The sequence below is a fragment of the Rhinopithecus roxellana genome, chromosome 15 (assembly GCF_007565055.1).
Source record: "Rhinopithecus roxellana isolate Shanxi Qingling chromosome 15, ASM756505v1, whole genome shotgun sequence".
In the NCBI taxonomy this organism is placed as follows: domain Eukaryota; kingdom Metazoa; phylum Chordata; class Mammalia; order Primates; family Cercopithecidae; genus Rhinopithecus; species Rhinopithecus roxellana.
In genome coordinates this window covers 76,405,598-76,477,686 of record NC_044563.1, presented here as the reverse complement: position 1 = coordinate 76,477,686, position 72,089 = coordinate 76,405,598, and the positions used below count along the sequence as shown (strand labels likewise).

The 72,089-nt window shown below is 37.7% G+C and overlaps 1 protein-coding gene and 1 pseudogene across 1 annotated transcript; one reads left to right on the top strand and one right to left on the bottom strand.

Moving 5' to 3' along the window:
* Positions 1–21,249: 21,249 nt before the first annotated feature.
* Positions 21,250–46,398, bottom strand: NXPE4 (neurexophilin and PC-esterase domain family member 4). Its single transcript, XM_010372356.2, has 6 exons — positions 46,204–46,398; positions 45,274–45,379; positions 32,901–33,634; positions 32,337–32,398; positions 30,704–30,910; positions 21,250–22,131 (listed from the first exon to the last, which is right to left on the bottom strand). Exons 2-6 carry the CDS (start codon positions 45,367–45,369, stop codon positions 21,596–21,598), a joined length of 1,635 nt encoding a protein of 544 aa, XP_010370658.1. The 5' UTR covers positions 45,370–45,379; positions 46,204–46,398; the 3' UTR covers positions 21,250–21,595.
* On the top strand, positions 33,878–35,320 carry LOC104669413 (annotated as a pseudogene).
* Positions 46,399–72,089: the final 25,691 nt, after the last annotated feature.

Below are 72,089 nucleotides of genomic sequence, written 5' to 3'. Positions count from 1 at the left end.
GAATAGTATGCAATGGTTGTGTGCTCTGACAATGTAGATATAGTACAACTATAAAAAATTGGTGGGGGGTTGGGGAGAGCTATGAAAAGTAGAATTAGCTTGTTGTTTGCCTTATAGTTGTTAACTGAAGTAAAAGGACATTACTTCAAATTAGATATTGAGGAAAAGGGAGAGTTGGGGCAAAAGAGGTTTATGGTTACTTTCAATATTGCTCATTAGAGGGAAACAATAGTCATTTACCAAGAAAAAAAGTAAAGAAGGGTTATATAAATGGATTAAAAGAGACATAATCATTAGAACAAAAATATAAATTTCACTAAATAACAGTAAAAAATCAAGCAAATAAACTAGACCCTATAAAGACATGAATATATATGATTATAACATAAAACAATATGTCATACTGACACCAAACATGTTTGCCACATCAATAAATATAAATTAGCTTATCTCACCAATTAAAGTATATTTTCAGGTCAGGTACAGTGGCTTATGCCTATAATCCCAGCACTTTGGGAGGTTGAGGCAGGAGGATCACTTAAGGCCAGGAGTTTGAGACTAGCCTGGGCAGTATAGCAAGACTCTGTCTCTACAAAATACATAAATAATTCACTTTGGGAGGCTGAGGTGGGCAGATCACTTGAGGTCAGGAGTTTGAGGACAGCCTGGCCAACAGGGTGAAACTCTGTCTCTACTAAAAATACAAAAATTAGTTGGGCATGGTGGTGGGCATCTATAATCCCAGGTACTTGGGAGGCTGAGGCAGGAGAATTGCTTGAACCTGGGAGGCGGAGGTTGCAGTGAGCCAAGATTGCGCCATTGCATTCCATGCACTCCAGCCTGGGCGACAGAGCAAGACTCTTAATTATATATAATTATATATATTATATATTATCCAGATGTGGTGGTGTGTGCTTGTAGCCCCAGCCATTCAAGAGGCTGAGGCAGGAAGATGACTTGAGCCCAGGGAGCCATGTTTGTGCCACTGCACTCCAGCCTGGGGTACAGAGTGAGACCCTGTTTCAAAAAAAAAAGAAAAATCTTTTTAGATTGGTTAACAAAGCCAAATCCGACACTGTGGCTTACATAAGAGACATACTTACAACACAGATTCAGAAAGATTTTTTAAAAAAGAAGAATGGTACTTGAGAGATTAAACACCTCCCCAAGATTGGGACCAGTCAAGAATGTCCTCTTTCACCACTCCTATTCAACAATGTAGTGGAAGTAGTAGCCAGTGCAATAAAACAAGAAGGAAAAATAAGAGACATATATATTGGAAAGGAAAAAGTAAAGCTGTTTTTATTAACAAATTACATGATTGTCTATATAGAATCTACCCAAAGAATCTATAGAAAGTTCTTGGAACTACTAAGTAAATATAGCAAGGTTTCAGGAAACAAGGTCAACATATAATATTTAATTGTTTTCCTATATACTAGCAATGAACAATTGGAATTTGAAATTACAAAAAAGAAAACCATTTACAATAGCACCAAAAAAGTGAAATACGTAAGTATAAATCTAACAAAATATATACAGGATCTGTATGTAGAAAGCTATGAAACATTAATGGAAGAAATTTTTAAAAATCTAAATAAATGGAGAGATATTCCATGTTCATGAATTGGACAGACTAAATATTATTAAAATGTCAGTTCTTCCCAACTTAATTTATTGATTCAATACCATTTCAATAAAAATCCCAGCAGTTTTTTTGTAGCCATCAACAAACTGACTGAAATTTTATATGGAAAGGTAAAGAAAGGAAAATAACTAACCCAATTCTGAGAAAGAAGAACAAAATTGGAAGAATCTCATTGTCCCACTTCAAGGCTTACTACAAAGCTGCCGTTATCAAGACAATGCAGTATTGGTGAAAGAATTAACACATTAATCAAGTGAACATAGTAGCCAATAAATAAACATATACAATTATCAACTGATTTTTGACAAAGGCACAAAGGCAATTTAATGGAAAAATGAGTCTTTTCAACAAATAGTGCTGGAACAATTAGATGTTCATACTAAAAAAATGAGCCTAGACACAGATCTCACAATTGACAGAAAAGTTAACTCTAAATGGATCACAGACCTAAATATAAAATCTAAAATTTCTGGAAGAAAACATGCATGAAAATCTATGTGAATTTGAGCTGTTGCTGAGGTTTTAGAAATAATATAAAAAGCACAATCCATGAAAGAAAAACTGGTAAGTTAGCTTTTACTAAAAATTAAAGCCTCTGCCCTGTGAAAGACACTGTTAAGAGGATGCAGAGATAAGCCATAGAGGGTGAGAATATATTTTCAAAGCACTGATCTGGTAAAGGACTTCATCTAGAATATACAAAGAACTCTTAAAACTCAACAATAGGACAAAACAATTTTAAAATATGCAAAAGATCTGAATGGACACCTCACCAAAGAAGATACACAAATTATAACTAAATATATAAAAAAGACACTCAATTTTATTTGTCAGGGAGACAAATTAAAACAGCAATGAAATACTATTACATATCAATTAGAATCGCTAAAACTAAAAAATAAAAAACCTGACAATACCAGTTGCTGGTGAGAATGTAGAGCAGTAGGATTCTCACTCATTGCTGGGGGGAATCCAAAATGGCACAGCTACTTTGAAAGACACTTTGATAATATCTTATAAAGCTAAACATAGTCTTACCATTCAATATAGCAATTTTTCCCTGTGTACGTATCCAGTTGATTTGAATGCTTATGTCCACACAAATACCTGCACATGCATGTTTATAGCAGCTTTGATCACAGTTGCCCAAAACTGGAAGCAACCAAGAGGTCTTCAGTAGGTGAATATACATAAACAAATTGTAGTACATTGATATAGTGGGATAATATTTAGCAATAAGAAAAATGAGCTATCAATTCATGTAACAACGTAGGTGAATCTTAAATGCATAATACTAAGAGAAAGAAGCCTATCTGAAAAGGGTATGCACTGTATGATTGCATTACTATGACATTCTGGAAAAAGGTGGTTCTATAGAGATCAAAAACTAATCAATGGTTGCCAGACGTTTGGGGAGGGGAGAGAGTTGAATAGGGGGACTTTTTAGGTCAGTGAAATTATTGTGTATGATACGGTTGTGTATACATGAAATTGCAGAAGTTCTTTGAATCTTATAACACAAAGAGTGAATCTTTTTTTTTGTTTGTTTGTTTTAAGACAGAGTCTTGTTCTGTCACCAGGCTGGAGAGCAGTGGCGTGATCTTGGCTCACTGTAACCTCCGCCTTCTGTGTTGAAGCAATTCTCCTGCCTCACTCTCCCAAGTAGCTGAGACTACAGGGGTGCACCACCACGCCAGCTAATTTTTGTATTTTTTAAATAGAGACGGAGTTTCACCATGTTGACCAGGATGGTATCGATATCTTGACTTCGCGATCCACCCACCTTGGCCTCCCAAAGTGCTGAGATTACAGGCATGAGCCACTGTCCCTGGGTGAGTGAATCTTAATGTATGCAAAATAAAAAAATCAATTAGGAGATTGAGGGACTAAAGGGTAGAACACAGTGTTTTAACTGTATTACAAATTTAACTGTATTACAAATGTATGACATAACCTTGCTGGAGAAAGGTGCTGACCTAAGCTGCTTTGGAAATTAATAGAGTCTGTAAGATGAAAGACAAAAAGAACTGCTTATAAGCACTGTACTCTCAGTTAACAGGTCTGAAACCATTGTATGTGTATGTTGGGGGGTGAACACATAAATAAATAAATAGATGACAGATGGTGGGAGCCAGATTCCTCATTATCGATGTGGTAGGTGAAGACTAGTGTGTGAACTGTGTAGTAATAGATGAGAGAAATATCAGTATGAGCCCATGCGTAGCTTAATATAGATTGAAACAGATATTTTATGTATAATTATAGATACACATGTATTACTGGCTAGTATCATACATATATTTCTTTTTTTTCTTTTTCTTTTTTTTTTTTTTTAGAGATGGGGTCTTGCTATGTTGACCAGACTGATCTCGAATTCCTGGCCTCAAACAGTTCTCCCATCTCAACCCCCCAAAGTGCTAGGATTATAGGCATGGGGCACCATGCCTGGCCAGTATTTCTGAGCACTGTCTTCTGAGAGGGCCTAGAAGCAAAGACACCCCAATCGTAACAAACAAAGCCAGTGTCTAGATCTTTGTTTCCAATATCATTCTCCAGTAAAAGGAATCAGGGCTCCTTGGATAAATGGCTGATTTTAGGGCTGGGATAGGGAATATACAAGATGAGCCTGAAGCATCTTGTAGTGTCGGAAAGCAAGAAATACTCAAAAGAAGCAAACAAACAAAGGAACACAGGAACCAATGGAAAGAGCTAATGGCCAAAGTAGAACAGTTTGAGTAACAAAATAATGTACTGTTGGATTATGTCCCAAAGTATGAAATAAATATCTATGAATTCACACTGATGTAAATAAATTATTGAATAAACAAATATGTGAGGGATAATAGGCAAATCTCTTGTACAGAAGAATTCCAGATAATATATGCAGATTCTCCCCACTCAAGGAGATGGAACAGAACTGCCCAATCCTTAAGTGTGGAATTGAACTAGTGACCTCTTTTGGAAGAGTACAGTAAAGAGCAGGGTGGGGCAGAAGGAAGAGTGATCTTACTGTGGAGAAACCTGACGAACATCAGCTCAGCCAAGTGATCAAGATTGACATCATCAGTGATGTCATATTGACGGCATGCATCCTTGATGTGATGTGATGAGTGGAAGACCACTTAGCTCTGTGCTCTTCCTTCCCTAAACCCATGAACTCTTTTTCACCATGAGAAAAACAACAGACAAACGAACATGGAAGGACAGTCTACAAAATACCAGACCACTGTTCCTTAAAACTGTCAATGTCATCAAAAACAAGGAAAGTCTAAAGAGAAGCAACAATGAAATGTAATGTTGGCTGGGTGCAGTGGCTCACGCCTGTAATCCCAGCACTTTGGGAGGCTGAGGCAGGTGGATCACTTGAGGTTAGGAGTTTGAGACCAGCCTGGCCAACTTGGTGAAACCCCATCTCTAACAAAAAATATAAAAATTAGCTGGGTGTGGTGGTGCATGCCTGTAATCCCAGCTACTCAGGAGGCTGAGGCAGGAGAATTGCTTGAACTTGGGAGGCAGAGGTTGCACTCTGAGATGGCACTACTGCACTCCAGCCTGGGTGTCAGAGCAAGACTCTGCCTCAAAAAGGAAAAGAAATGATGTAATGTGGTACCCTGGATGGGACTGTGGATGAGAAAAAGCACATTAGGTGGAAATTAAGGAATTCTGAATAAAGTATGGACTTCAAATTATAAGTATCAGTATGGTTTTATTAGTTGAGGCAAATTATGCTACAATAATGTTGAAATGGAGGATATTGGGTACAGGGTATAGAAGAACTTCCTGTAATATTCTTCCAATTTTTCTGTAAACCTGAAGCTATCCTAAAGTAAAAAGTTTATTAAATCTTAAGAAAATCAGAGGTTGAACAATTATATACCAGGTTAAAAAAAGGGAAAGGAAATCTTAGTATTTGATAAGGTAACATTCATAGCCAAAAAAGTATGAAGAGATGAAGCAGGATACCATATATGCAAAAGCATAATTAAAACACAAGCAATGAATATTTATGCACTGAGTACAGAGATACATGCTTAAAGCAGAAAATATAAGAGATTCAAGAAGACCTAGAGAAATTCACTTTAAGGATAGCCACGTTTAATATGTGACTTATTTACGACATACCAAGTGCACGAAGTTAGTAAGGTTATAAAAGAACTAATAACAATAAAGACAGATCATGTAGATATATACTGAACTCTGAATTCTGATAATAGAGAATATAACTTTAGAGGAACATATGAAACCTTTACAAATATTCTCTATATTTTAAGTCATGAAGAAAACCTCAATAAATGCTAATTGGTGGAAATAATAATAAAGGCAGCATTCTTAGAATTCAGGTATTTAATAGAAATTTATAAAACAAAAACCCCAAATACCATTCCACTCTGAAGTTAATAATGTTTCTAAACAACTCTTGACTCAAAGAAAAATACCAAGTAAAATCAATAGGGTATTGTGAAAGTAACTATAATTAATGCATATTATATTAGAATCTATGAGATACAGTTAAAACAATTATCAGTCAAGTTTGTAGCATTAATTACCTATGTAAATGAGGAGATAAAACTCAATGAATTAAACACCCAGTTAAAAAGTTAGAAAAAGGAAAACAGAGTAAATCAAAAGAAAGCAAAAGCTAGTAATTTATGGGAAGGTAAAAGCAAAAGTAATACATTAAAATATAGAAAAATAGTAGAATAAACAAAAACTTGTTTTTTTTTTTAAACAAAATAAAAAAATAGACAAGCCACTAGTGAATCTAATCAATTTAAAGGGAACGAAACACAAATATGCAAAATTAGACATCTTTGGGGAGAAAACCTGAAAAGGGGGAAAAGTTTAAAAGTCACAAGATGATTTTCACAATTTTAAGCAACTACAGATGAGAATCTAGATAAAATGGATAACTCAGAAAATACAACCTATCAAAATTGACTTGAGAGACATCAAAAAAATAGAGAACAGTGAAAAAAGTAGTAGAGCACTGCTGCTGAATGCACCAAACCAGGCTAGTGGAATTCTACCAGACTTTAAAGATCAGGCAATCCCAACATGACTTAAATAAGTTCAGAGCACTAGAAACAAATAAAAACAAAAAGCTTCCAAATCAATTCTACTGAAATCACTATAATGTATTTCCTAAAACCTGATATTGTACCAAGAACTTTAGATTTATGAATATTGAGATATACATCTTAAATAAAATATTGGCAAGCAATCCAAATGAACATTAGAAAAAAAAATAGTACATCATAATTCAGAGAGTTTTATTCCAGGAATATACATTTTGTTCTGTTTTTAATGTAATTCATCACATTAATACAGCTAATGAGAAGAATTACATAATTATCTTCATAAATGCACAAAAGGACTTTGACAAAATTAGTCCCAGGTCAGAAATTTGACAAAACAACAGACAAATGAACATGGAAGGGCAGTCTACAAAATACCAGACCACTGTTCCTTAAAATTGTCAATGTCATCAAAAACAAGGAAAGTCTAAAGAGAAGCGACAATGAAATGTAATGTTGGCTGGGTGCGGTGGCTCACGCCTGTAATCCCAGCACTTTGGGAGGCTGAGGCAGGTGGATCACTTGAGGTTAGGAGTTTGAGACCAGCCTGGTCAGCATGGTGAAACCCCATCCTACCAAAAAATATAAAAATTAGCCGGGTGTGCTGGTGCATGTCTGTAATCCCAGCTACTCAGGAGGCTGAGGCAGGAGGATCACTTGAACCTGGGAGGCAGAGGTTGCAGTGAGCTGAGATGGCGCTACTGCACTCTAGCCTGGGAGTCCTAATTCATGTTGAAAAACACAACAAAAATAAATTTATGGATTTCCTCTACACATAAAATACATACTTTAACTCAAAAGCTTGCATTTTACTTAAGGGAAACACTAAAGGCTTTGTCACCAAAATCAGGAGCAAGACAAGGATGCCAATGTAATGAGGTAGTCATTACATTGAACATTGGGATGGAGGTGTTAGCTAATGCAGTTAGAGAAGAGAAAGCAATTCGAGACCCTGGAATTGAAAAGGAAATAAAATAATCTTTATTTTCAGATGCAATTATTATTTATCTGAAAAACCTCAAAGTATCAATGGAGAAATGACTACAAATAATAAAATAATTTAGTAAAATAGTGGGAAATAAAATTAATATATAAAAAAATCAATAGCTTTTGTGTATATAGACAAAAAAGAGAGAGAAGCTAAAATGGAAGGGACAATCCAATATATGTCAGCCAAATGATAATAAAATACTTAAGTGTACATTTAGCACAAGTATCCAAGATTTATATGAGGAAAACTCACAAAACACTACTGAAGAAAACAAAATTGAACAAATGTAAAGGAAACCATGTCCTTGGATAGAAAAACTTAACATCATAAGGATCTTGTTTAGTCTTCCAAAGTTAACTTATACATTTAATAAAATCACAATAACAATGTCCTAAATATCTTTTGGGCCTGACAGGCCAGTTAGAAAGCTCACTTGACAGGATAAATAGAGAGAATAGTTACAAAATGTATGGGGAATAGAAAAGCCAAAAGTGTTGGGTGTGGGTAGGATTAGCTCTACTAGATATTAAAACTTACTTGTAAAAATCTTTATAATTAAAGTAGGATGGTATTGATGCATGAATAGAAAGACAATGTAACAGAATTGAAAATCAGAAATAGACCTCATTATATATACATATTTAGTATGCTATGGAGGCCGCACTAAAAATCAGTGAGGATATAGGATAGAATTTTTAATAAGAGGATTAGGATAATCGGAGAGCCATATGGAAAACGTTAAATGAAATTGATATCTTATACCATTCAACAGGATAAATTCCAAGTAGATCAGATATTTATAGACAATGTAACTTTACAAGTAAAAAAATGAGAAAACGTGGATGAATACCTGTATAATCTTTGAGCGGGAAAAACTTTCTAACTATGACTTAACACCCAGAAACATGTTGTAAGGGAAACAGTAATGCCAACTGTTCTTTCCTCCATCGTTTTCGTTGATAATTTATTCCTTTGTGCTCTTATAGTCTCATATGTGTAGCTTTGTAATAATATGTGCTACGTTGTTGTATCTCCTTATGCATCTGTGCCTTCATTAGACTGATAGACATTCTAGAGGAGATTCCTTCAGAGAGTCCCTCATTCGAGAGGAGAATCACCTCAGGCTGAATCCACCTACTTTGGATTGCTGATATGTCACAAGATTCCAGTCCTGACAACCAAGCAGTTCTGTGGTTCATATCCCCGGTCTGACATTTCCACTGATGCACTACCAACTTTGGTTAGAGTTGGCTCTTTTGAGAGTGGCCAGAGAGCTTCTTTGTCAGAAGGAATTTTACTGATGGCAGAGTTTTGGAAATTTATTAACCCCATCCTCTATACCATACTTATTTTTGCATCTATTTTCTACTTGGAACCCTTAATCAAGATCACATTTGTCTAAGCCATAAGTAACTGCAAATCAGAATTTTTCTTAGAATCCTGTGGCCAGATAATCTCATTTATTCCAAAATCAATGTCTCACTTAGATTCTACTCCTTAGCGCGAGCTCTGCATATCCCAGTGTCTTTAAGAAGTCTCCACTTGGAAATCCTCACTGGTGGAGGTGAGCTGAACCCAGCTTTTGCTAGCTTATGAAAGCCTGTTCATGCACATTTCTTTCCAACTGCTTATTCAGTGACATCATCTTGGTAGCTTGAAATAGCCCATGATGGGTACATTTGCGTCATGGAAATCATCAAAGGCTGTAAACAGGATGTTTGTTTTTGTTTTCTGGGAGAGCAGGTTTGTCAGTATACCCCTGCTTGTAGGAATCTCAGTCAACTTGTTCAATTGGAATGTTTTTTCTTCTTCCAAATGTCTCCTGCTTCCTCTTCTCCCCATCTTTGTGAATGGTATCCCAAATCAGAAACTTGGCCACTGTGTTTGACTCACTTGTCTCCTCTCCTTAAGCTTCTATATGGTCATCCTCAGACAGGATTGAATCAATGTACAGAGCCTGCTAGTTATCTCTTTCATCAGTTGTGATAAAACTTGTAGCTGGGCATATGTTAGCTGAGATACACAACCTTTCCTGGCCTCGGTTGTATTTGAGTGTGGCCAGGACACTGAGTTCTCTGATACGTCAGCGGAGGCCATGTGTGTCATAGCTCCTCCAGGTTCTCTTTCCTCTTCCTATTTGTGTAAAATAGAGGGAGCAGCAGCCTAGCTTAGACCACAGAGGTGATGACAATATCCCAGAACAGGGAGTTCTTAAAAATTATTTGTGACATGGGCCCTTTGCAGTCCTATGACCTCTTTTCCAAATGCATAAAATAAAATGGATAGAGTTACAACTAAGGCCGATTATACTGAGGTACAATTATCAACATTTTAAATAACCTAATTTGTTATATAGTCATATAGCAATTTTTTATTAACACACTAAATAACAAAATTTAGCAGCCAGGTCTTATATTTACAGTAATTTCAAAGCCATAATTATGAGTGATATTTCAAGATTCTTTATTACCTGTATTATGATATGAAAATATCTGTAATTTCAACTTGCTGACTAAGCCACAGGCATTGCTAATACTACTGTGATTTGTTGTCATTATTCATCATTGAAGAGATTGCTAAACTTCATTTACAAGCTAGTGAAAATAGAGATGTAATTTTTTTCCCTCTCAGGTTCACAGGCCTCCTAAATTCTGTCCATAGGCCCATTTATGGGCCTGCCAACCCTAGAAAAGACCACTGGCAGAGGATAGCAGAGCTTGATGTCTGGCTTCAAGGTGCACACCCTAACTAGATGGATACATGAGACATAAATCCCTATCTTGTTTTCTTATTTAAGTCATTGCATTTTGGGAGTCCTTTTTTTTTTTTTTTTGATGGCAGTCCAGCCTGTCTACATCTACCTATTAACCTATTAAGTATCTCTTCGATTTATGGTTCTTTTTTTGTCATCACTGTTGCTGTCTGGTATAGGTATTGCTGGGGCATTAACTGGGAATTATTTCAGCTTTGTTTTTATAGCATTACTGAGGTATAATTTACATGCAATAAGAATACATTATTATTATTATTATTATTTTTGAGATGGAGTCTTGCCCTGTTGCCCAGGCTGGAGTGCAGTGGTGAGATCTCAGCTCACTGCAACCTATGCCTCCCGGGTTCAAGTGATTCTTCTGCCTCAGTCTCCTGAGTAGCTGGGACTCCAGGCACGTGTCACCATGCCCGGCTAATTTTTTATATTTTAGTAGAGACGGGATTTCACCATGTTGGCCAGGATGGTCTCGATTTCTTGACCTTATGATCTGCCCTCCTTGGCCTCCCAAAGTGCTGGAATTATAGGCATGAGGCACCGCACCCAGCCAAGAATATATGCGTTTTAAGCGCACTATTGTATGAACGCTGGCAAATGTAGACACCAGTGTACCCACCACAATCAATAGGTAGAATATTACTACCACCCCAAAGTTCCATTTCCTAGTCAATTCTGTCCTCCTTCTGTGCATGCCCTTCTGCCCATGCCTAACGTGTTTCTGGCCCCGGACAATCACAGATTTAGTTTCTGGCAACTACAGATTAGATTTGCTTTTCTAGAGTTTCACATCAATAGAACCATGTAGAATGTACTCTTTTGTGTCTGGCTTCTTGGATTTAGGATTATGTTTTTGAAGATTCATCGATGTTGCATTTATCAGTAGTTTGTTCCTTTTCATTATTGAGCAATATCTTATAATATCTTATCTATTCCTCATTGGATAAATATTTGGATTGTTTCAAGGTTGGGGCTATTGTGAATAGAGCTGCTCTGAATATTGATATATGGTTCTCCATATGGACAAATGTTTTAATTTCTTTTTGGTAAATACTCAAGGGTGGAATAACAGGGCCATATGGTAAGTAAATGTTTAACTTTTGACAAATCTACAAAAAGCCTACTGGAATTTATTGCTCTTAATCTGTAGGTAAATTTGGGGAGAATTGCTGTAGTAACAATATTGAGTTTTCCAATTCATGAAAACAGTTTATACCTGTCAGTTTGAATTTATGGAGACTTGGTTTTATGTACTTTAAGGTGGGTCTTGAAAAGCCTGGGCTTTTTACTACGCTCTTCTCTTTTACTGGAACTCAAAACCTACAAACTGTTTCCTCCTTCAGTGAGCAACAGATTAAATCTCCACTCATCCATCTGTTGTTCTGTGCTATACTTTGTGGAGTCTTCCTTGGGTACACAGAGCTAAGGGATCAGTCAAAGATTTGAGAGTAGATTTGGGGACTGCTGCTTCTAAGGCCTTTCTCCTGGAATTTCCCTAGTCAATTGCCTTGAACTCCATCCTATGACATCTCCAGGCTGCAAGTCTGCAGTTTTCTCCTTGAATTCAAGTTGCTTTGCACAATATACACTGTGGTATATTGTCAGGATAAGAGTCCTTAAAGCTGACTCCCAGGCAGCATAATTTGCTACTTTTAAGTGTCAAATTCGCTCCAGTTTCTGCCAGTTGTTGGCCTTTTTCTAGTGCTTTCATATCATTTTTAAAATGTATTTTTTCCAGAGTTTAATACTGTTCTATGAGAAATATTTGTCTCATCTAAGCAGTCTGCCATTTTTTTGCAGCTGGAACTTCCTAGTTCATTTTATTTCATATTATCATTGATATATCTATGTAATTTTATCTTACTATTTGGTTTTTATTTGTCCCAGCTTCTCCATTCCATTTTCTCCCTTTTTGACTTTTTTTTTTGTTTTTTTGAGACACAGTCTCACTCTGTTGCCCAAGTTGGAGTGCAGTGGCGCTATCTTGGCTCACTGCAACCTCTGTCTCCCGGGTTCAAGTGATTATAGTGCCTCAGCCTCCTGAGTAGCTGGGATTACAGACATGAGCCATCATACCTGGCCAATTTTTTTGTAGTTGTAGTAGAGATGGGGTTTCACCATGTTGGCCAGGCTCGTCTTGAACTCCTGACCTCAAATAATCTGCGTGCCTCGGCCTCCCAAAGTTCTGGGATTATAGGCGTGAGCTACCATGCCCGGCCCCCTTTTTGACTTCTTGTGTATTAATCAAAAATTCTAAAATTATTCTATTTCCACTCTCATTTAGCTTGTTATACAAACTACTTTAACAATTTCTACTCTATTTTGGAAATTTCAATATGCATCTTTGACTTAATGAAGTCTAATATAAATTGGTACTTTTACTAATTATTAGGAAATGAGGGACCTTAGAAAACTGTACTGCATTTACATTTAACTTCTTCACATTTTCTTGCTATTGTCAGGCATTTTAGTTCTAGAACTATTTATTTTATTTTATTTTATTTCTTTTAGAGATGGAAAGAAATATGTTGCCTTGGTTGGACTGGAACTCCTGGGCTCAAGTGATCCTCCTACCTTAGCCTCCCATGTAGCTGGGACTATAGGCACTCACCACTGACTGGTTTAATTCTAGGAATATTTAAAACACCACAATATATTATATATATATAATCCTTGTTCATTTAGATTTGTACATTTAGTTTCCTTCTTTTTCATTCTTCTTTGCCTTTCTCTACTGTCATTTGGGAGAATTTATCTCCTGCTTCAAGAACTATCTTTAATATTCTGTAAGACATCTTCTAGTGACAAATTCTCAAGGGTACATTTTAAAAAATCTTATATTGCTTTCATTTTGAGGGTTACTTTTGCTGACTATACAATTCTAGATTGACAAGTGTTATTTATTTGTTTTTGTTTTTGGTGGTTAAGAACATCAGCACTTTGAATATGTTACCTAATTTTCCTTCTATTTCCCTAACTGCCCTTTGTTCATCTCTTGCTTTCTCTCTAGATTCTAGATTTCTCAACTTCTCACTGCCCCAGTTGCTCTGTGATGCTTAACAGATCAAATATAACATTCTCTAGCTTTTCTAGTTGCTCTCAAAAGGAAGATTATAAGCGAGTGTGCTATTTTGGGAAACATAAATTGTATTTATAATTATAAATATAAACTATACACCCATCTATGTATATGTGTTTATGTGTGTATGTATATATATACACACATATATATGCACATTCTATATGTTTTTTTTTTCATTTTCCAAACAAATGTCTGTGACTGATATGTAGAAATACAAGTGTTTCATTTTAATAGTGCTTTTATATAGGCACACATAGAGAACAAAGATGATTAGAAGTGGCCATATTGGATACATTTGCCTTGTTTTCATTGCTAGTTTCAACGTTTTACTACGTGTGATGAAATATATGATGTTGGATTTATGATATTTGCTTTTCTTAATGCCTTCTATTAGATTGAGGTAGTTCTCTTTTAAGAGTTTGTGAAGTGTTTCTATTACTAATGGAAGTTGAGTTATTGACAAAGGCCTTTGCTGATTCATTGAGGTAATTATATGAATTTTTAAACTTTTATGTTTAAATGTGATATATTACATTAGTATATTTTCTAAAGCTAAACAATCCTCCTGTTACTGACTTCAGCTGAACTAGGTCATAATATAGATTGGATCTTTATACATAACTCTGTTGTACTATGTAAGAGTCCAAATTAACATGATCGTTTTGAAAGCAGAATGGCAATATTTTTGTTAGTTTGTGTTTATCTATGCCCTATGTCCAAGCAATTCAATCTGGATACATCACAGAGGACTTCTCACTCAGGTCCATAAAGAATCACATACAAAATTTGTTTTCAGTTGATTATATATATAGGTGTAGTTGTAGAGAATTAAATAGACTTTAATATGTATCACTATGAAATGGTTAAGAAACAAGTAGTGGATGTGTATTGTGGGACACTATCCAGCAGATAGATGCAACTCACTAGATTTACCTGTAACATGAAGATCTCTTTAAAACAGCTCTCAGTGAAGAAAGAAAGAAACATTATAAATCTTTATCACAACATTTTTATGTAAACTAAAAATACACATACAAAGCACAATACATGGATACACACATATTCAAAGATAGAAATTAAAAAGGAATTCTTCCCGCTTTTCTGGCTTTGTTTATGGCTCATCCTGCTGCCCACCTGGGATGGCCTGCCCCTGCACCAATCTAGACTCTATAGTCAGTGAATCCCTGACTCAGAGGAAATCTCTACAGGAAACTTTCCAGCATGACTCTAGACCACAGTGATCTCTCCCATATTTTGAATTCCTATGACATATTCCTACATTTCCCGCCCAAACAATGTCATACATAAAACAAGGCAAATAAATATCAGCTGTAAACAGGTATTTTTGATGTCCTTCTTCCTCTCTCCAACTGGATGTTAGGTTGAGTGACTGTATCTGTGCTTGCTTCCCACAGAGCACTGGGGACTTTTGCTGGTCGCTTATTAGAGAAATATTTTATCTTGATGCCGTCTCACCATCAAAACCAGCCTATCCTTGTCAGTAAGAGAGGCTCTCACTATCAGTTTTTTTTGTTTCCCACACTTTCTTCTGAGCTCTCTCCCTTTTCTTCTCTTTCTCTGACTTGGGAGAACCCCTCGGCAGACACAGCCTTTCTAATTTCTTTTGCTTTCTTCTTCCCTGCCCTCCACTGACCACTGGCAAGATTAGAGATAGAGAAAGGCAGTCTCCATAGTTTTGCTTTCTCACCTGTTTTAATGATCTCTCCTATCTGGGTGGCTGGAAAAGTACCTGTGAGTTCTTAACTGGCTCTTGTGGCTGTGTAAAACTTGTTTGTTTCTTGTCTGTGAACACATGTATTTTCTTCAGTCTGTTTTCCTTGTCAATTGGCTTGTCTTGGGGTGTAGATTTGAAGAGGCAATAAAGAGTAGTACAATTAGATGACAATTAGATAATTCCACAGCCTCTGTTAATTGGGTGTTTCTCAGGTATCTTTGAGATTCCTTCTCTCTCCGTGTTACTGGTGACCCTTGGGAATGGAAAACCCCTTAGTTCTGAAACAGATGTGGTCCGTGAAGTCATAGTGTAAAAATACCCCAAGTGACTCTATAGATAGGCTTTCCTCAGAAAATCTGAAGTCTCGCGACAACTCCAAACAAGAGAACACCTTGTCAGTGGACACCATGCAGAGAACTGGTGGGTGATTGAGAATTCTTTTTTTTGTGGGGCACTTTTGCAGGCTTGATGAACTTTGGGGCCTCTCTGTCATACTTTGGATATATTCTCCTAGCAGAGAACATGTCTTTATTGTAGGCCATGCCCTTTTTACACAAAACCATCTGTTTAAATAGGTGCTTGTTACATTCCGCTTACTCCCTGGCAAATGTAAAAATGAATCATTGTATTTTGTTTATTAGCTATAGACTGAATCTTTAACATATACTAGACATAATTCCTGGTGCTGTGAACAAGGCACCTAGTGAACAAATACATGGTCCTTACTGTTAGAGAACCTAGAGTTTACTGTGAGTAGAACAGGTAAAAATATTATATGCGACTAGATTAATGAGATTTTTTGGATAGTGATACATACACTCATGAAAAGGAAACAGTGAAGTAATTAAGAATAATAGGGAGATGGAGTGATCTAGTTTTAGATTGTGTGGTCAGGAAAACTTATCTGAGATTTAAGTGACAAGAAAGACTTATCCTTATAGATCATGGAAAAGAGTTTGGAAACCATTACAGGGTTTTATCTAGGGATGTCAAATGGATCTGATTTACAGTTTAAAAAGCTCAGTCTGGCTACTGGGTGAAGAATGGGTTGTAGAAGTTTCAAGATTATGAGCAAAATATCAGTTATTGCCTGAGTACAGGAAAGAGGTGACATAGTTTAGACTAAGATGGTAGCAATGGTGATAGAGAAGAGGAGAAAGGTTCTCCACGTATATTCGATCAATTATTGCCTGAGTACAGGAAAGAGGTGACATAGTTTAGACTAAGATAGTAGCAATGGTGATAGAGAAGAGGAGAAAGACTCTCCACATATATTCTAAAAAAATATGGCAGAACTTTGAGAGGAATGAGAGAAGGAGATGAATCAAGGACAATTTATGACTGCCTGTATGAATCTTGGAAACATTTCTGAACTGGAGAAAACTAGGGACAAATGCATTTTGGAATATAAATCAAGAGTTCTACTTTTGATCATATTGAGTTTGAGATGTCTCTTAGATAGGTAAATGGGAAATTAAGTAGGCAATTAGATATGCAAGTCTTAAGCGCAATGGAGACATCAGAGCTGGAAACAAATACCTCAAGTTACGGAAATCATAGGTGGTATTTAAGCCAGGGAGTGGGTATCACTCCAAATTAGCATATAGATAGAGCAAAGTAGATGCCTAGGAATGAACCCCAGGGTACTCCAACTTTAGAGGCCAAGCAGCAGAGTGGGGATTGGCCAAGGAAAATGGGAAGGAGTGACCAAGGAAGCAGGAAGAAAGCACAGAGAAAATTGTGGCACAGAAACAAAGGAAAGTGAGTGAGTGAATAAAGAAGGCACAGTCAATTGGGTCAAACACTACTGAGAGACTGAGTTCGATGAAGACAAAGAAGTAGCCATTGGATTTGACAACACAAAGGCCATTCATACCCTTGGCAGGAGTGATTTAGAACGTAAACCCAACTGGAATGTGTTGTAACAGAGAATAGGAGGTAGCAAGGACAAAAACATATAGACCATGTTTCCAAGAAGGTTTTATGAAAAGGGGAGAAGATATGTGGCCATACCTCAAGAGAAACATATAGTATCAGGGAGCTCTCTCTCTCTCTCTCTCTCTCTCTCTCTCTCTCTGTATATATAGCATATTTGCACACACATGGAGAATATATTCTCTATACACACACACATATATATATATATTTAAATTTATGTTTTCTTTTTTAAGATGCAAACTATTAGAGAGCAGTCTATTTGTTTCCTAAAGAAATGACCCAGTAGAAAGGATTGGGTTGATGACTGTGTCAATTAATGATTTATTGTCTCTTGACTCCAAATGTGCCCTTCTATACATTCTCTGCAATCATGGACAGAATTCCCTTGAGCACCCTCCTGTATAGTGAGCACATTGCTAACCTTTCTCAGCAGAGGACTTTGGAGGGGCATTGCAGAAAGAAGGAACTCTCCTGCTGTTTCTGGTGGCGGTGCAGTAGGCTAGTGTTTTTGGTATAGGGCCATCCAGTGGGGCTCTTCCCCAGCCACGTTCCCAGAATAAGCAATCTTTTGGCAACCTTGCAGCCTCATCCTGGCCTGGCAATAACCTTTCCTGGTGTTCCACATTAGCTACAGCACCCCAGCACTCACTGCCTGTGAAGGCCTACTGCTTGCATGGGCACTCGATTCCCCATGCAGGCCCCCTGTACAGCTCATCTTTGTCCTGGGCCCTCACCCACTTGTCCACACCCCTGGTTCCTGGTTGCCTGCACCCTGCCTGGACTATGGAGGATTCCCTTCTGCTTGTCCAGCAACTGCACACCAGCTCTAGCCTGGGAAAACCAACGATCTTCTCTGTTATATATTTCCCAATAAGGCTGAACCGCAGCCTTGGGGAGGGACCTTCTTCCAAGTCCTTTTGGACACCATCCCTCAGCCTTAGGCATACCACATAGAGATTTCTTTTATCTGATAGTCACTCACTTATCAGCGTTTAGTAATTCTTTATATCAGACTTCCCCTGTTTGGCCCACTGGGTGGTTTCTACCTCCTCATTGGACCCAGACTGTTAGTTACAATGATGAGAAAGATTATAACTGCAAGAATTCAACACAAACTGGTACTTAGAATGTACTTTTTATGTTTTTAAATATCCTCTCTTGAAAAAAAAATACCTCACCTTGTCAGTTTCTTTTCAGTATATTCTTTAATATGCTTGCCTCTTGTTAATAGTTTCCCTTGGACATTTTTACAATTTTTTTTCTTTGTGGAGTATTTATCCAAAATGTTGAAGAATCCATTCAGCTCCAAGGGCTATATGTCAGTCATTTTTACTTTTCCCCTCTGTTGGAAGAGCAACTTGTACTTGCCATATATATATACTGGCCAATCATCTCAGACAGGAAATAAACATATAAAACATCACACAGACATTGCCACAGCTAACTCTGTGTGTATGTTGGTTTGGTTTTCAGAAGAACCATCAAACCTTCATGGATTGCCCCTAGAAAGTGCTAACTTCTGAGAATCATCATTCTGAATGTAACTTTCTATCTGAGCTTACATTCCCTCTTAGAGTTCACGTATTACAAATATATATCTTCTTTTTCTTTTCTTAAAAAAAAAATCTTTGGGTCACATTCAAATTTCAGTATCTGTGCTAAAATTATAGTGCTCTGTGTTCCCTTGAAACATTCTGCCCCTTTTGCAAGATCTTCAATACCTTTTATCCATCCTTACCTCAAGTAGAAAGGGGTATTGGAAAATCACTGTATTAATAGAAGAAAGCAGGTGCTGTTTTACCATTCCTGGAGCTTCAAAACCCTTGTTCATTCTTATCTTAGCAGCTATAGTAGTCCCTGGTGATTCTTGAGTTAAGGTACTGCTTCCACCTCCCTTTATTTCCTCCTCTTTTCTTCACTCTCTTATGCGCTTTCATTCCCTCTTTCTTATTTTCCCTCTCCCCTTCCTTCCTCCCTCAACTACCCACCCATTGTAATTAGGATAAAATTTAAACTCCTTGCCATAGGTAATAAGGCCACATAAGATCTAGCTCCTGCTTATTTCTCTAACTTCTCAAGCCTCTGTCTTCCTCCATTTTGTCTCATGACTGCCTCCTTTTTTATCTTTTTTATCCCGCTTACAATGCTTCTCTTCTGAGATGCTTTTCTAAATATCTAGTCACCTCCATCACCACCATGCCATTACACTATCACTGATGTGATATGCTTTGTTCATATGACTTTATCATGAATTATGGAATCATTTTATGTCTTTTTTGTTTATTATCTTTTTCCTTTATTAGAATATAAAGTCTTCGATGGTGAGATATGTTTGTCTTTTTGATGACTGTATACCTAAAGACTAGAACAATTCCTAGCATATGGTAGGGATTTTAAAAAAATCTTTGACCATCTGAGTGTATATGGGGCATTGAACTATGAACTGTGATTGTTGGCAAATAAATAGAAAATGTATTATCTCCTGCCCCCCCTGAAAAAACCTGGATAAACATATTTAAGCTGCCCTATTGTAATTGTTTTTTTCCAGATGCAGCTACTCTTGCCATTCTGTCTATTCGGTCAGGGGCCCAGTGGTATCTGGGGCACAGTGAAGAGTACAAAATTAAGGAAGAATATGGTACCAAACTGCTTGACAATAATCACATTGCTCTCTTCAACTGAAATTCTCATATCCAACCCTCTTTTTTGATCAAGTCTTGGGAAGGCCTATTAAAATGCAAATGAGAGTGATTAAAACGTTAACCTACATGTGTAGATTATAGGAACCATTGTTATTGATTATCTACATAATCGTTTTCAGACAATAGCAGCTCTCAAACATGTTTTAAGCCGTGGAATTTTTTCAAACAAAAAGCTGACCCAGGATTCCATATACATATAGGTAAGAGTGACTGATATTCTGGCTGAAGCAGTGGTATTGGAACTAGTACTCTGCCCCATGGGGTACCTCTCCTGACTCGTGCCCCTCAAGGTAGTACCCAAAGTACCACATGAGGGCCAGAGAGCTGAAGTTACTTATCCAGTCTGTTGTTGTTTTTTGAGGCTGGGTCTTGCACTGTCACTCTGGCTGTAGTGTAGGGGTGTGTCACTGCAGCCTCAAACCCCTGGACTCAAGTGACCCTTCCACCTCAGCCTCCAAATGAAGAAGGAATTAATGGAATCAACTACAACTTAATAATAGTAGTATTAGCAATTTTAAAATCCTCTTAAAGCTGCTGCAAAGTGTGACCCCCCCCCCCCAACCCCACACTCAAGTTAAAAGGGAATATTAACAGCCTGTCTTCTCTCTGTGGACAGTGGACCTTATCTATACTCCCCAACTGCACATTCCTCAAAGTTTATTACAGGTCCAGAGAGTTCCTGCTTACCTTCCTATATGGCTGCAGGGTTACAAGACTGATAAGTTTAGGTTGAAAGACCTGTTTCTCTCAAGTTGTAAGAAATGTTGTAATGCTGCCTTTGTTTCTTGCTTCTGTAACTCACTTCCTGCCTCATGTGGTTCCTGCCTGAAGGTGTTTAAAAGTAGGAAAAGCCCCTTTGTTCAGGGCTCAGACCTTCTGGACGTATGTCTGGCTGAGCCGGTGATCACCTTAATTTAATAAACTCTTCTGCACCTTTTTTGGCCTCTCCAGTCTTTGATTGTCTTGCAACACAAAGTGCTAGGATTACAGGTGTGAGCCACTGCACCCAACCCTCCAAAGGCTTCAAATGATCAACAGCAACAAGACTAAAGACAAACTTCCTGAATTCTAATACCCCGTGCTTTTACCTGTGTTATCCTATAAACCTGGATGAAAAGTACTATAGAATCAGATTAGAGCCTAGTATCAGGGGTTCCTACAGAGAGAGAAAATTTAGAGGTTTTCAGGACCCACGTGTCCTTGCTTAGAATCCTCTCAATGACTATGGGAGAATTGCCTCATAAGACTTCTCTTCTGACTTGGAAATTCATCTAGAGCTTGTCTTTAGTGATAGAAATAAACAAACAGGACTGCTTTCTCCAAATATTTATTTTAAAATTACTTTATCACTCTGAATTTTCATGCATCAGAGAGAACTTTTACCCATAGGTATCTTGACTTCCCATTGGTGAAGAGTGGTATGGCTCTGATCAAGAAGGGTAGGCTCTTTTCATGAGCATTTTTAGTTTTACTTTTAAGTGAAAGCCCAGATTAAAAACATCTCATTTAGCTGAATTGGTGGCTTATGGATCAGCCATAATGTAGATTCTCTGCTCTTGCTAGTTGGGAATTCAGAGCCAAACTAGCATCTGGCCTGCTAGTAGACAGTCAATAAATTTTTTTACTTAAGTGAATGAATTTCAGACTTTTGTGTTATTTAACAAATATAGTTTAGCAATATATTAATCTGATTTCCCACTACATGTTGAGGTGGGTGTACATCATTTGTGCCATATGCAATTGTTATATCCCAGGCATCAATGATACTCACACTAAGATCCTGGAAAATGTCCTTTATGATGAGATATTGAATGTAACCATGAAAGTCACTAAATCTTTCTGCATCATTGTACATCTCCCTGATGTTTTCTGTTTTGATGATAACCATAGTGTCTGGGCTTCTCAGAAGAAGACGCTTAATGGCTTTGTGGACATTGAGGGCCCTTCGGATAAAAACATCAATGGGAAAGGGTCTGAAATGCTGGCCCAGGGAAATAACAATGACAGTATTTTTTTCTCCTCCAGTTCTGTCAATGGCCCGGGTGAGGTACTCCATCTCTTTGACTGAATAGGTCATTGATCCTACCAAGGGATAACAATGTTTTTGCCACTGGATGTTGATGTTCCTATCCAAATCCACAGCAAGCTGGTGTTGCAATTTTCCAGATTCATGCAGATCCACTGACTTCAGTGCTGATAACAAATAGGCAATCCCAAAATAAAATGAGGATATAGTTACCAAGATTGAGTAGATATAAAGATAGAAGAGATTTAATTGGTATAATTAAATAAGCTAATCATGTCTAATTTATTATAGGTTTAGATGGGGGATGTTTTTGAAAATTATTTGAACAGTCAAAAGTGTTACGTAGTTTCTTGGATTAAGATGGTGGATAGGAGGCACGACTAGCTTGCAGCTCCCACTTGGACAGATGGAGCAGCATGTGGAGATTCACATCATGAACTTTTGCTCCAGTAACTACCACAGGAACATACCAGGAAAGTCAGGAGAATCCATAGACCCTTTGAACAAACAGGATGACCACTGCAGCCTCTCTGAGATGCTGAAAAACTGTGTCCCTAGGGCAAGTTTGCATCCTGCCTATAGGACAGTAGCTGATGTGCTCTTGAAAGTGCCACCTCCTGGCTGGAGGCCAACGAACACAAAACCAGCACACTAAACAAAAACACAACCAAGGACCCTCACAGAACCCACTTCACTCCCCTGCTAACTCCACTGGAGCAGGTGCTAGTATCCAAGGCTGCAAGACCTGAAGATGGGTCACATCACAGGATTCTTTGCAGACGCTCTCCAGTACCAACCCAGAGACCAGTAGCTTCACTGGGTAGCGAGACTCAGAAGAACAAAACCAATCACTATAGTTTGGCTCTCAGGAAGCCCCATTCCTACAGGAAGGAGGATTAAACCACATCAAGGGGGCACCCTGTGGGACAAAAGAATCTGAACAGCAGCCCTTGAATCCCAGATCTTCCCTCTGACATGTCTACCCAAATGAGAAGAAACCCAAAAACCAATTCTGGTAATACGACAAAACAAGATTCTTTAACTCCCACGAAAGATCATACCACTTTACCACCAATGGATCTAAACCAAAAAGAAATCTCTGACTTGTAAGAAAAAGAATTTAGAAGGTCAATTATTAAACTAATCAAGGAGGCACCAGAGAAAGGTGAAGTCCAACTTAAATTAAAAACGTGATACAGTATATGAAAGGAAAATTCTTCAGTGAAATAGATAGTATAAATAAAAAACAATCACAACTTCTGGAAATCAAGGATACACTTGGAGAAATGCAAAATGCACTGGAAAGTCTCAGCAATATGATTGAACAAGCAGAAAAAAGAACCTCAGAGCTAAAAGACAAGGCTTTTGAATTAATCCATCAAAGACAAAAAAGGATTTTTAAAAAATGAACAAATTTACCAAGAAGTTTGGGACTATACTAAATGCCCAAACTTAAGAATAATTGGTATTCCCAAGGAAGAAGAGAAATTTAAAAGTCTGGAAAATATATTAGAGGGACTAATCGAGGAAAATTTCCCTGGCCTTGCTAGAGATCTAGACATCCAAATACAAGAAGCTCAAAGAACACCTGGGAAATTCATCACAAAAAGATCATTGCCTAGGCACATGGTAATCATGTTATCTAAAGTCAAGAGGAAGGAAAAAAATCTTAATAGCTGTGAGGCAAAAGCATCAGGTAACCTATAAAAGAAAACATCAGATTAACAGCCAATTTCTCAGCAGAAAACCTACAAGCTAGAAGGGATTGGGGTTCTATTTTTAGCCTCCTTAAACAAAAAAATTATCAGCCAAGAATTTTGAATCCAGTGAAACTAAGCTTCATGAATTAAGAAAAGATAATCTTTTCCAGACAAATGCTGAGAGAATTTGCCACTATCAGCCAGCACTACAATAACTACTAAAAGGAGCTCTAAATCTTGAAACAAGTTATCAAAATGCACCAAAATAGAACCTCCTTAAAGCATAATTCTCACAGGACCTATATACAATAACACAATGAAAAAAAAATCAAGGTATTCAGGCAACAAGTAGCACAATGAATAGAACAGTATCTTATACCTCAATACTAACGTTGAATGTAAATAGCCTGAATGCTCCACTTAAAACATAGGGAATGGAAGAATGGGTAAGAATTCAACAACCAAGTTTCTGTTGTCTTTAGGAAAGTCACCTGTTAATAACACATAAGGACTCACATAAGCTTAAGGTAAAGGGGTGGAAAAAGATATTCCATGCAAATGGACACCAAAAGCAAGCAGGAGTAGCTATTCTTGTATCAGACAAAACAAACCTTAAAGCAACAGCAGATTAAAAAGACAAAGAGGGCCATTATATAATGATAAAATAACTAATTCAACAGGAAAATACCACAATTCTAAATATATATGCATCTAACACTGGAGCTCCCAAATTTATAAAACAATTACTAACAGACCAAAGAAATGAAAGTGATGGCAACATAATAATAGTGGGGAACTTTAACATTCCACAGACAGCACTAGACTGGTCATCAAGACAAAGTCAACCAAGAAATAATGGACTTAAACTATGCCCTACAACAAATGGACTTAACAGATATTTACAGAACATTCTACCCAACAACTGAAGCATATACATTATATTCATTAGCACATGGAACATTCTCCAAGGTAGAACATATGATAGGCCACAAAACAAGTCTCAGTACATTTAAGAAAATCGAAAGTATATCAAGTACTCTCTCAGACCACAGTGGAATAAAATTGGAAATAAACTCCAAAAGGAACCCTCAAAACCAAGCAAATACATGGAATTAAATAACCTGCTCCTGAATGATCATTGAGTCAACAATAAAATCAAGATAGAAATTAAAAAATTCTTTGAACTGAACCATAATAGTGATGTAAGCTATCAAAACCTCTGGGATACAGCAAAAGTGATGGTAAGAGGAAATTTCGTAGACTTAAATGCCTGCATCAAAAAGTCTGAAAGAGCACAAATAGATAAACTAATGTCATATCTCATGGAACTGGAGAAACAAGAATAATCCAAACCCAAACCTGGCAGAAGAAAATAAATAATGAAGATCAGAGCAGAAGTAAATGAAACTGAAACAAAAATAATACAAAAATAAATGAAACAAAAGCTGGTTCTTTGAAAAGATAAATAAAATTGATAGACCATTAGCAAGATTAACTAAGAAGAGAGAAGATCCAAATAAGCTCAATTAGAAATAAAATCAGAGATATCACAACTGATACCACAGAAATACAAAAGGCTATTCAAGGCTACTATGAACACCTTTAAACACATAAACTAGAAAACCTAAAGGGGATAAATTCCTGGACATATGCAACCCTCCTAGATTAAACCAGGAAGATACAGAATCTCTGAACAGACCAGTAACAAACTGAGGTTGAAATGGTAATAAAAAAATTGCCAATACAAAAAGTTCAGGATAGATTCACAGCTGATTCTGTCACACATTCAAAGAAAAATTGATACAAATCCTATTCACACTATCTCAAAAGATAGAGAAAGAGGGAATCCTCCCTAAATCATTCTGTAAAGCCAGTATCATCCTAATACCACAACCAGGGAAGGACACAACAAAAAAAGAAAACTACAGACCAGTAATATCCCTGATGAACATAGATGCTAAAATCCTCACTAGCTAACCAAATCCAACAGCATATCAAAAAGATAATCCACCATGATCAAGTGGGTTTCATACCAGGGATGCAGGGATGGTTTAACATACGTAAGTCAATAAATGTGATACACCATATAAACAGAATTAAAAACAAAAATCACATGATCATGTCAGTAGACACAGAAAAAGCATTTGAGAAAATCCAGCATCTTTTATGATTAAAACCCTCAGCAAAATCAGCATAGAAGGGACATACCTTAAGGTAATAAAAGCCATCTACAATAACCCCCCAGCCAACATAATATTGAATGGGGAAAAGTTGAAAGCATTCCCTATGAGAACTGGAACAAGACAAGGATGCCCATTCTCACCACCTCTCTTCGACATAGTACTGGAAGTCCTAGCTGGAGCAGTTGGACAAAAGGAAGAAATAAAGGGCACCTGAATCGGTAAAGAGGAAATCTTTTTACTTCCTGTTGCTGATCATATGATAGTATACCTAGAAAACTGTGAAGACTTATCCCAAAAGCTCCTAGAAATGGTAAATGAATTCAGCAAAGTTTTAGAATACAAAATTAATATATGCTAAATTAATATACTGTAAAATCAGTAGCTCTGCTTTACGCCAACAGCAACCAAGCTGAGAATCAAATCAAGAATTCGACCCCTTTCACAATAGTTGCAATAAAATAAAATAAAATAAAATAAAATAAAATAAAATCCTTAGGAATATACCTAGCCAAGGATGTGAAAGACCTCTACAAGGAAAACTACAAAACACTGCTGAAAAAAATTATAGATGACACAGATAAATGGAAACACATCACATGCTCATGGATGGGTAGAATCAATATTGTGAAAATGACCATACTATCAAAAGCAATCTACAAATTCAATGCAATTTTCATCAAAATACCACCATCACTCTTCACAGAACTAGAAAAAACAATTCTAAAATTCATATGGAACCAAAAAAGAGCCCTCATAGCCAAAGCAAGAGTAAGCAAAAAGAACAAATCTGGAGGCATCACATTACTTGACTTCAAATTATACTATAAGGCCATAGTCACTGAAACAGTATGGTACTGGCATAAAAACAGGCACACAGACCAATGGAGCAGAATATAGAACCCAGAAATAAAGCCCAATACTTACAGCCAACTGATCTTTGACAAAGCAAACAAAACATAATGTTGGGGAAGGACACCCTGTTCAACTGTTCAGCAAATGGTGCTGGGATAATTGGCAAGCCACATATAGAAGAATGAAAGTGGATCCTCATCTCTTATCTTATACAAAAATCAACTCCAGATGGATCAAAGACTTAAATCTAAGACCTGAAGCCATAAAGATTCTAGAAGATAACATTAGAAAAACCATTCTAGACATTGACTTAGGCAAAAATGTCCTGACCAAGAACCCAAAAGCAAATGCAACAAAAACAAAGATAAATGGATGGGACTTAATTAAACCATAAAGCTTCTGCATAGCTAAAGATACAATTAGCAGAATTAACAGACAACTCACAGAGTGTGAGAAAATCTTCACAATTTATGCATTCAACAAAGGACTAATATCCAGAATCTACAAAGAACTCAAAGAAATCAGCAAGAAAAAAAAAATCCCATCAAAAAGTGGGCTATGGACATGAATAGACAATTCTCAAAGGAAGATATACAGATGGTGAACAAACATATGGAAAAATGCTCAACATCACTATCAGGGAAATGCAAATCAAAACCACAGTGTGATACCGCCTCACTCCTGTAAGAAAGGCCATATTCAAAAAAATCAATAGATGTTGGCATGGATGCAGTAATGAGGGAGCACTTTTACACTGTTGGTGGGAATGTAAACTAGTGCAACCACTATGAAAAAGAGTGTGGAGATTACTTAAAGAACTAAAAGTAGATCTACCATTTGATACAGCAATTCGACTTTGATATCTACCCAGAGGAAAAAAAATCATTATACGAAAAAGATACTTGTACACTTATATTTATAGCAGCAGAATTTGCAATTGCAAAAATATGGAACCAGCCCAAATGCACCTATCAATCAATGAGAGGATAAAGAAAATGTTTTATTTGTATGTATATAATATAAAATGTTATATATGTTATATATAAAATGTTATACACACACATACACACACTATGGAGTACTAGTCAGCCATGAAAAGGAATGAAATAATGGCATTTGCAGCAACCTGGATGGAATGGGAGGCTATTATTCTAAGTGAAGTAACTCAGGAATGGAAAACCAAACATCGTATGTTCTCACTCATATGTGGGAACTCAGCTATGAGGATGCAAAGACCTAAGAATGATACAATGGACTTTGGGGACTCGGAGGAAAGGTTCAGGGTTGACGAGGGATAAAAGACTATACTCTGGGCTCAGTGTACACTGGTCGGGTGATGAGTGCATCACTGTGTCAGAAATTACCACTAAAGAACTTATCCATGTAACCAAACACCACTGGCTCCCCAAAAACCTATTGAAATAAAAAAAATTAAAAATTAAAAAAGTGTTATGTAAATGTGAGAGATTATGTTCATGCTACCTTATAGAAACATGTGGAATCTAGTGGAGTGGGGATGGAAAGGTAGTGAAGTAACTTCCTTGGAGGATTATGTGGTCAGTTTTGTAGATGTTATTTTTGTACATTTTGTTGACTGTAGACTAAACTCATTTGAGGATAGAGAATGGTACTAATTGATGGTCTTTTCATAAAAAAACATGTAAACCCTATTTCCCCAGCCACTGTTTAAATTCCCTCAAGACTGAAATTATCTTCTGTACTTCTGTGTTTCCTTCACATATGCATGGGATAATATTAAGTGCCTTACTATAATAATAAGTACTGCTAGTCATTTGTGGAACCCTTTACAATATACAAAGCATTTATTTGGACTGATCTATCCATTCACCTCAAGGATCCTCTCATGTATATTTAATTGACACATGAATAGAATGAAATGAAGTTCTTCCATTTTCATCATATTAATTAGACTTTTACCAGAACATCAGGGCTAACTGCTTTGTAGTTAGAACTTTTGAGGAAAATGTGCAGAGAAGGATTATTGATGCTTTGTAACATGGGATGGTCTTAGAAGCAAAGGGCTACATTTGAAGACTTAACCCACTGAGGCTGGAAAACAGAGATGCTCTAGGGTAAGTTGGAGGAAAATGGCAGAGCTATTTTCTTCACTCTGCTTCCAACTTACTTCAGTTTTCTTTTCCAAATCATACTGTGGCCATAGAATTGAACTTTTAACACAATGTACAACAGTTTTTTTTTCTATGACAAATTAAAAGATGAGTTGAAGAGGTAGGTCACTCCATAACTCAGTCCTTTATATGACCTAAGAGAATCACTGTTATGGAATATGATGCTATGAGGCTGTTACTAGACCTTGAATTTTGTAGATGAGGTAATTGAGGTTTCCCTAGGAGTTTAGTCATTTACCAGAGATCACAATTTAAAGCTCTCCCTTCTGTTGAGAATTTTTCTTATAACTTAGAACTAAGGCCCTACCAATTTTCCTACTTTTATTGGATCAACTTTCCTTCTAAGTTTGAGATCATGAGTGGCCTCATTTTGGGAAGGCCAGGATGGAACCACAGCTACTGCATTTCTCTCAGTGATGAGAGCCAGGATCCGGGGTCATAGAGGGACAGCCAATAGTGGTTTTGTAGGTGAGGTTGCTAAGGTCTACTAGCAAATTTGGAGTTATTACTGGTGCACTCTTGGTTTAGTAAATAGAGCAACTGAACTAGGATTTTAGCAATTGGATTCTATCCCTGACCCTTAAATTAAGTAATGATAACAATTGCAATGGCTATTGTTTTTTTGGGTACTTTCTATGTGCCACTACACCTTACAATGTGTTAAATACTTTATATCCATTACTTCATTTAATCTTCTATACAAGCTTGTATTAGTCTGTTTGCATTGCTATAAAGGAATACCTTAGGCTGGGTAATTTATAAGGAAAGGAGGCTTATTTGGCTGATGGTTCTGCAGGCTGTACAAGCATGGCATCAGCATCTGTTCAGCATCTGGTGAGGCCAGGAAGCTTTCAGTCATGGCGGAAGGGAAGGGGAGTCAGTGTGTCACATGGTGAGAGAGGAAGCAAGAGAGATGCCAGGCTCTTTTAAGTAACCAGTTCTCACATGAACTGACAGAGCAAGAACACACTCATTACCATGGGGAGGGCACCAAGCCATTCATGAGAGATTCACCTCGATGACCCAAACACTTCCCACTAGGTCCCACCTCTGGTGTTGGAGATCATGTTTGAACATGAGATTTGGAGGGGACAATCAGTTAAACTATATCACTATTATTATTCCTGGTTGATTGATGAGAAACACCAGGCAGGGAAAATAAATAACATGCCCAAAGTCATTGTTTCTAAATAGCGCAGCCTAGGTCTGTTAGACTCCAAGCCCATGCTTTACTTGTGCCTACCTGATGCAGTCTACTTCACTTCTGACATCTGTTCTTTTAGGTAATGATGACAGTAATGATACCTTACACAAAAGAGAACTTAACCATGTGAGAAGCAATATTCTAAATACATTGTATGCATTACCTTATTTTACCAGATAGAGATTATTTTCATCTTTAGTTGACAGATGAGAAAACTGACAGATGGAATGGTTATGTAACTTGTTCAAAGTCACCCAGATAGGAGGTAGGGAAGTCAGGTTTTGAACCCAGGCTGTCTGGTTTTAGAATCATACCCTTAATCGTTATGCTGGTTCTAGAAGCTGGACAATTTAATATCTTAAGTTATCTTTGGCTCCATCAATAGTTTTCTGAGCCTACTGGGTACATACTGAAGTGTGAATTCTGCAGAGATAGGGATGTAGTAAACCTTTTTCTACACTGGTTTCCTTCCAGTTAGATAGCTGTATTTTTTTTTAAAGGAAAGATAACAATACCTTGTGAAAAATTTTGGTGTGTTGTGATTGAGGAATATGAAAAATAAAGAGGCATTTCCCATATTCCCTTCTCCTCTTTGAAATGGAAAAGAAGTTTTGAAAGGGGTAAGAATTATAACTTAGACTGAGGCATACTGTTGATACTGGCTTTGAAGTATTCCATCCACTGGCGGATCGTGGAATCTCCCATTAGATATATGAGCTTTCCTCTCAGGCATTCCTTCATTTTGACTGTAGCCAAACTACAGGAGACAGGATTCCATGTGTTTCTCCAGACATGACCACTAGGGATTGTGGATGTCATTCCAACCTTGCATTTCTCTTTCTTTGCAACTGTTTCTTCTGCCAAAGAATCAGTAAGATAGGATCGTCCAAAACATCAAATTACCCATCAGTATTTACTAAGAGCCTTCTATCCTCTAAGTATCCTAAGAGGGGGTAAGGGTGGTGGTAATGGTGGAAAAAGTCTTATTGAAGTATTCTCTTAATGGAACAGATTTTTTTTTTTAATAAAAATTTTTCTGTGATGTGAATTTCCTAAATAATGTGCATTAATGTTCATTATAAGAGTATATGTTTCCTCCTAGAAAAAAAAATGGCTTTCTGGGGGAAAATTTAAGTATTTTCTAGCCTTTCTATGAAAGTAAAGTCATCAATTCTTGCATAGGAATGGAAGCTCAATTATCCTATCATTTTAGCTCACTTTACCCCTAAGTTTGTCACACTGTAAGTGTCTTAAATGCCACCATCAAAATACAAATCCTTTGAGTTAAATAAAGGTGATATAAAAAATACTAACAACTAGTTTGACTTGGGAACTGGCCAATCAAAATGAATATGGCTATAGGCTGGACAGTGTCTTGGAGGTCCAAGATGGGCCAGGGATTAACCCCTTAGTCTTGGAGGGGTTTAGAAGAGTCTTGGAATCCAAGTGTTGAGGTAGCCATGATGGTGAGGAAGCCATGATGGTGAGGAGCCCATGGCAGGTTTGGGGCAGTGATTATTAATCAACCGAGAGAAGTAGTTTAATATTTTAATAACTGGTATGAGTGTACTCGTGTATGTGTAGTGAAAAACAACATTTCTACATCTAGGTATGTATTTACACTTCAGTGTAGATAGGTTTATTAGTGATTAGCAAGGCTTTCTTTCTTTTTTTTTTGTGATTAGCAAGGTTTAATGCTGAACTTGCAGAGACATAAAAGCTCTTGCCTTGAATCATTTTAGATAGGAGTTTCCTAGGCTATTTGGATTCAAAGAAATTGGAGAGTAATTAGTAAATATAAGTGTGGAAGTTCTATTTTGTATGCTAACAATTGTTTGAAAGGTGGCAAAGATCCAGAGGGAAGGATTATAATAAATTGACACCCAGATGGCAGGTTGGAAACCTCTAGATGGTGATGGGCTAGTGGTGATGTGGGAAGAGGTGATGGCAGTGGTATGAAGAGGGGTGCTGTGGTGAGGTAAAGAACTAGGTACAGAATTGGGAAAGAGTTAACGCTTAAAGGTTATTGTATAAATTGGGCAGGGAATTCACTGACTGACAAATAGACTGATGATGAGAGTTACAGTTACTAAAATAGGCTTATGATATCCCGGTCATTCAATTATTCACTCACCTAGATAACTGGTGTCTTGGCCAACCTTAGATGAGCCAAATGAAAAGAGTGCTGATAGGACTGAAACAGTGAACAAATCTAGTAGAAAGAAGAAACCCTTTAAATGGGTCTAGAAATAGGCACCACCCACCAAACACAGGAGTACTTACTGTTGCATTTGGAGACACTAATCGTATTGAATTTTTCCATAATCTCTACACCCACATTTGACCTTAAAGACACAAATACAGAAATTAATCTGTAGGTGGCCTCAAATGAGGAAACATACAGAAACTAGATTATCCAGTGCCTCAGTTATTTCTTAGAGATAAGTTAATTATTATGCCTACAGTTTCAGGCCATTTAGTAAATTTCCATTTCTTTGCCTATTAGGCTATGGGATACAGTTACCCAGAAGGTATGTAGGAGGATTTTTTGAGATGCAGAAAAAATGTATTAGAGCACACACACATATACAAATGTGCATTTCTCATTTTCATTTAGTTTTTATTCTGTATATATTTTAATCTCATTGATAAGAATTAAATATTCAAAAAGTTTGTGGATTACTAGAGAATGGGCACTGTCTCTAAATGAATTCACAGCTCCTTTCCCAAAAGGACTCTTACTAAAGACACCCAAAATTGATGCACTCACAAGACTTTTCTTTGGATCAGTATGTAGGCCAAATTACAATATTTGCACACGTAGTCTCAAGAAGTAATTATTTTTACCTTTCAAAGAGGCTCTTTTCTTGTTTGCTAAGATAAGAAACTTTCTTGTTCTCAGAATGCATATGAGTGAGTGCAGCACAGGGCATGTGTCGAGGCCTCACACAGTAGAAGGCTTCTTGGTCTCTGTTGTCCAGGTACTGGCACAATTCAGCATTTGTGTTTAGGACCAGGCCACATTCAGAGTGGACTTGGGAAGTGCCATTGACGAACTGGCCAATGAAGATCACCCTGTCATAGCCTTGGTTCCTTGCACTCCAGAGTGCTGACACCCCTTCACTGGGGTGGATGAGCAGCAGAGACAGGGAGACCTGGCCCTCCCAGAATAGAGTGAAGCTGACCAGGTAGGTACCATTGTTGAAGTCAGTCACCTTTCCTGAAGCACCTGCCATCAGGGCTGGGGAGGACATCCTGGCCCTCAGGAAATCCCCACCATATTGCTTCCTGTGTCCCAAGTGGTCCCTCATTTCCAGCAGGATGTCCAGCTGGTCTCCCCTGCAGTACGTATCTCGAGGGTTGAGGATGGTGGCTGTGCTGTGTGTGGCGCTGGTAGTGGTGTTCATGTGGGTGAAAGGTCTGGGTGGGATCTGCTGATCTAGTTTCTCTATGATTTCCTTTATTCTGAGTTCAGTCTCTGTTAGTGGCTTTAATGGTATCAGTGGTGCTTTAAGGAATAAGGACTTTATGGAATTGTTCCAGTGATGGAGGGAGATGGATAAGTTTAGAGCAGACCAAATCTGAAATGACAGCAAATGTGATATGAGATGGATAAATTTAGAGCATACCTGAGCTGAAATGAGAGGAAGTATAACATGCTATGAAATTAACCTGTTCTTAGTTCCTGTTCCTGTCATTTTTACTTATTATGATTTTCAATATTTATTTATATACTATTATCAATGTTATTTAAATTATCCAATAAAAAGATGTAGAATGGAGACTGACTGACGGGAGGTACAGAAGGACAGGAGGTAAGCAAGATGGCACAAAGGCAGGGCACCAGGAGGAAAGTCTGTTACTACTATGATAGGGATATTGGAAATTACTATTATGGACAAGCCCACCCAAGGAAGCCTCACTGAATCTGCATGACTCACAGTTTGCTGCTCAACTATGGGTTCTACTGAAAAATGGAAACCCTCACCCTCACAAAGCCAATACTGAGGAGATGACCAAGTACCACAGTGATTACTGCATTAAATTATTGTGCTCCATCTGTCCAGATTACGTGTCCGAGCACAGCAAGCAGATGTGGAGATTTAATTTTAGTGAGGACTGTCCAGTATCTAATGGCCTGTTTGACTTCTGTCAGTTGTCTACTGGTGGCTCTGTGGCAAGTGCTGTGAAACTTAATAAGCAGCAGATGGACATTGCTGTGAATTGGGCTGGGGGCCTGCACCATGCAAAGAAGTTCAAGGCATCTGGCTTCTGTTATGTCAGTGATACAATCTGGACCACCCTGGAACTGCTAAAATATCACCAGTGGGTGCTGTATGTTGATGTTGATATTCACCATGACGATGGCATGGAAGAGACCTTCTATATTACAGGCCAGGTCAGGACTGTGTCCTTTCATAAATATGGAGAGTACTTCCCAGGAAATGGGGATCTATGGGATATTGGGACCGGCAAAGGCAGATATTATGCTGTTAACTGTCTGCTCCTAGATGGGATTGATGATGAGTCCTTTGAGGCCATTTTCAAACTGGTCATGTCCAAAGTAATAGAGATGCTCCTGTCTAGTGTGGTGGTCTTATGGCATGTCTCAGATGCCTTGTTTAGGGATCAGTTAGATTGCTTTAATCTGACCATCAAAGCGCATGCCAAGTGTATGGAATTTGTCAAGAGCTTCAACCTGCCTATACTGTTGATGGCAGAAGGTGGTTACACCATTTATAATGTTGCTCAGTGCTGGAAATAAGAAATAGCTGTGCCTCTGGATATGGAGATTTCTAATGAGCCTTCATACAATGACTACTTTGAATACTTCAGACCATATTTCAAGCCCTACATCAGTCCTTCCAATATGACTAACTAGAACACTAATGAGTACCTGGAGAAGATTAAATAATGGCTGTTTGAGAACCTAGTAATGCAGCCCCATCCACCTGCAGTCCAAATGCAGGTGATTCCTGAGGATGCTGTCCCTCAAGAGGGTGGCATTGAGAATGAAGAAGACCCTGACAAGCATCTCCATCTGTTTCTCTGACAGACGAATTACCTGTGAGGAAGAGTTCTTCGGTTCTGATGAGGAGGGAGAGGGTGGCCGCAAGATTTCTCCCATCTTCAGAAAATCCAAGAGGGTTAAAACAGGATGAGAAAGAGAGACTCGGAGATGAAGAAAGAAGTCACAGAAGAGGAGAAAAACAAAGGAGAAGAAGCCAGGAGCCAAAGAGGTCAAGGACCAGGTCAAGCCGGCCTGAGGGAAGCTCTCCAGCTCTGGCTTCCTGCCTAGTCCCCAATCTTTCTCTCCCAAAATCTCAGATTTTATGTTTTCTATTTCTCCAGGTATTCATATAAAATTTATTAAATATAAATAGTTCCAGGGACTAGACAGAAATCAAGACCCTGAGCCCAGGGCAGCTATGCTGGGTGATCTCTTCTAGGAACTGCCTTGCCACCCATCCCTCTGCAGGTCTTAACTCCAAAGCATAAAAGGTGCCAGGTCTGGGTGAAAGGAATACTTTTGTGCAAACATGAGACAAAATACTGAAATGCCAAGTGCCTGCTTAGTAGCTTTGGAAAGGTGCCTTTATTGTGCATTCTAAAAGGGGTCGCTGGGTCTTCAAGTATGCCCTGTTCTTTTCAGGCTCCTAAAGTAACATCAGCCATTTTTAGTTCGGTTCCATTCTCATACCTTCTCACTGGCCTCAAGTGAGCCAAAAAACTCGCACTGACTGCCATCTGTCTTCCCCCAGTTGTGCAGGTAGAAGATGGTAGGCTAGTCTCCTGCCCTCCTCTACCTGCAGAATTGGGGGAGTTTTGAGATACTATTTTTATTTTTGTGAGACTCTGTAATAAAACGGTATATTTCTATACTCCCTACCCCAAAGACATAGAATGGTTGAGTAGATTATAAAAAAACAAGACCCAATTCTATCCTTCTGCAGGAGATTCACTTCATCTTTAAGGACACATGTAGACTGAAAGTGAAGTAATGGAAAAAGATATTCCATGCAAATGGAAACCAAAAGAGAGCAGGAATCACTATATTTATATCAGATACATTGGACTTTAAGTCAAAAACTGTAAAAAGAGAAAAAGGAGGTCATTATGTAATAATAAAGGGATCAATTCATCAAGAGAAATATATATATATATATAAATATATATATATATACACATTCAACATTCAGAACACCTAAATATATAAAGGAAATGAAACAGGAGCTAGAAAGAAATTATTTAGGTAGACAGTGAGGGTAAAGGAGTCCTTGGCAAGGCTTCCCTTTTTAACAAAAAGGAGCCCCTAAGTCATTTCTTTTCTAACAAAGAGCAGCCCAGAAAATCAAGCTGCAAACATAGATAAGCAAGCTGAAAGCTTGTATGGTGAATGCTGGCAGCTGTGTCAATAGAAAGGGCTAACTGAAGGCCAGGCATGTTCAACATGGAGGCTCCATCTTCCCTTTTATTTGTCACAGTGTGTACAGTAAAAAAGCAGGCAACATGAAGCTGGCCAGGTAGAGAATCCATCTGCATAATAAAAGATTAGAGTGGGACAGCCAGCTTCTTCACATGCTATGCAAATGGCACACCTAGTCCTAACAAGTTCTTTGTGTGCTATGCAAATGGCACACCTGGTCTGACCAATCTTTCTTGCCCTATGTAAATCAGACACTACCTCCTCAAGCTCATCTATAAAATCTCCTGCACTTCACTGTGGACCAAAAGACCCACTCAAGACCCCTCTGTCTACACAAGAGAGCTTTTCTCTTTCTTTTGCCTATTAAACCTCTGCTTATAAACTCATTCCTTGTATGTCCATGTCCTTGATGCGAGACAACGAACCTTGGGTATTATCCCAGATGAACAATGCCGTTTCATTGTGGGGGCCCACTTGGGATCCGAGGAAGATTCATTGGAAGGGTGAGTGTAGTAGTGGACCCCAACTCCATCATTTCAAGGCTGTCTGCTCTCCATTTTAAAAATCAAACCAAATACTGGGCCCCCAATCAGCCATTTAAAAATTTAGCATGGCTACCAGCCTTACAAGACTCAGGGGACAGACTTGCCAGGGAGAACTTAGCTAATCTCCCCGTGTCCTCAGAGTGCTGGGGATGTTGACTTTGCTTCTAATTGGTTTCCTTTTACAGAGAGCCAGCTGTCACGTGGGGCTGGAAGAGGTCAAGAGGCACTGAAGGTTCCTGGCCAGGGAGACACCCTGGTGTTACCTGAAGCCTTCTGGACTAATTCCAGCCTCCAACAGCCTGGTGGATGATGGCAACAGGATCTCCAAGCCTTTTCTATTGCAAATTTTCTCCTTTCCTATCCGCAGATTCCATGTCTCCTACCCACTCTCTATATGCAATGCTTTGATAATTTTTATAATTCAGTCAAGTAATCCTGTTAGGCAAGGTCAGGAAATGCTATAGTACCTGGTAATATAGCTCATGGGATTATTGTTTTTGTGATTTTCTAGGCAGAGGGCCTCCTTCTCTCCCCCACACCCCCTGTGAACATCTTTCTCTTTACCCTTGGTCTGGAGAGTACATTGTATTTCAAGGTCAACAGCACCACCTAGTCAAGTAGGAACCCTATCCCGTTAGGCATATTATTGACCATTTGCCAAAACACTCTTAGCTTCCCAATTCTTGCTTTTTGTGCCCCTCTACTAGAGACCAGGCTTTATGCTCCTTCTGCAAACAAGAAAACTCTGCCTTCAACAATGAGGAGAAAAAGGTCCTCCAAAACCAAATTTTAGTCTCAACACGGTCCCATCAGCAGGAAAACCACCATTTGGTTCCTATGTTCTTTTAAAGCACCTATTCTGCCTCCTCTTAAAATGGTACTTAAATAGTAAGGGGAATTTAATTCTGGAAGTTAACCAGAGCCACTGCCTAAGAATAAATACTTCAGTACAGGCCATAATAGCAAATTGTACCGCTCAAACCTGCATTCTCTCTCAGTTAAAGGGCATTGCCCAAATGTAAATGTAACACAGTCTCTCTTGACATCCATTTATTGGGAGTCATGCAGATCACAGAGTCTAGGAAGTCAAAGGGAAATCACCAGCAGAGGACTAGAATCACATGGGTGAGCATGACTAATCCCAATTGATTGGTTCCTCTGGTTTCATTGCTGAGGGTTATGCCTGTATCAGTGGACGGCACCTTTAAAGGATGCCAAGGCTCAGGGAACCAAGGAGGGAAAATAGTTGGGGGGATGCCCTCCACTGTCTTCCCCTCCACCCTAGGCCTTTCCAAAGGAAAGGAAGGTGACTAAAGGGACATCTTTTTTCTCGCTTCTCTTTCTAGATGAATAACAGAGTATCTTTGGTCTGCACTCCTCTGGAGTGCTTTCTGAAGCACTGGGATTCCTTTGACCCCAAGACTGAAGAAAAAGTGACTCATTGTCTTTTGCACAAGGGTGTGGCCTTCTTACCATCTTCAACCAGCCTGGCCTGCAGAGGGGAGCCTTGGTTTTAATACTATCCAACAATTAGATGTTTTCTGTAGACGGGATGGCAAATGGTCAGAGATCTCTTATGTACAGGCTTTCTTCACCCTGTGAGACAACCCAGAACTTTGCAAGCATTGCACAATCAGCTCAGCTCTTTCAGCAGTCATATCAGGAGGACCCAATGGGAATGATTCCCCAAAACTAGAGAGGAAACATCCAGGGGAACTATTTGAGGCAACTATTGAGTGTCCAGGCCCTTCTTGTCCTCCCTCTCTGAGGCCCCCTCCAGCTGTGCCATCAGGTCCTTCAGCTCCACCATTTCCAAAACTCCCCACTACCCCAGCTTCACTCTTACCCTTATAGGATATGCTCAATGGAGGTGATGTCACTAGGGTTCCCTTCTCATTGCAGGATCTTAGGCAAATAAAGGGAGATTTAGGCCGATTTTCTGATGACCCTGATAGGTATATAAAAGCTTTCCAAAATTTAACTCAGGTGTTTAACCTCTCATGGAGGGATGTTATGCTGCTCCTATGCCAGACCCTAACTGCAGCTGAAAAACAGGCAGCTCTGCAGGCCGGAGAGAAATTCGAAGATGAACAATATGTCTCCTATAGTAGGCCAAAAGGGAAAAAAAGAAAATAGGGAAAGTGAAGAAATAGGGGAACCATCATTTCCAATAGGAAGAGAGGCACTACCTCTTGACTACCTTGTTTGGAACCCCAGTGACATTACAGATGAATGGAAAAGGAAACACCTTTTAATGGGTATATTGAGGGGCCTATGAAGAACTAGGGCCAAACCTCTTAAGTACTCTAAACTGTCCATGGTAAACCAAAATCCAGAAAAGAATCCCACAGCCTTTATGGAAAGGCTGAAAGAGGCACTAATAAAACACACCTCCTTGTCCCCTGATTCAGTTGAGGGACAGCTCATTCTAAATGACAAGTTTATTACACAGGCAGCTCCCAATATTAGAAGGAAACTACAGAAGTAGGCTATAGGGCCAGACAGCATTTTGGAGAATCTTCTGAGGGTGGCCACCTTGGTCTTTTATAGTAGGGACCAGGAAGAGGCCCAGAAAAAAGAGAGGAAACACAAGAGAAGGACTGAGGCTATGGTAGCTGCTTTGCAGGCTTGCAAAGTCTGGGATCCCTGAGGTACATCTGCGAGTTGCTATCGATGTGGGAAGTAAGAGCACTTTAAAAAGGAGTGCCCAGGAAGCAAGAAGAAGCCACCTCAACCCTCTCTAGCCTGTGACAGGGACCACTGGTGATCAGACTGCCCCCAGAGATGGACATCAACAGGTTCAGAACTAGTCTCAGAGATGGTCCTGGGGCTCAAGCCCTGGCTCTAGTGGCTCAAGCCCTGGCTCTAGTGGCTCAAACTACAATTACAGCACAGGGGTCCAGGTAATTCTGGAAACTGAAGGAAGGAAGGTGGACCTCCTTCTGGACACCAGAGCCAGCCTCTCTTTTCTCTATAATTGAGGCCTCCCCTCTTCCCATAGCATGAGAGGTGAGGGGTGTCTCAGAAAAACTAATCTGATATGTCTTTCTCAACCCCTTAGTTGCAGTTGGGGGACATATTGTTTACATGTGCCTTTTTAATCATGCCTGAAAGTCCCACTCCTTTATTAGGTAGAGACATTCTAGCTTGCATGGGGGCCAGCCCCAGGAAAAAGTCTTTTTCTCCTCCAGTGGAAGCTAATATCAATCCAGAAGTCTGGGCAACTCAAGGAAGAATAGGTTGAGCTGTAACCACTATCTCAGTCTGGATCTATCCTAATGATCCCACTTTTTTTCCTAATCAGAGACAATATCACCTAAAGCCAGAAGCTAAGAAAGGGCTAGAAGCCATTATTAATAACCTGAAGATGCAGGGCCTCCTTAAACCCTGTAACAGTCCCTACAACACCCCAATATTAGGAGCACAAAAACCCAATGCAGAATGGAGGTTCATTAATAAGGCCATAGTCTCAATCCATCTGGTAGTACCTAATCCCTATACCTTGCTAATCCAAATACCTGCGGGAACTAAATGGTTTACAGTCCTAGATTTAAAGGATGCCTTTTTCTGCATACTGTTACATCCTGACTCTCAATACCTATTTGCCTTTGAAGAATCCCTCTGGCCAAACTGCCCAGGTAAAACGCATGGTGCTGCCTCAGGGATTTTGAGATTATCCCTCATTTGTTTGGACAGAAGCACTGTCAAAGGACCTCTCTGAGTTATCCCATCCTCAGGTAAGGGTCTTGCAATATGTGGATGATATACTGCTCTGTGCCCCAACTGAGGAAATCTCTTGGGAAGGCACTGAAGCTCTTCTTAATTTCTTAGCTGACAGAGCATATAAGATTTCAAAATCTAAGGTCCAACTTTGCAAAACCTTGGTAAAGTACCTTGGTTTAGTGCTTCTGAAAGGATTAGAGCATTAGGGGAAGAAAGAATTAAGCCCATTTCCTCCTTCGCCCTCCCTAAAATCCTCAAGCAACTGACGGGATTTTGGGGCATTACAGGATTTTGCAGGCTATGGATACCTGGGTATGGTGAGATAGGTCATCCTCTATATCACTTCATAAAAGAAACTCAAGTGGATAAAACTCATCTCCTAACCTGGAAACCTAAAGCTCAAAAGGCCTTTAGCCAGCTAAAGCAGGCCTTACTTAAGGTACCAACCCTCAGCCCTCCTGTAGGGAGGACCTTTAATCTTTATGTATCAGAAAGGAAAGGAATGGGCATGGAAATTTTAATTCAGGCCTGAGGACCAGCTCAACAACTAGTGGGCTACCTGAGTAAGAAACTTGATTTGGTGGGTAAAGGATGGCCAGCATGCCTCTGAGCAATTGCCATGTTGGCCCTACTGGTACTGGAGGTCACCAAACTAACCCTGAGAAATGGCTTAACTGTTTATGCCCCATATAACGTAGCAGGATTGCTGTCTTTTATGGGGAACCTTTGGCTAACAGACAGTTGGCTCCTTAAATATCAGGCTGTGCTGTTAGAAGGGTCAGCAGTTCAGTTAAAAACTTGTTCTTGCCTAAACCCAGCCACTTTCCTCCCCAAGAAGACTGGGGAACCTGAACATGACTGTGAGCAAGTTGTGGTACAGATCTATGAAGCCAGGGAGAATCTCAGGGAAACTGCCCTAGAAAATCCATACTGGACCATCTTCATAGATGTCAGTTCCTTTGTAGAGCAAGAAGTCCGTAAGGCAGAATATCCAGTAGTCACCCTGAATGATGTTATTGAAAGTGCACCTCTCTATCCAGGCACAAGTGCTCAGCTAGCTGAACTGATAGCTCTTACAAGAGCATTTGAATTAAGCAAGTGAAAGGTAGCTAACATTTACATTGACTCCAAGTATGCTTTTTTAGTTCTCCATGCTCATGCTACCATTTGGAAGGAAAGACACTTTCTTACCACTGATGAATCTACTATAAATTACCGCCAGGAAACTAACAGGTTATTATCCTCAGTTTTCCTTCCATGAGAGGTAGCAGTGCTGCATTGTAAGGAACATCAGAAGGGAACAAATGAAATAGCTGAAGGAAATAAGTTAGCAGGTCAGGCAGCCAAGTCAGCAGCAAGAAAGCCTCATGGCATCAACTTGAAGCCCCTCTAACCTGGAAAGGCTCCATAAAAGAAATTAAGCCTCAGTACTCCCCTGCAGAAATAGAATGGGCCATTTCTCAAGGGTTTACTTTCCAGCTCTCAGGATGACTACAGTCAGAATATGGCAAACTCCACTTGCTAGCCTCCAGCCAATGGAAAGTCCTTAAAATCCTTCACCAAATGTACCTCGAAACAATAAATTGCTCATGGAATTCCAGACCCCTGTATGATGTTTGCTAAAAGTAGTGACCTACAAATCTGTGGGTGAACAGGATATGTCTGGACTGACAGCCCTTGATGCAAGGATTATCTGAGATATTGACCAGGGTATATTATGTCCCTAATTTTTTGAAAGTCCATTTGTCAGGTGGACCCTTCTCATTTAACAAAAATCATATAATCATCTCAATAGAAAAGGCATTTGATAACATTCAACTTTGCTTCAGATAAAAATATCTCAACAAATTAGGTATGGAAGAAATGTACCTCAAAACAATAAAAAACATGTATAAACAATAAAATCCATGTATAACAAATCCACAGCTAACATCACATTCAATGTGGAAGAGTTGAAAGCCTTCTGAAATCTGGAACAGATAGTGTTGACCGCTTTTACTAGTTTCATTCAACATAGCATTGGAAGTCCTAGCCAGAGCAATTAAGTCAGAGAAATAAATAAAGGGCATACAAATTGGAAGGAAGGAAGTTAAATTGTCCCTGTTTGCAGACCACATAAACTTATATTTAGAAAACCCCATAGACTTCAATGAAAAACTGTCAGAACTGGTTTTAAAAACTCAGTAAAGCTGCAGGATACAAAATCAACATAAAAAAATCAGTAACATTTCTATACACCAATATCAAACAACCTGAAAAAAAATCAATAAAGCAATTTCATTTACAGTAGCTACAAAAAAAAATCCTAGGAATAAATTGATCTAAAGAGGTGAAAGATCTCTACAGTGAAAACTACAAAACATTGATGCAAGATACTGGAAAACACACACACACACACACACACACACACACACAATAGATATTCCATGTTCATGGGTTAGAAGAATAAATGGTAAAATGTTCAGACTACTAAAAGCAATCTACAAATTCAAGGCAAACCCTATCAAAATACTAATAATATTCTTTGTCAACATAGCAAAACAATCCTAAAATCTGTATGGAACCAAGATCCAGAATTGCCAAAGCTTTTCTGAGCAAAAAGAACAAAGCTGAAGGCATTGTATTACCTGACTTCAAAATATACTACAAAGTTATAGTAAACAAAACAGTGTTATACTGGCATAAAAATAGTCACATACACCAATGGAACAGAATAGAGAACACAGAAATGAATCCACATATTTACAGTCATCTGGATTTTTGACAAAGTCATCAAGAACATACAATGGGGGAACAAAAGTATTTAAAATAAATGGTGCTGGAGAAACTGAATATCCATATGCAAAATAATGATATTAGACCCTTTTCTCTCACCATATACAAAACTCAGTTAAAAATGAATTAAATACTGATATGTATGACCCAAAGTATGAAAATACTAGAAGAAAACATAGGGAATACTGTTCAGGACACTGGTGTAGCCAGAGGATTTTTGGATAAGACCTCAAATGCACCGAGAACAAAAGCAAAGATAGACAAATGGGATTATATAAAACTAAAAACTTCTTCACAGCAAAATAAGCAATCAAGTGAGTGAAGAGTTAACCTCCAGAATGGGAGAAGATATTGCGAACTATCCATCTGACAAGGGGTTACTATCCAGAGTATACAAGGAACTCAACCAACTCTATAGCAAAAAAAAATCTAATAATCCAATTAAAAAATGGGCAAAAGATCTGAATAGACACTTACCAGAAGAAGATATACAAATGGCAATCAGGTATATGAAAAGGTGCTCAACATCATTGATCATTAGAGAAACGCAAATCAAAACTACAATGTAATATAATCTCACTCCTGTTAAAATGACTTTTATCCAAAAGACAGGTAGTAACATATTGCTAGTAAGGATATGGAGAAAAGGGAACCCTTGTACACTGTTGGTGGGAAAGTAATTAGTACACCACTATAGAGAATAGTTTGGAGGTTCCTCAAAAAACTAAAAATAGAACTACCATATGATCCAGCAATCCCACGGCTAGGTATATACCCAAAAGAAAGGAAATCAGTATATCCAAGAAATACTTGCACTCCCATGTTTATTACAGTACTAATTACAGTAGCCATGATTTGTAAGCAACCTAAGTGTCCATCAACAGACAAATACACAAAGAAAATATGGTATACATACATGATGGAGTAGTATTCAGTTATAAAAAGAACAAGATTCTGTCATTTGCAGCAACATGGATGGAACTGGAGGTCATTATGTAAGTGAAATAAGCTAGGCACAAAAGACAAACTTTGCATGTTCTTTTTTATTTGTGGAAGTTAATAATTAAAACAATTGAACTCATGGAGTAGAATGATGGCTACCAGAGGCTGGGAAGGGTGGTGGGGGCATGGAGATTAAGTAGGGTTAGTTAATGAGTACAAAAATATGATTAGACAGAATGAATAAGATCTAGTATTTGATAGTATAACAGGGTAACTACAATCACCAATAATTTATTTTACATTTAAAAAATAGCGAAAAGAGTATAATTGTATTGTTTGTAGCACAAAGAAAAGATAAACTCTTGAGGCAATGAATACCCAATTTACCCTGATGTGATTACTGTGTATTGTATGCTTGTATCAAAATATCTCATCTACCTCATAAATACATACACCTACTTTGTACCCACAAAAATTAAAAATTCAAACAAATAAAAACCAAAAATACAGATATTCTGTTCTTTAGATGTTCCCTTAAAGAAAGTAAAAAGATGAGGTAAGCATTGCAAGAAGATAAGTGCAATGCATTTATATGTGACAAAGAAAGAATGTGTATGTGTGAACACACACACACAGTATTTATCCTCTCACATATTGCTTAATGATTATCAGGTATATTGTTTGGTATCTAGCTATTGAAACTCCCCTCCTATGATCTACAAGTCTTGTAGTTTAGCCTTTCCTAGAACAGATGAGATAACAAGCAAAAATAAGCTTTTGTAAACCACATAAATAAAGCATTTCCTACCTTTGTGGAGTTCTGGAAAAGTGTAAAAGTGATCCAGGAGGCTAATATAAACAACAGTGCCCACAGTGACTTATAATTTATCATACTTATTTTCATGATTAGGATCCTACAAGAGACAATACAAAAACAGGCACAAAAACATACAACAAAACAAAACAGAAAAGCAAACAAACGTGGGAAACATTTGAAATTTTTTTGACTCATGATTACTTTTTAGCCTCAGATAAATAACTCCCAGAAGTAAATCTTCACCCTCCAAGCTATACTTGGTATCTCCCAGGTGCTCTTTTTTAGCTATCTGCTTGTACATTCTACAGAACAAATATTTCATGGAGCCCACTGTGAACTTTAAGAAATCGAGCAGCTAAGGGCCTGAAGTATGCAAGCTTGCTTGTGTCTAGATGAAGTCTCCAGACTATTTGTGACCTATCAGGTTCCCTGTTCTATTCCCTTAAACTCAAGGGCAGACACAAAATACTCCAGCAAATATTGACACCGAGAACCATATGATTATAGTGTCTGTTGAATATAAATTAGTTTTTCTGTTTCATTAATGCCAATCTGTTAATATGTCCTCCTTTTCTGTTTTGGCAGGCTTTCTAGCACCTCTGAAGCTTGAAAAGAATTATTTTAAAACATTTCTTACTTAAAAAACAATTCAGGCCTTATCAGTATTTTTCTATGATTTGTCTTAACATTTCTCTTTGCACTGGAATTCCAAGTTCTCTTTTAACTTGGAACTTTAAATTTAACATCAGATTGCTTGAATGCTGCCCTTCTAAAACTTTCCATCCCTCAAAATTTACCCTCCCCTAGAAGCACCTTTCACCCCAGGTCCCTAGTTTATACATGGGCATTAGACATTTCTGCACCCAAAAATAAATGTTACACTTTTCCCTCACCCTCCCAGTTTTACAAATATTTTCATACCTTTAGTTTATAGATTGTTCAATCCCATACATAGACTCTCTGGCGAGCTAGGAGTTGAGGATTTCTTCTGAAGCCACCAGTGTGCTACTGGCATACCTCTCCTTTGTCCCACAATAAACTGCAAATATATGTTACAGTTTATTTACCTTTAGCATGGATTCACAACCTTTTGCTTGTTTCAGCTAAGACGGAAGTGTCAGCTACGTCAACTCCACCTTAAGGAGGGGCCTGGATCACAAACTGTAGTTATTAGCTCAAGCAGAGGCAGGAAGGAGAAATGAAGTGCTCTGCATAGTAGGTTATATGATTTCAAATTCCTGAAGTTTTATGAGTCTAATTCTAGTTACAATAAATAACTGATGAGAAAAATAGTGTTTGATAAATAATTGTATTTAGTTAATACAATTTGATAAATATTATAGTTACAATAAATAACTGATGAGAAAAAGAGCCAGAAGTTTGAATGATGGAGAGTAATCGTCAACCGAAAGGCAAACTTTCTAGTTTCCATCTGAGCGTTATTGTCAAGACCCAGTTGGCAGGATTCAAGTGCATATTATCTCGTACATAGTAGGTTTCAATACAATTTGCTGAACTGAACTAAAAGAACTTCAAATATAACATAGGGAAGACAATAATATTAATTGCATCTGAGACTAACAGAGTGACCGCTTATAGTCATGGGTTTGAATCCATCTGGGATTTGTATTCTTGATCTGATGAAAACAGTGCTGGAAATAGCAGGCACCCAGACAGCTGCACCAGTGCCCACAGGAAGCAGTAGCTGCTGGCCCTGTGGCTCCCTCCATGGGTTTATTACTGCTGCCCTACACAGGAGGGTAAACTTATTTAAGCATGCCCATCAATCTTTCCAGTCTTATGTTTTTAAAAAGATGGAATCAAGACCAATTTCACAACTGGTCTTCTTGTTTCAGATCTTGAAATTCTTCCAACATCTTTGATCTTGTTCTACCAACTTCGCCTTAACAATACTTCTTTATGTCTTTACATGATGACCTTTGGAAAAGCTGTTTTAACCTTATAAAACTGGGTCTATGATTGTCAAATTTTTCACTGAGGAGCCTGTAATAAGAAAAAAGTATTTGCAGTGGGTTTGGTTCGGCTGCTCCATAGAGGACTGATGCCAGCACCCACCCAAGTTCACAGTCTACTCTGAGACATATAGATTTATAGATTTTAATTTGGTTTGGTCACATAGATTTTGAAATCTAATGTTAACCTGGGATCTTTTTATGAGGTAGGCATAATAGATATGCTTGACTTAAAGAACCAAGAGCACAGAGGAAAGTTTGAATGATTTGTGCAGGTTATCTGATGAACTTTGAAACAGGACTGAATCCAAGATTCCTGTCATTTTGATCTCTATCACTGTGTGTTTATAGTGTATGTGTATGACAACATAAGCACAAAGAATGAAAAGTAGGAAGTTGGAAAAACTATCTTGAAGTCTTTATACCATGTGTGAATTGGGATAACATTACTTGAAGATAGACTCTGATTAATTAAGAAAAATACTGTAACCCTAGTATAACCACTAAATATTTCTTTTAAAAAGTGGTATATATAAATAAATCAATAATGAGGATTAAATGAAACAATAAAATATGTTTGATTAGCCCAATAGAAGGAAAAGAAGGAAAAAAAGAAGTGGAACATAGAAAACTTCTGTCAATATATTCTTAAATTCAAATATATGAACAGTGATCTGAAATCAGAATGATATAAACCAGGGGTGGACAAACTTTTTCTATAAAGAATCAGATAAAAACTATTTTAGGAGAAAGAAACTATAAACAAGAAAATGTAATGGGTATATTAAAATTAACCTTGTGATATTCAGTTGGGATTAGAATTATCTGTATGCATTCAGAGTTTTTTGATGGATAAATATGCATTTGTATGTATACATGGGTTCATGCACACAGACATATATTTTCAAGCTCTGTCCATAGAGAAGCCCTAGAAGCAATGACACCTAGTGCCTAGACCTTGGTTTCTTAATTCTCCAGTAAAGGGAGCCAGAATTTCTTGGAGAAGTGGCTGGTTGATTCCATCACTTTGTTAGGGGATATGAGATGAGCCTAGAGCATCTTGTGGTGCTAGGAAATGTCTTTTAAAAAATGGAGGGACATGACAAAATGGTCCAGAAGCTAACCTGAAAGAGCTCCTGATGACCAAAGTTGCAAGAATTTGAGCCACAAAATAAATAACAATTGTTTTGGAATATATATTAGTCTACTCTCAAATTTCAAAATATAATCATTGTTCTCACATTTCAAAATACAATCATGCCTTCCCAACAGTACCTCAAAGTCTTAGTGAATTTCAGCATTAATTCAAAAGTCCAAAGTCCAAAGTCTCATTTGAGACAAGGTAAGTCCCTTCCACCTATGAGCCTGTAAAATCAAAATCAAGTTAGTTACTTCCAAGATACAATGGGACTATGGGTGTTAGGTAAATACTTACATTCTAAAAGGGAAAAATTGGCAGAAAGAAAGGGGCTACAGGCTTCATGCAAGTTCAGAACCCAGAAGAGCAGTCATTAAACTTCAAAGCTTCAAAATAATCTCCTTTGAACCCATGTCTCACATCCAGGGCACGCTGATGCAAGGGGTGGGTTCCCAAGGACCTGGGCAGCTCTGCCTCTGTGGCTTTGCAGGGTTCAGTCCCTGCAGCTGCTCTCAAGGGCTGATGCTGAGTGCCTTTGGTTTTTCCAGGTGATGAGTGCAAGCTGCCAGTGTATCTACCATTCTGGGGTCTGGAGGATGGTGGACCTTTTCTCACAGCTCCACTAGGCAGTGCCCCAGTGGGGACTCTGTGTGGGGGCTCCAGCTTCACATTTCCCCTCCACACTGCCATAGTAGAGGTTATCTATGAGGGTTCCCCTCCTGCAGCAGACTTCTGCCTGGACATCCAGGCTTTTCCATACATCCTCCTAAATCTAAGTAGAGTCTTTCAAGCCCCAACTCTTGCACTCTGTGCACCTGCAGGCTTAACACCCTGTAGAAGCCACCAAGGCTTATGGCTTGCAATCTCTAAAGCAATGGCTTGAGCTGTACCTGGGCCTCTTTGAGCCAGGGCTGGAGCTGGAGCAGCTGGGATGCAGGGACCAGTGTCTTGAGGCTGTGCAGGGTGACAGGGCCCTGGGCCTGGCTCACAAAACCATTCTTCCCTTCTAGGCCTACAGGTCTGTGATAGGAGAGGCTTCCACAAAGGTGCCTGAAATGCCTTTGAGGCCTTCTTCCCATTGTCTCCACTATTAGCATTTGGCTCCTTTTTACTTATGCAAATTTCTGCAGCCTTCCTGAATTCCTCCCCTGAAAATGGTCATTTCTTTCTACCACATGGCCAGGCTGCGAATTTTCCAAACTTTTATACTTTGCTTCCTTTTTAATATAAGTTCCAGTTTTACATCATTTTTTGCTCATACATATGAGCATAGGTTGTTAAAGCAGCCAGGCTGCTTCTTGAACACTTTGCTGCTTAGAAATTTCTTCTCCCAGATACCCTAAATCATCACTCTCAAGTTCAAAGTTTCACAGATCCCTAGGATGGGGGCACAATGCCTCCAAGTTCTCTGCTAAAGCATAACAAAAGTGACCTTTACTCCAATTCCCAGTAAGTTCCTCATCTCCATCTGAAACCTCCTCAGCCTGGACTTTGTTGCCCATATCACTACCAGTATTTTGGTGGCAACAATTTAACAAGTCTCTAGGAAGTTCCAAAGTTTCTCTCATATTCTTATCTTCTTCTGGGCCCTCCACCTTCTGCCTGTTACCCAGTTAAAGTTGCTTCCACATTTTCAAGTATATTTTTGGCAGTGCTCCACTCCTCAGTACCAATTTTCTGTATTAGTCTGTTCTCACACTGCTATAAAAATATTTGAGACTGGGTAATGTATAAAGAAAAGAGATTTAATTGGCTTATGGTTCCACAGGCTGTACAGGGAGCATGGTAGCTTCTGCTTCTGGGAAGGCCTCAGGGAGCTTTTACTCATGGCAGAAGGCAAAGTGGGAGCAGGCGTCTTACATGGCCAGAGTAGGAGCATGAGTTTGTGGAAGGGGCTACACACTTTTAAACAACAAGCTCTTGTGAGAACTCACTCACTATACAGTACCAGTTGGGGTTGGTGCTAAACCATTTATAAGAACTCTGCCCCCATGATCCAATTACCTGCTACCAGGCTTCAGCTCCAACACTGGGGATTACAATTCCACATGAGATTTGGGCAGGGACACAGATCCAAGCCATATCAGAATATAACCCATAGAATTAAAAAAAATCTATGAGTTCATATCTATAAAAGTAAATAATAGAATAAATAAATGGGGTAGAAGAAAGAGCTGTTCCTCACAGAAGAATTCCAACTAACAAATATGGCAAAAGTGAAGGAAATACAAAATGATTAGAACTCTTCAGTAATAATTGCCGTACTCATTATCTGCTAACGAATACTAAAATCAGTGAAGAAAAGTTTGAAGAAAAACAAGAGTTTATTTCCACCAAATATTTGTAATTTCAAAGTTAAAAATCGTGACATTGGAGTGGAGAAAATCAATGAACATCTGCTTACCCAAGTGATGAAGGTTAACATAACCAGTAATAAGACATATATTGGTTGGCAATAATCTGCCAGACTTTTCTGTAATTCAAAAACTCATTTAAAAGTCAAAACATTTAAAAATCTTCTCAAGTTGAAAAAAAAAGTTATACATGAAATGACTCAGTTTCCTAATTCCTTCATTTACCAAATAATCTGCCAAATAGTTAATCTTTTCTAATAATAAGACACAAATGCTGTACTGAGAAGGGCATATCACGTCTATGGTATTCTTGACAACCATGTATAACTTCAATCTAATTATGAGAAAATTTTGGATAGAAAAAAATTGAGTGACATTCTACAAAATAACTAATTTTTCTAAAGTGTCACAATCATGAAAAACCACGTAAGACTAAGCAACTATACCCAACTAAGGAGACATGATAACTAAATGCAATTTGAGATCCTGGATTGGGTCCTGAAATAGAAAAAGGATATTAATGGAAAAACTAGTAAAATCCAAAAAAAGTCTGTAATTTCATTGATAGTTGCTAGTGTACCAATGTTAATTTCTTAATTCTGAACATTTGATGATAATTATGCAAGATGTTATTTACTGATGCTGGCTGAAGGATATATGAGCATCCTGTATACTACTTTGAAACTTTTCTGTAATTCAAAAATGTATTAAAAGTAAAAAAATTTAAAACCTTCTCAAATGGGAAAAAATAATATAGTTCTCCATGAAATGATTGTTTCCTCATATCATTTACCAAATAATTTGCCAAATAGTCCATCATTTTGAACAGATTGATGCTGCCACTTGAACGTTTCAAGTTGCCATCTATATATGCTTTAATCTAGTTTTAATCTATCAATGTCACACTGCTGTTTTTTGTTTTGCTATTTATTTATATTTAAATAACCTTAGGGCTACAAGGGGTTTTTGGTTACGTGGATGAATTGTATAATGGTGAAGTCTGGAGTTTTAGTGTACCTGTCACCCAAATAGCATATATTTTACCCAATAAGTAATTTTGCATCCCATTTCCCTTCCCACTCTCCCTCTTTCTGAGTCTTCAAAGTCCATTATACTACTCTTTACGTTTTTGGGTACTCATAGCTTAAATCCCACTTATAAGTGAGAATATGTGGTATTTTGTTTTTCATTCCTGAGTTATGTCACTTAGGATAATACCCTCCAGTTCCATCCATGTTGCTGCAAAAGACGTTATTTTGTTCTTTTTAAATTTATATATATTTATATTATATATTGTATATATTTTTATATATATAAATTTAGCATATATATACTACTTTTTCTTTATCCACTCATCTGTTGGTCAGTTGTGAATTGCGCTGCAATATAAATTCAAGTGCAGATGTCTTTTGATATGACTTCTTTTCCTTTGGGTAGACACCAAGTAGTGGGATTGCTGGATTGAATGGTAGATCTACTTTTAGTTCTTTGAGAAACCTCCATACTATTTTCCACAGAGGTTGTACTAATTTACACTTCCACCTACAGTGTGTAAGTGTTCTCTTTTCACCACATCCTCACTAACATCTGTTGCTTTTTTACTTTTTAATAATGGCCATTCTGACTGGGATAAGGTGGTTTCTCATTATGCTTTTTAATTTCCATTTCCCTGAAGATTAATGATATTGAGTAGTTTTTATACGTTTGTTGGTATTGGTATGTCTTCTTTTGAAAAATGTCTGTCCATGTAATTTTCCCACTTTATAATGGAACTATTTATTTTTTCTTCCTAATTTGTTTGAGGTTCATGTAGATTCTGGATGTTAGTCCTTTGTCAAATGTGTAGGTCACAAATATTTTCTCTCATTCTGTAGGTTTTCTATTTTCTCTGTTATTTCTTTTGCTGTGCAGAAGCTTTTTGGTTTAATTAGGTCCCATTTACTTTTTTGTTGTTGTTACACTTGCTTTTGGGGTCTTAGTCATAAATTCTTTGCGGAGGCCAATATCCAGAAGAGTTATTCCAGGACTTTCTTCTATAATTTTTATGGTTTCACATCTTAGGTTTAAGTCTTTAATCCATCTTGAGTTAATTTTTATATAATGTGAGAGATGGGGATCCTGTTTTATTCTTCTACATGTGGCTATTCAATTTTCCCAGCACTGTTTATTGAATAGGTTGTCCTTTACTGAAGTGTATGGTTTTGTCTGCTTTGTTGAAGATAAGTTGGTTCTGGGTATTTAACTTTTTTTCTGGGTTCCCTATTCTGTTCAATTGTTCTATGTGTCTTTTACACCAGTACCATGATGTTTTTGTTTCTATAGCTTTTAATTGAAGTTGGGTAATGTGATGCCTTCAGATTTGTTCTTTTTGCTTAGGATTGCTTTGATTATTTTGGCTCTTTTTTGGTTCCATATCTATTTTAGGATTGTTTTCGCTAATTCTGTGAAAAATGATGTTGATGTTTTGACAAGAATTGTGTTGAATTTGTAGATTGCTTTGGGTAGTATAATCATTTTTACAATATTGGTTATTCCAATCCATGAGCATGGAATGTTTTTCCATTTGTTTGTGTCATCTACAATTTCTTTTGTCAGTGTTTTATAGTTCTTCTCGTAGAGATCTTTCACCTTCTTGGTTAAGTACATTCCTAGGTGTCTTATTTTATTTTTTGCAGCTATTATAAATGGAATTGAGTTTTTGATTTCACTCTCAGCTTGATTGTTATTAGTGTATAGCTGTGCTACTAATTTGCATACATTGATTTTGTAACCTGAGACTTTGCTGAATTTATCAAATCTGGGAGTCTTTTAGAGGAGTCTTTAGGGTTTTCTAGTTGTAAGATCACGTCATCAGCCAACAGAGATAGTTTTACTTTCTCTTTTACAATTTAGATGCTCTTCTTTTCTTTCTCTTACCTTATTGCTTTAGCTAGGACTTCAAGTACTGTGTTGAATAGAAGTGGTAAAAGTGAGCATTATTTTCTTGATCCAGTTCTAAGGGAGAATGCTTTCAACTTTTCTCCATTCAGTATGATATTGGCTGTGGGTTTGTCATGGATGGCTTTTATTAATTTCAGATATGTTCCTTTTATGCCTAGTTTGTTGAAGGTTTTTATCATGAAGCAATGTTGGATTTTATCATATGCTTTTTTTCTGCATCTATTGAAGTGATCATATGGTTTTCGTTTTTAATTCTGTTTATGTGTTGACTCACATTTATTGACTTGCATATGTTGAATCCTTGCATCCTTGAGATGAAATCCACTTGATCGTGGCAAATTATTTTGTGATGTGCTATTGGATTTGGTTTACTAGCATTTTGTTAAGAATTTTTGCATCTATCTTCATCAGGGATATTGATCTGTAATTTTCTTTGTGCATGTGTCCTTTTCTGGCTTTGGGATCAGGATGATACTGACTTCTCAGAATGAGTAGGATAGATTCCCTCCTTCTCAATCTTTTGAAATATTTTCAGAAAGGTTGGTGTCAGTTTTTCTTTCAATGTCTGATGAATTCAGCTGTGAATTCATTTGATCTTGTCTTTTGTTTTTGGGAGTTTTTTAAATTACTGATTAAATCTCAGTACTTCTTATTGGTCTGTCCAGGATTTCTATTTTTTCCTTATTCAAGCTTGGGGGGTTGTTTCTAAGTCCTTATCCATTTTATCTAAATTTTCTAGTTTTTATGCATACAGGTATTCATAGTAATCTTGGATGATCATTTTTATTTCTGTGGCATCAGTTGTGATATCTCCATTTTCATTTCTGATTGAACATATTTGAATCTTCTCTCTTCTTCTCATGGTTAATCTAGCTAGTGATCTATCAATTTTGTTTATCTTTTCAAAAATCCAACTTTTTGTTTCATTGATCCTTTGTGTTTTCTTTGTTTCAATTTCATTTAGTTTTGCTCTGGTCTTTGCTATTTCTTTTCTTCTGCTAGATTTGAGTTTGGTTTGTTCTTATTTTTCTAGTTCCTTGAGATGTGACGTTAGGTTGTCAATTTTTGATGTTTCTGTCTTTTTGATGTAGATATTTAGCACTATAAACTTTCCTCCTGGCGCAGACATCTGATAATGTGTGGCACTGTTTTCATCCTTTTAAAAAAATATTTAGATGTCTATCTTGATTTTATCATTGACTCAAAGATCGTTCAGGAACAGATTATTTAATTTCCATGTACTTACAAGTTTTGAGAGTTCCTCTTGGAATGGATTTCTAGTTTTATTCTGCTGTGGTCTGAGAAGATACCTGATGTGATTTCTATTTTTTAAAATTTATTGAGACTTGTTTTGTGCCCTATCATATGGCCTATCTTGGAAAATGTTCCATGTGCCAATGAGAAGAATGTATATTCTGAAGTTTTGGGGGTAGAATGTTCAATAAATGTTTGTTAGGTCCATTTGTTCTAAAGTCCAGTTTAAGTTCAGTGTTTCTTTGCTGACTTTCTGCCTTGATGATCTGTCTAGTGATATCAGTGGAATATTGAAGTTCTGTGCTGTTATTTTATTGCTATCTATTTTCTTAGATCTAGTGATATTTGTTTTATGAATCTGAATCTGGGAGCTCTGGGGCTAGGTGCATATACATTTAGGATTGTTGTATCTTCTTGTTGAATTGATCCCCTTATCATTTTGTAAGGACCTTCTCTGGCTTTTTTTTTTTTTTTTTTTTTTTTACTGTTGTTGATTTAAAGTCTGTTTGGTTACCATTTGTGTACAATATATTTTTTCACTCCTTTACCTTGAGTCTGTAAGATTTTTTTTTTTTTTTTTTTTTTTTTTTTTGAGACAGTTTCACTGTTGTTGCCCAGGCTGGAGTGCACTGACATGATCTCGGCTCACTGCAACCTCTGCCTTCTGGTTTTCAAGCGATTCTCCTGCCCCACCCTTCCAAGTAGCTGGGATTATAGGCGCCTGCCACCACGCCCAGCTAATTTTTTTGTGTTTTTTAGTAGGGACAGGGTTTCACCATATTGGCCAGGTTGGTCTTGAATTCCTGACCTCATGATCCACCCGCCTTGGCCTCCCAAAGTGCTGGGATTACAGGCATGAGTCATCGCACCCGGCCTGATCTATAAGACTTTTTATGAGTTACAAGGGTTTCTTGAAGGCAGTAAATATTTGGATTGTGTATTTCTTTATAAACATGGCTTTATATATATCTCACCTTCTAAGGGTAAATCCCTTTTGTTGCTCTTTTTTAAGAAAATTAGCTATCCATTTGTTTTATTTTATTTTTTGTATGCTGTTAAGAATCAGTGTTCCTAGTAAGGTAGCAAGATGGAATACTAACAGTGGATACTAGTGCCCAAGTTTGATCCAATCTTGGAGATGCCACAGAATGAGAAGGAGATGATAGATTTCAGATAATAATAAAAACTGTAAGAAATCCCTGGAAAGTCCCAGATGATAGGATTCTGATATATATGATGGAGTGAGGGTTTAAGAAGTGGAAACCAACCCAGGGGGAGAAAAGAGCTGGAAGCCATGACAGGGAAAGGACTCAGTGAGCATTCTGAGTTCTTTTAAGTCCCTTACAATGCCCTGGTTAGCACATTGATTGCCACCTTCCTACTCTAGTCAGAGAGAAAAATAGCATCATCATTCAGCCCAACTGAAGGCAGTGTAGTAACATCGGGGACCACTACAAAACCCTGAGTAGAGATAGTAGAAACCTACATGTACAAATTAGTCAATCAAAAACTTTAACTCCTTCCCATTACTACACATGAGGGCACTATTGTAATTTTGCTTGGGACTTCATTGTGTGGGAGTTTTACATGCACTATGGGATATTTACTAACCCTCTTTTCTTGCACTAAATGCCTGTGGTAACCCAGGATCATTATAGCAATCCCCAAATTTTCCTCACACATTTCTAAATGCCACCTTTGGTTGAGAACTTCTGTTCTAGATGATTAGATCCCAATACAGTGATGGCTTCTGGGAGAAGTTGTGCTTGGGTGGAAGTAGAGAAAAGTCACCCGAGATCAGTGTCACATTATATGTGCGAATGAGGGAATGGGAAATGGTTGAGGACAAATTAAAAGAGAGGTTCTTAGCATTAAGGAACCCTTCTAGCTTCCTAAAATCACCAGTAAAGGCAGAAGCCAAGGCTTGGAATTTGGCTTATTTTCTTTGGGACACATTACCATCAAAAGTAGCAGATAATCCTAGGGGAATGTGACCTCACAGAACAATTACTGAGACATCTGAAGAGCATAGGCACTTATATAAGAAAGGAAAAAGGTAGTAGAACACATAGAGCAAGAATTAGAATTAAGTGTAATCAACATCACTGGAGAATGATAAGGTAAAAATATTTAAAATGCAAAACAGAAACAAGACATCAGAAAGAAGAACCAGTTGAAGATTCTTGGTCTGAAAAGTATAATAACTGAAATAAATAGTAGTCTGGTGCACGAGTAGAATGTATACAGAAATCACGTAAGTGAGCTGGAAGATTAGGTTGAAGAACTCTCCCAGAAATAATCAAGAAGGAATATAGAGTTGAAAAAATATGAAAGACAAGTTTAAAAATATGGGGGAAAGAAATAATAATATCACTGTCTATATTTAAAAAATTCCAGAAAGGTAAGGTAAAAAATCTTGAATGAAATGAAAAGTAGAGAAGCAATACGTTATTTTCAAGTACATGTGAAAACCAAAAATAGACCACATACTGAGTCACAAAGGAAATCTCAGCAACTTTCAAATTCATTATTTAAATGTAAATTGCAATGAAATTGCAAAATATTTGACAATGAATGACAATGAAAGTACTTTATATCAAACATTAGGGAATGCCACCAAATTATATTGAGAGGGAAATATATAACTGTACATGAAGCTATTAAATAGCAATGAAAATTAAGACTAAATGTGCTAGATGTCCAAGTCAAGAAAAGGAAGAGAATAGCAAAGTAAACCTGGAAAAAGTAGAAGTCAGGAAATCACAAATAGAAAAGATACTAATAGGAAGTAAAACAAAGAAACAATAGAGATGATCAACAGAATAAAAAGCTAACTCTTAGAGCAAAACTGAGAGTGGGCCACTTTCCAGTAAATTTGATCAAGGGGAAAAGAAAACACAGAAACAATTAATTTGGGGAGTGAAAAAGGGTATATCTGATGCCAGGAAGGTATTTTAAAGATTATTTGGGGAATAAAACAGGATACACATGTGAATTGGTGTTCTCATGAAAGAACACTAGAATAACTTTATGCCAACACATTTGCAAAGTTTGACACAGAGGACAAATTTTTGTGGTATGTAACAACACAATTGATGAGAAGAGAAAATTTTAAAACACCAATAAAAAAGTAATTATTCTCTGCATAGTTATTTCTTTCCAAAGAATACAGCATGGAAAAGGAGAAAGAGTAACTTCCAAAGTGGAAAAGCCTGGCAAACACTATCTCAGCTAGATGATCAAGGTCAACACTAGCAGTGAAAATTATAGTAATATGTACCCTTGATATGATGTGATAAAAATGGCACTTTACTTCTGTGGTCCTTCTCCCCCAATCCAAAAAGCCCAGTCTAACAGTGAGAAAAACACCAGATAACAATTGAGGGATACTGTTTATAAAATACCTGACCATGAGCAGTGGTTTGTAGTTCTCCACATGTGCAGGACATGCAGATTTGTTACATAGATATACACGTGCCATGGTAGTTTGCTATGCTCATCATCCCGTCATCTACAATAGGTATTTATCCTAATGCCTATCCCTCCCCACTATCCCCGCAGGCCCTGACAGGCCCCAGTGTGTGATGTTCCCCTCCCTGTGTCCATGTGTTCTCATTGTTCAACTCCCACTTATGAGTGAGAACATGTGGTATTTGGTTTGTGTTAGTTTGCTGAGAATGATGGTTTCTAGCTTTATCTATGTCCCTGCAAAGGACATGAACTCATCCTTTTTATGGCTGCATAGTATTCTATGATGTACATGTGCCACATGTTCTTTATCCAGTCTGTCACTGATGGACATTGGGTTGGTTCCAAGACTTTGCTATTGTGAATAGTACTGCAATATACATATGTGTGCATGTCTCTTTATAGTAGAATGATTTATATTCCTTTAGGTATATACCCAGTAAATGGGATTGCTGGGTCAAATGGCATTTCTAGTTCTAGATCCTTGAAGAATCTCACACTGTCTTCCACAATGGTTGAACTAATTTACACTCCCACCAACAGTGTAAAATCATTCCTACTTCTCCACATCCTCTCCAGCATTGGTTGTTTCCTGACTTTTTAATGATCACCATTCTAACTGGCATGAGATGGTATCTCATTGCAGTTTTGATTTGCATTTCTCTAATGACAGGTGTTGATGAGCATTTTTTCATATGTTTGTTGGCTGCATAAATGTCTTCTTTTGAGAAGTATCCATTCATATCCTTTGCCCACCTTTTGATGGGGTTTTTTTTCTTATAAATTTGTTTAAGTTCTTTGTAGAGTCTGGATATTAGCTCTTTGTCAGATGGATAGATTGCAAAAATTTTCTCCCATTCTTTAGGTTGCCTGTTCACTCTGATGATAGTTTCTTTTGCTGTGCAGAAGCTCTTTAGTTTAAGTAGATCCCATTTGTCACTTTTGGCTTTTGTTGCCATTGCTTTTGGTATTTTAGTCATGAAGTCTTTGCCCATGCCTATGTCCTGAATGGTATTGCCTAGGTTTTCTTCTAGGGTTTTTATGGCTTTAGATCTTACATTTAAGTCTTTAATCCAACTTGAGTTAATTTTTGTATAAGGTGTAAGGAAGGGGTCCAGTTTCAGTTTGCTGTATATGGCTAGTCAGTTTTCCCAACACCATTTATTAAATAGGGAATCCTTTCCCCATTGCTTGTTTTTGTCAGATTTGTCAAAGATCAGATGGTTATAGATGTGTGGCATTATTTCTGAGGCCTGTGTTCTGTTCCATTGGTCTAGATATCTGTTTTGGATACCAATACCATGCTGTTTTCATTATTGTAACTTTGTAGTATAGTTTAAAGTCAGGTAGTGTGATGCCTCCAGCTTTGATCTTTTTGCTTAGGATTATCTTGGCTATATGGGCTCTTTTTTGGTTCCATGTGAAATTTAAAGTAGTTTTAAAATAATTATGTGAAGAAAGTCAATGGTAGCTTGATAAGGATAGCAGTGAATCTATAGGGGCAGTATGGCCATTTTCATGATATTGATTCTTCCTATTCATGGGCATGGAGTGTTTTTCCATTTGTTTGTGTCCTCTCTTATTTCCTTAAGCAGTGATTTGTAGTTCTCCTTGAAGAGGTCCTCCACATCCCTTGTAAGTTGTATTGCTAGGCATTTTATTCCCTTTGTAGCAATTGTGAATGGGAGTTCACTCATGTTTTGGCTCTCTGTTATTGGTGTATAGAAATTTTTGTGGTTTTTGCACATTGATTTTGTATCCTGAGACTTTGCTGAAGTTGCTTATCAGCTTAAGGAGATTTGGGGCTAAGATGATGGGGTTTTCTAAATATACAATCATGGCATCTGCAAACAGAAACAATTTGACTTCCTCTCTTCCTATTTGAATGCACTTTATTTCCTTCTCTTGCCTGATTGCCCTGGCCAGAACTTCCAATACTATGTTGAATAGGAGTGGTGAGAGAGGGCATTCTTGTCTTGTGCCGGTTTTCAAAGTGAATGCTTCCAACTTTTGCACATTCAGTATCATATTGGATGTGGGTTTGTCATAAATTGCTCTTATTATTTTGAGATATGTTGCATCAATACCTAGTTTATTGAGAGTTTTTAGCATAAAAGGGTGTTTAATTTTATCAATTCCTTTTCTAAGCAGTAATAATAACTTATTAAAAATGTAATAGAAAAATATCCTATTTGCTACTGCATGTAAAACATCTGAAATTAAAATAAGATATACAATATTTTTGTGGACATACAATATTGAAGGACATGAAAGAAGGCATGAATAAATGGAATATTATGTCATGTTTATGAATTGGAATTTCTAATATCATAAAGATGGTAATTCTCCTCTAAATTTTACCATATCTCTATAAGCTGATTCTAAACGTTATATGGTAGAGCAAAGGGCCAAAAATACATATGTAAATCTGCAGAGGATGAAAATAATGGAGCCCACCCTGCCAGATATCAATTAGAAAAAAAACTGTAATTAAGATAATGTAGCATTTGCACAGCTATAAACAAATTGACCTCTAAGATAGAATTAAAAGTGCAGAACTCAATCTATTAAAAAAAAGCTTGATAAATAACAGAAATTGTCATGACATATTGATGAAAAAGGATAAACACTTAATAAATGATTATTCACACTATTAAAAAAAAAAAAAAAAAGGCCGGGCATGGTGTTTTATGCCTGTAATCCCAGCACTTTGGGAGGATGAGACTGGCGGATTCCTTGAGGTCAGGAGTTCAAAACCAACCTGGCCAACATGGTGAAACCCCATCTTTACTAAAAATACAAAAATTAGCTGGGCATGATGGCGTGCACTTATAATCCCAGCTACACAGAGGCTGAGGCAGGAGAATCGCTTGAACCCGAGAGGCAGAAGCTACAGTGAGCTGAGATCATGCCACATGCACTGGGTGACAGAGTGAGACTCCATCTCAAAAATAAATAAATAAAAATAAAAAAATCCAATACCCAAAAGATTCTCTATACCACATCATGCATACCTCTGCAAATTTCAGGTAGATTAATCTGAATGTGAAAAGGCAAACTTCAGAATTTCAGGAGAAAATGTAAAAAGGTGTATTTTCTAGAGAATAAAAGGATTTCTGAAAGACAAAAACCAAAAACAAAAATATAAACGATAGAAGAAAATGTTGATAAATTTAACTATATTAAATTTTTGAATTTCAGTACAATAATAGATACCCTAAAACAAGTAAAAATGTAAGGCATAAGCTATGTCCAATGAATAAAATGAACAATGTATTTGTGTCCAAAATTAGCAAAGAACTCCTCCAAAGTAAAGGAAAAGAAAGCCTGATAGAAAAATGAGGAAAAGACATGAATAAACAATTCATATACAGTGATATTTGAATGATGAGTATATATATGTGAAAACATTCGATGTTACTAGTTATAAAATAAGTGAAAATTCAAATCACAGTGACAGATGTCATGTTCATTAGATAGGCCAAATTTGAGTGTATAAAAATTATAATTTGTTGGTGAGTATTTGGCATAATGGGGCTCTTCTACCCTTCTGGTATGAGAGTCATTTTGGGAGAACATTTTGGCAACATCTAGTAAAATTAAATATGTATATAGCCTTTGACTCAGCATTTATATCTATTGGTTAGTACTTCAGAGAAAAATCTTTAGATTTTGCTAGGCTAAATGCAGATATGATATGATCTGCAAATGACAACTTGTGACTTCCCTTCAACTTCTTTTATTGCTTAATATGTTTTCTTATTTTTATGTGCTGGCCTGAGGTAATAGTAGTATCTTTGTCATTTCTATATCTTAAAATTACTATGTCTAAAGTTTCTCTGTTAAGTGCAATCACTGCTATGGAATTTCAGCAGATAGCCTTTTAAAACTATGAGGGCTCCATTCTACTTCTAGTTTTTCAAGAATTTTTTTCATAAATATTACATATATTTATATTACAAATAAATATAAATAACTTAATCAAGTTCTTTTCTGCATATGTTAAAATAAGTGTTAATTAAACAGAAAGGACATCCACACCAAAACCCCATCTGTACGTCACCATCATCAAAGACCAAAGGTAGATAAAACCACAAAGATGGGGAAAAAACAGAGCAGAAAAGCTGGAAATTCTAAAAATCAGGGCACCTCTGCCCCTCCAAAGGAATGCAGCTCCTTGCCAGCAACGGAACAAAGCTGGATGGAGAATGACTTTGATGAGTTGAGAGAAGAAGGCTTCAGATGATAAAACTTCTCTGAGGTAAAGGAGGAAGTTTGAACCCATCGCAAAGAAGCTAAAAACCTTGAAAAAAGATTTGACAAATGGCTAACTAGAATAACCAATGTAGAGAAGTCCTTAAATGACCTGATAGAGCTGAAAACCATGGCATGAGAACTATGTAACAAATGCACAAGCTTCAGTAACTGATTCGATCAACTGGAAGAAAGGGTATCAGTGATTGAAGATCAAATGAATGAAATGAAATGAGAAGAGAAGTTTAGAGAAAAAATAGTAAAACGAAATAAACAAAGCCTCCAAGAAATATTGGACTATGTGAAAAGACCAAATCTACATCTGATTGGTGTACCTGAAAGTGATGGGGAGAATGGAACCAAGTTGGAAAGCACTCTGCAGGATATTAACCAGGAGAACTTCCCCAACCTAGCAAGGCAGGCCAACATTCAAATTCAGGAAATACAGAGAATGCTACAAAAATACTCCTCCAGAAGAGCACCTCCAAGACACATAATTGTCAGATTCTCCAAAGTTTAAATGAAGGAAAAAATGTTAAGGGCAGCCAGGGAGAAAGGTCGGGTTACCCACAAAGGGAAGCCATCAGACTAACAGCAGATCTCTCGGCAGAAACTCTACAAGCCAGAAGAGAGTGGGGGCCAATATTCAACATTCTTAAAGAAAAGAGTTTTCAACCCAGATTTTCATATCTAGCCAAACTAAGTTTTGTAAGTGAAGGAGAAATAAAATCCTTTACAGACAAGCAAATGCTGAGAGATTTTGTCACCACCAGGCCTGCCCTACAAGAGCTCCTGAAGGAAGCACTAAACATGAAGAGAACAACCAGTACCAGTCACTGCAAAAACACGGCAAAATGTAAAGACCATAGATGCTAGGAATAAACTGCATCAACTAATGAGCAAAATAACCAGCTAACATCATAATGACAGGATCAAATTCAAACATAACAATATTAACCTTAAATGTAAATGGGCTAAATACTCCAATTAAAAGGCACAGACTGGCAAATTGGATAAAGAGTCAAGACCCATCAGTTTGCTGTATTCAGGAGACCCATCTCACATGCAGAGACACACATAGGCTCAAAATAAAGGGATGGAGGAAGATCTACCAGGCAAATGGAAAACAAAAAAAGGCATGGGTTGCAATCCTAGTCTCTGATAAAACAGACTTTAAACCAACAAAGATCAAAAGAGACAAAGAAGGCTATTACATGGTGGTAAAGGGATCAATTCAACAAGAAGAGCTAACAATCCTAAATATATATGCACCCAATACAGGAGCACCCAGATTCATAAAGCAGTCCTTAGAGACTTACAAAGAGACTTAGACTCACAAACAATAATAATGGGAGACTTTAACACCCCACTGTCAACATTAGACAGATCAACAAGACAGAAGGTTAACAAGGATATCCAGGAATTGAACTCAGCTCTGCACCAAGCGGACCTAATAGACATCTACAGAACTCTCCACCTCAAATCAACAGAATATACATTCTTCTCAGCACCACATCGCACTTATTCCAAAATTGCCCACATAGTTGGAAGTAAAGCACTCTTCAGCAAATGTAAAAGAACAGAAATTATAGCAAACTGTCTCTCAGACCACAGTGTAATCAAACTAGAACTCAGGATTAAGAAACTCAATCAAAGCCACTCAACAACATGGAAACTGAACAACCTGCTCCTGAATGACTACTGGGTACATAACGAAATGAAGGCAGAAATAAAGATGTTCTTTGAAACCAATGAGAACAAAGATAAAACATACCAGAATCTCTGGGACACATTTAAAGCAGTGTGTAGAGGGAAATTTATAGCACTAAATACCCACAAGAGAAAGCAGGAAAGATCTAAAATTGACACTCTAACATCACAATTAAAAGAACTAGAGAAGCAAGAGCAAACACATTCAAAAGCTAGCAGAAGGCGAGAAATAACTAAGATCAGAGCAGAACTGAAGGAGAGAGAGGCACACAAAAACCCTTCAAAAAATGAATGAATCCAGGAGCTGTTTTTTTGCAAAGATCAACAAAATTGATAGACTGCTAGCAAGACTAATAAAGAAGAAAAGAGAGAAGAATCAAATAGATGCAATAAAAAATGATAAAGGGGATATCACCACCAACCCCATAGAAATACAAACTACCATCAGAGAATACTATAAACACCTTTATGCAAATAAACTAGAAAACCTAGAAGAAATGGATAAATTCGTGGACACATACACTCTCCCAAGACTAAACCAGGAAGAAGTTGAATCCCTGAATAGACAATAACAGGCTCTGAAATTGAGGCAATAATTAATAGCCTACCAACCAAAAAAAGTCCACAACCAGATGGATTCACAGCCGAATTCTACCAGAGGTACAAGGAGGAGCTGGTACCATTCCTTCTGAAACTGTTCCAATCAACAGTAAAAGAGACAATCCTCCCTAACTCATTTTATGAGGCCAGCATCATCCTGATACCAAAGCCTGGCAGAGACACAACAAAAAAAGAGAATTTTAGACCAATATTCCTAATGAACATCACTGCAAAAATCCTCAATAGAATAATGGCAAACCAAATCCAGCAGCACATCAATAAGCTTATCCACCATGATCAAGTGGGCTTCATCCCTGGGATGCAAGGCTGGTTCAATATATGCAAATCAATTAACGTAATCCAGCATATAAACAGAACCAAAGACAAAAATCACATGATTATCTCAATAGATGCAGAAAAGGCCTTTGACAAAATTCAACAGCCCTTTGTGCTAAAAACTCTCAATAAATTTGGTATTGATGGAATGTATCTCAAAATAATTAGAGCTATTTATGACAAACCCACAGCCAATATCATACTGAATGGGCAAAAACTGGAAGCATTCCCTTTGAAAACTGGCACAAGACAGGGATGCCCTCTCTCACCACTCCTATTCAACATAGTGTTGGAAGTTCTGGCCAGGACAATCAGGCAGGAGAAGGAAATAAAGGGTGTTCAATTAGGAAAAAAGGAAGTCAAGTTGTCCCTGTTTGCAGATAACATGATTGTATATTTAGAAAACCCCGTCATCTCAGCCCAAAATCTCCTTAAGCTGATAAACAACTTCAGCAAAGTCTCAGGATACAAAATCAATGTGCAAAAATCACAAGCATTCTTATACACCAAGAACAGAAAACAGAGAGCCAAATCATGAGTGAACTCCCATTCACAATTGCTTCAAATAGAATAAAATACCTAGGAATCCAACTTACAAGGTATATGAAGGACCTCTTCAAGGAGAACTACAAACCACTGAATGAAACTAACAGTGAAATAAAGGAGGACACAAACAAGTGGAAGAACATTCCATGCTCATGGATAGGAAGAATCAATATCGTGAAAATGGCCATACTGCCCAAGGTAATTTATAGATTCAATGCCATCCCCATGAAGCTACCAATGACTTTCTTCACAGAATTGAAAAAAACTACTTTAAAGTTCATATGGAACCAAAAAAGAGCCTGCATTGCCAAGACAATCCTAAGCCAAAAGAACAAAGCTGGAGGCATCATGCTACCTGACTGCAAACTATACTACAAGGCTACAGTGACCAAAACAGCATGGTACTTGTACCAAAACAGAGATACAGACCAATAGAACAGAACAGAGCCCTCAGAAATAATAGCACACATCTACAACCATCTGATCTTTGACAGACCTGACAAAAACAAGCAACGGGGAAAGGATTCCCTATTTAATAAATGGTGCTGGGAAAACTGGCTAGCCATAAATAGAAAGCTGAAACTGGATCCCTTCCTTACACCTTATACAAAAATTAATTCAAGATGGATTAGAGACTTAAATGTTAGACCAAAACCCATAAAATCCCTAGAAGAAAACCTAGGCAATATCATTCAGGATATAGGCATGGGCAAGGACTTCATGTCTAAAACACAAAAGCAATGGCAACAAAAGCCAAAATTGACAAATGGAATCTAAGTAAACTAAAGAGCTTCTGCACAGGAAAAGAAACTACCATCAGAGTGAACAGGCAACCTACAGACTGGGAGAAAATATTTGCAATCTGCTCATCTGACGAAGGGCTAATATCCAGAAACTACAAAGAACTCAAACAAATTTACAAGAAAAAAACAACTCCATTAAGACATGGGCAAAGAATATGAACAGACACTTCTCAAAAGAAGACATTTATGCAGCCAATGGACACATGAAAAAATGCTCATCATCACTCGCCATCAGAGAAATGCAAATCAAAACCACAATGAGATACCATCTCACACCAGTTAGAATGGCTATCATTAAAAAGTCAGGAAACAACAGGTGCTGGAGAGGATGTGGAGAAATAGGAACACTTTTACATTGTTGGTGGGACTGTAAACTAGTTCAACCTATTGTGGAAAACAGTGTGGCGATTCCTCAAGGATCTAGAACTAGAAATACCATTTGACCCAGCCATTCCATTACTGGGTATATACCCAAAGGATTATAAATCATGCTGCTAAAGACACATGCACATGTATGTTTAGTGCAGCACTATTCACAATAGCAAACACTTGGAACCAACCCAAATGTCCAACAATGACAGACTGGATTAAGAAAATGTGGCACATATATACCATGGAACCATAAAAAAAGGATGAGTTCATGTCCTTTGTAGGGACATGGATGCAGCTGGAAATCATCATTCTCAGCAAACTATTGCAAGAACAGAAAACCAAACACTGCATGTTCTCACTCATAGGTGGGAATTGAACAACGAGAACACTTGGACACAGGGTGGATAACATCACACACCAGGGCCTGTCGTGGCAGGGGGGGTAAGGGAGAGGGATAGCATTAGGAGATATACCTAATGTAAATGACGAGTTAATGGGTGCAGCACACCAACATGGCACATGTATACATATGTAACAAACCTGCACGTTGTGCACATGTACCCTAGAACATAAAGTTTAATTAAAAAACAATAAGTGTTAATTTTTATCTGTAAGTCCCTAGGTAGTATTTCAGTGAATTACATTTAGAAATTTTCTGTGTGAAAACATTCTTGCATTTTTGAGGTGAATCTCATTTTATCATGAGGTTAAGATCACTTAACCTTATTAGAGAAATGTAATTTTTTTAAAAACCTGAATTATAAAAGTGAGTTATCATAAGTCAAATATAGTTGCTAGTCATTTCAATAGGACAATATGTTACACATTCTCAGCATCAAAATAACAAGTATTTTTACTATAACACCACCAAATACCATTAAAATAAACCCAATTACCTCAATAATTGAAAATTATTTTGAGAACACAACCTGCCAAGATAGTTTCTCTTTATTAATTACACAATATAATAAGTTTTGTCTTCTCTCACTAAATAATTTTCTTTTTAAGCTAGTATACACTTTATGCTTAAGACTATGGTTACAAAGCAGGACCATATGTGATTCTCAATGTTTATCCAAAAAACAAAAAAACAGAGCAAAGGAACTTGATAGAAGCAAGGCAGACGATATTATACTCATGAAAAAGTTGACAAATAAGAAGCATGAGGTTGGAGATTATCAGTGCTGTAAACCAACACAAGTGTCCTCAAAGGAGAAGAGACACTGATGGCACACCTGCAAAGGTTACCCATGATTGGGTCTCATCTCCTAAAGCACACCTGCTTGCAATGTGCCCTAAATCCAGAAAGAACCTTGTAAACAAACATGAGCCCTCACAAGTTGAAATAGTAATATTAAATAAAACCACTAATTACACTGATTCTTATTACCTGAGTGGGTATTTATCACTATTATGTTATTCACCTTCTACATTAGTAGATTTGGGTAAGTAATATCTCACTTAAGATTTTGAGTTTATGTTCCTAAGTTAAATGGGCCTGTAATTTTCTTTTATTGTACTGTGTTTATCAGCCTTGGTACAAAGTTTTATAAAGTGAATTTTGGGTGTTCTCTTTACTTTCGAGAACAATTTACGTAAGATAGAATGAGTTCTTCCATAAAAGTTTGATAGCTGTCACTTGTAAAACCATTTAAATCTAGTGCTTACTTAAAGGGAGACAAAGTGTTTACTGTGTTTTACTTCCTTAATGCTCACTAACTATGTAAGTTTTCTGTTTTTTCTTAACACAATTTTGGCATTCTCTATTTTTTGGAAATGTATCAGTACTACTAGGTTTTACATTTGCTGTTTAATAAATTTCTTAACATTCTCTCTTTTAGCTTCTGGATTATATATGGTTATTTAATCTCATTCTGTATTTTGTCTCTTTCTCTCAATCAGCATTTGGGAGACTTCCTTTTTTTTTTTTGAGACAGAGTCTCACTCTGTCACCCAGGCTGGAGTGCAGTGACATGATCTGGGCTCACGGCTACCTTCTCCCACTGGGTTCAAGTGATTCTCCTGCCTCAGCCTCCCAAGTAGTTAGGATTACAGGCGCCTGCCACCGTGCATGGCTAATTTGTGTAATTTTAGTCGAGACGAGGTTTCACCATCTTGGCCAGTCTGGTCTTGAACTCCTGACCTCGCGATCCACCTGCCTCAGCCTCCTAAAGTGCTGGGATTACAGGTGTGAGCCACCGTGCCGGGTCAACTTAACGTTTTTTTAAGAACTAGATTTTGGTTTTGTTAATATTCCCTGTGGTATATAAAACACATATTGGGTCTTTGCCCCTGGTTCCTGACACAGAGCTCCAAAAAACCTTAGAATTTCATGATGATAGGAGTATCTTTGCCTATTTATAATGAGCCCTTTTTGAGCACATCTGAGTTTGTGCTAGTGAAGTGACTCAGGGAGGGGCCCTGAGATGACCTTAAGATGGGGGCTAGTCACCAGTCTGAATTTGAAGGCATGAGAACCAGGAGAGCCAGTGGTGTAGGTTCACTTCAAAGGCTGGTAGGCTGAAGGTCCAGGAAGAGCCAATGTTTTGGTTCTAGTCTGAAAACAGGACAAAAACCCGTATCTCAGTGTGAAGGCATTCAGGCAGGAAGAATTCTCTCTTACTCAGAGGGGGGTCAGCCTTTTGTTCTATTCAGGCTTTCACAAATTGGATGAGGCTCACCTACATTGGGGAGGACAATTAGCTTTACTCAGTCTACTAATTTAAATGTTAATCTACCAAAAACCACTCTCATAGAAACACCCAGAATGATTAATCAAATGTGTATACCTCATGGCCTTGTCAAGTTGATACATAAAATTAATCATCATGTCTACCCCTTGTCAAGTTAGCACCCATATGCATCTCCTTAAATCATACTTAATCTCCAAATGAAGACAATGACAAGGTCGTAATTCCACCTAAAATATGATACAATCCTGCATACAACTGAAAACTTACTAACTTCTTCTCCAGAAAAGGAGATAAAGTCGTTGAGTGATGTTTACTCTTCTTCTTCATATTCTATAACTTGAATACTTGATGTCTTATAACTTGTGTACCATAGTCAAAATGATACAATATAAACTGAACAGTACTTAAATACTATGATACGAAGTCAATGCATCTTATGTTATATGATAAGGAGATAAGAGGAAAGAAAACAAACATATTTGCTTTATACACACAATACATTTTTATACAAAAATAAGAAGGAAATACTCATGACAATTACAGTCCTTGTTTATGTAACTACTCACATGGTTATAACTGATATTTATCCTCCACTACCATTCCATATGCCTTTTGCCTTCAGCAAGCACCTCAGCTTGTCATGTTTTTTTTTTACCTGGTGGGATGACCCAAACCTTTACTTTTGAAGGGTGTGGACCATTAATCCTGCCTCGACTGGGTCATTTTAGTTTTCCATTGATGTTAATCATAGGGCAGGGTAATACTAATGAACCACACAAAGACTTGCACGTACATGTTCTTAGAAGCATTATTCTTAGTAGCAAAAAATTAGAGAAAATCTAATGTATTTTAACTGGTGAATGGATAGACACAATGTGGCATATGAACACAATGAAATAATATTCAGCAATGAAAAGGAATGAGCTACTAGTACATGTTAGCATATGGAAGGACCTCACAACTATTATGCTCAGTGAAAGAAACCAGACACAAGAGATGACACGTTGTGAGTCCACTTGATTGAAATAGCCAGAAAAGGCAAAGCTATAGAGACAGAAAGCCCATCGGTGGTTGCCTGGGCAACTAGGTAAAAATCATCTTGGGATGATGACAATTTTCTAACTTACGATGATGGTAATACACCCCTATGAAACATGAAGTAGGTTGAGCTGGAAGGAGACTGGAGGTGGGGGAAACAGGTAGTAGGAGGAAATGATCATAGGAGTCTGAGGCCGTGTGTTGTGATGAATCCAGTTGCCTTTTTTGACTCACACAATAGCCTCCAGAATCAACTTTCTGCCTCTGAGCTAATATTTACCAACCATTTCCCATGTTGGAATATGTACCTGAGGGTTCTGACACTCTTTTCAGTTACAATGTTTCACTAAGGCAGGGATTCTAGGGCTCGTTGGTGAATGCGTGCAGTTTGTAAGAAGCTTCCATTGTACATCTGAAATGGATGAATTAATCATATGTAAATATGCCTCCCATAAAGTTGTATTTTAAAAGGTCAATAAAGATTTCGGTTTCTACATAAATTGTCATAAGCTTCAAAACCACTGCTTCCACCCTAACAATGAGAAAAAAAATCCAGATAATATACAAAAATGTAACTTTCTCAAATACATCCTGGAGCTCAAGTAGCAAGATGACCAAGTGGCCGGAATTCTAAAGAGGAACAAGCCCCTTCAGGGAGAGATGAAATACACAAATGATTTCATCTTTGGCAGAGCACAGGAAAAAGAGAAGAGAGCAATAGAAAAAGGAAAGAAGAATGCTGCCAGAATTAAAATGAATTATTAAAGGCCAAATGTGAGCTAGTGTGCTAATTCAGAATAGCTGGGATCACCAGAAAAGAGGAGGTCACAATCACCCATGAGCTCTTCCCTATGATCCTCTACTGGTATTTATGAGAAAGACTCAGAGAAGACCAGGAGATTGAGAGGGTACTCCTATTTGGTGCAGGCATGAAGGAAGTAATTGGCAGCAGCTAGGGGATGGGGCATAAAGCCCTCTCCTTAAGCAAGAGCCTTACTTCAGTGGAGGAAGGGCAGGTATGGTTCTCCTTCCCCAGGAGGTGAGCAAAAATCTACTGCAAAGGGAGGAGGTGGAAGAATAAGACCTTTACCCCTAGGGAAGGGGCGGGAAGCTGTCTTGGACCCAGGATATATGCTGATATCAAGCGGAAATCTGCTACCACCATGAGTAGGGCAGGCACCTCCCACCCAAGACCAACCATTGATACAAGGCAGAGTGTGGCTGCCATGGGAAGGAGGAGCAGGTGCTTGCCAAAGACAGAGGTTGGACCAGGAAAATGGAGTCTCTCTCCTGCCCTACCCCAAGAAACAACAGTAAAAACGGCAGGC

Bases quoted from the DNA above. Each gene is read 5' to 3' on its own strand.
- NXPE4 (XM_010372356.2), bottom strand. From the start codon at position 45,369: ATGAAAATAAGTATGATAAATTATAAGTCACTGTGGGCACTGTTGTTT. The intron at 33,635-45,273 runs GTAGGAAATGCT...CTGTCATTTCAG, and splicing joins TTTTCCAGAACTCCACAAAG to ATTTGGTCTGCTCTAAACTT. The intron at 22,132-30,703 runs GTATGCCTCAGT...ATTTGTTATCAG, and splicing joins CTTCAAAGCCAGTATCAACA to CACTGAAGTCAGTGGATCTG.